At 40.1% G+C, this 72,089-nt stretch overlaps 1 protein-coding gene across 1 annotated transcript; it reads left to right on the top strand.

The window, feature by feature from the left end:
• Positions 1 to 35,865: 35,865 nt before the first annotated feature.
• On the top strand, positions 35,866 to 58,062 carry LOC129535176 (nuclear RNA export factor 3-like). Its single transcript, XM_088834285.1, is given in 21 exon segments — positions 35,866 to 35,889; positions 37,327 to 37,519; positions 51,966 to 52,116; positions 52,345 to 52,498; positions 53,114 to 53,197; positions 53,304 to 53,408; positions 53,531 to 53,611; positions 53,928 to 54,023; positions 54,141 to 54,248; positions 54,395 to 54,504; positions 55,084 to 55,120; positions 55,484 to 55,552; positions 55,635 to 55,690; positions 55,831 to 55,938; positions 56,059 to 56,117; positions 56,210 to 56,325; positions 56,427 to 56,469; positions 57,081 to 57,153; positions 57,725 to 57,778; positions 57,780 to 57,904; positions 58,052 to 58,062. Coding segments are annotated over 21 exon segments (1,857 nt in total).
• The last annotated feature ends 14,027 nt before the right edge of the window (positions 58,063 to 72,089 follow it).

Raw genomic sequence — 72,089 nt, 5'->3', positions numbered from 1 at the left:
GTTTTCAAATTTTTAGGAAAATGTTTTTTCCTGAATACATTCCAAATGATACAAAAAAGTACATTTTTTCACCTCTCTTATAGATCTGACTCCCCCCCCTGACCCAAAAGGATCTGTTGTCATAGAACAGTGTGTCCCCTCCAGACATGTCCCTGTAGGTGAGGGTACACAATCACAGACACCAGCACACACACAAAAAAGGAGTCACATTACTCATCTTTTCTATCTTGTATTTTCCACTTAATATTCTTCTTAAGGTTTATATTGTCATCTCAGTAGTTGTAGTTGTGATGACTAATTTTATGTGCCAACTTGAATGATCATGGGGTGCCCAGATTAAACATGATTCTGGATGTGTCTGAAGATGTTTCTGGATGAGATTAGCATTTGAACTGGTGGACTCAGTATGTCCTCCCAGCTGTGAGTGGGCCTCATCTGATCTGTTCAAAGCATGAACAGAACAAAAGGCGGAGGGGAGGAAGGATTCTCCGCTCTGTTTCCTACCTCACTGCATGGCATCTCATCTCACCTTCTCTGACCCTCACTCCGGGACTTAAATCATCATCTTGTAGGGTGCTCAGGCTTTTGTACTCAGACTGAATGACACCACCAGCCTTCCTGGGTCTCTAGCTTGCAAAGGGCAGACCATGGCACCTCTCAGCCTCCATTACTGCACAAGCCAATTCCTTGTGATGAATCTTCTTTTATATATAAATACATATCCTTGCTCCTTGGAAGAAAAGTTAAGACCAACCTAGACAGCGGAGAAGGCAATGGCAAGCCACTCCAATACTCTTGCCTGGAAAACCCCATGGATGGAGGAGCCTGGTGGGCTGCAGTCCATGGGGTCACTAGGGGTCGGACACGACTGAGCAACTTCACTTTCCCTTTTCACTTTCACACATTGGAGAAGGCAATGGCAAGCCACGTCAGTGTTCTTGCCTGGAGAATCCCAGGGACGGGGAGCCTGGTGGGCTTCCATCTATGGGGTCACACAGAGTCGGACACGACTGAAGTGACTTAGCAGCAGCAGCAGCAGACAGCGTATTAAAAAGCAGAGACATTACTTTGCCAACAAAGGTCTGTCTAGTCAAAGCTATAGTTTTTCCAGTAGTCATGGAAAAAAGTAGTCACAAAGAAAGCTGAGCACTGAAGAACTGATGCTTTTGAACTGTGGTGTTGGAGAAGACTCTTGAGAGTCCCTTGGACTGCAAGGAGATCCAACCAATCCATCCTAAAGGAAATTAGTCCTGAATATTCATTGGAAGGACTGATGCTGAAACTGAAACTCCAATACTTTGGCCACCTGATGTGAAGAACTGGCTTATTTGAAAAGACCCTGATGCTGGGAAAAATTGAAGGCGGGAGGAGAAGGGGATGAACATGGAATATCTCTATTTATTTAGTTTTCTGATTTCATTCATCAGAGTTTTGTAATTTTCCTCATAAAGATCTTGTATTAATATGTATTTTATTAGATTTATACATAAGTACTTCATTTCGGAAGGTACTACTGTAAATGGTATTCTGTTTCCAATTTCAAATTCTACTTGTTCTTTGCTGGTATAAAGCAAATTGGCTGACTTCTGTGTTTTAACTTTGCATACTGCAACCTTGTCATAATTGCCTATCTGTGCTAGAGGAGTATTTTTGTTGTTGATTCTTCTGGATTTTCTACATAGATGATAATGCCATTTGTGAAAAAAGGCAATAATGTTTTTTTTTCCTTCCCAATCTGTATACCTTTTCTTATCTTTTTGCACTAGTTAGAACTTCCACTCTGATAATGAAAAGGAGTTGTAAGAGTGGACGTTCTTGCTTTGTACCTAATTTTAGTGGGAAGTCTTTAAGTTTCTCACCATTAATCTGATGTTAGCTGTAGGCTTTTTGTAGATATTCATTATCAGTGTGAAGAATTTCTCCTCTATTCCTAGTTTACTGAGAGGTTTTTTGTTCAACCATGAATGAGTATTACACTTTGTCAAATGCTTTTGTCAAATGTATTGAAGTGATCATGTGGTCAATCTACTTCCCTTTGCAATTCTATTAGTTTTTGCCTCATATACTTTTTTACTTTGTTGTTAAGGACATAAATGTTAAGGATTGTTATGTCTTGAGGAACTGACCTCTTTAACCATTATAGCAATGGCACCCCACTCCAGTACTCTTGCCTGGGAAATCCCTTGGACGGAGGAGCCTGGCAGGCTACAGTCCATGGGGTCGCGAAGAGTTGGATTCAACTGAGCGACTTCACTTTCACTTTTCACTTTCATGCACTGGAGAAGGAAATGGCAACCCACTCCAGTGTTCTTGCCTGGAGAATTCCAGGGACGGGGGAGCCTGGTGGGCTGCCGTCTATGGGGTCGCACAGAGCTGGACACGACTGACACAACAGCAGCAGCAGCAGCAGCATAATGCCTTACTTTATCCCTGATAACTCACCTTGCTTCGAAGTCTGCTCTGTCTGAAGTGAATATAGCTATTCCTGCTTTCTTTTGCTTGGTGTTAGCATTTTCTCCATCCATTTACTTTTAATCTACATGAATTTTTATATTTAAAGTGAGTTTCTTATAGGCAACATACACATTGGTCTTGTTTTCTGAAAATACTACACTCAACTATTAAACATGCTTACCCATGAGTAGTAGAGTCTTAAGAGGTTTATAATATCTTTTACCTTTCCTACATTTCAATTTTTATCTACAACAAAACACTTGGGTTTTGAAGCAAAAATAATAAAGAGAAAAAGTTAGTATCCCTAACCATTCCATAGGAAAGTGTGTCACTGTCAGATAAAGAACATTCCTAAATTAAACGATTTAGGTGATAAGGTGGTCACAAAACTAATTTATGAATCTATCTACCTGACAGTCCCCATTTAGCAACTTCAGGGAAAATATAAATGGCTAGGGGAAGGGCAAGCATGTCTCTCAAATAAACCTCACGTTTGACAGTCCAATGACATCTCCACAGATAAAGTTTTATTCTCCCAGATAAAGCTCCTTGAATTAAAAGAAGGCTCATCAGCTTAAACTCCAAGTTATCCAAGCAATGAAGGCTACAGGGGAGTAAAAGGGTGAGGGTCTGCATGAGAACACCTAGAGCTTAACTCCACAGCATGCAGTGGGGAAAACTCTCAACAGTGGGATTCATGGTTAAAATTCTGTCACAGGCTCATTCAGGAACAATCAACACATGCATATTAAAACACCACTGAATTGCCTTCATTGTACAATTAAAAGTAATAGAAGGAAAGGAAAATATACACATGTTCAACACTTTTAGTACAAAAGCAGATCAAGTTCAAAATGGGATGCATTCTTAAGCCAATCAGGGCATATGGGAAGTAGTCTGGAAACAGAAAAGCTATTTTTCACTAAGATGCTATAGACTACATTCCAGATACACAGGCCCACATGAGTAACAGAATGAAAGCCAGTAAATTAGGCCTTAACAAATGAAAGCTATTTCATATTAAGGATATACCGAGAAATTACTTTGAGCTGACAGAGTACCTGATGAACTATGCATGGAGGTTTGTGACACTGTACGGGAGACAGGGATCAAGACAATCCCCATGGAAAAAAAAAGCAAAAAAGGAAATGGCTGTCTGAGGAGGCCTTACAAATAGCTGAGAAAAGAAGAGAAGTGAAAAGCAAAGGAGAAAAGGAAAGATATAAGCATCTGAATGCAGAGTTCCAAAGAATAGCAAGGAGAGATAAGAAAGCCTTCTTCAGTGATCAATGCAAAGAAATAGAGGAAAACAACAGAATGGGAAAGACTAGAGATCTCTTCAAGAAAATTAGAGATACCAAGGGAACATTTCATGCAAAGATGGGCTCGATAAAGGACAGAAATGGTATGGACCTAACAGAAGCAGAAGATATTAAGAAGAGGTGGCAAGAATACACAGAAGAACTGTACAAAAAAGATCTTCATGACCCAGATAATCATGATGGTGTGATCACTCACCTAGAGTCAGGCATCCTGGAATGTGAAGTCAAGTGGGCCTTAGGAAGCATCACTACGAACAAAGCTAGTGAGGTGATGGAATTCCAGTTGAGTTATTTCAAATCCTGAAAGATGATGCTATGAAAGTGCAGCACTCAATATGCCAGCAAATTTGGAAAACTCAGCAGTGGCCACAGGACTGGAAGAGGTCAGTTTTTATTCCAATCCCAAAGAAAGGCAATGCCAAAGAATACTCAAACTACCGCCCAATTGCACTCATCTCACATGCTAGTAAAGTCATGCTCAAAATTCTCCAAGCCAGGCTTCAGCAATACGTGAGCCATGAACTTCCAGATGTTCAAGCTGGTTTTAGAAAAGGCAGAGGAACCCAAGATCAAATTGCCAACATCAGCTGGATCATGGGAAAAGCGAGAGTTCCAGAAAAACATCTATTTCTGCTTCATTGACTATGCCAAAGTCTTTGACTGTGTGGATCACAATAAACTGTGGAACATTCTGAAAGAGATGGGAATACCAGACCACCTGACCTGCCTCTTGAGAAACCTGTATGCAGGTCAGGAAGCAACAGTTAGAACTGGACATGGAACAACAGACTGGTTCCAAATAGGAAAAGGAGGACATCAAGGCTGTATATTGTCACCTTGCTTATTTAACTTATATGCAGAGTACATCATGAAAAACGTTGGGCTGGAAGAAGCACAAGCTGGAATCAAGATTGTTGGGAGAAATATCAATAACCTCAGATATGCAGATGACATCACCCTTATGGCAGAAAGTGAAGAGGAATTAAAAAGCCTCTTGATGAAAGTGAAAGAGGAGAGTGAAAAAGTTGGCTTGAAGCTCAACATTCAGAAAACTAAGATCATGGAATCTGGTCCCATCACTTCATGAGAAATAGATGGGAAAACAGTGGAAAGTGTCAGACTTTATTTTTGCGGCTCCAAAATCACTGCAGATGGTGATTGCAGCCATGAAATTAAAAGACGCTTACTCCTTGGAAGAAAAGTTATGACCAACCTAGACAGCATATTAAAAAGCAGAGATATTACTTTGTTAACAAGGGCCCGTCTAGTCAAGGGTACGGTTTTTCCAATGGTCATGTATGGATGTTAGAGTTGGACTGTGAAGAAAGCTGAGCACCAAAGAATTGATGCTTTTGAACTGTGGTGCTGGAGAAGACTCTTGCAAGTCCCTTGGACTGCAAGGAGATCCAACCAGTCCATCCTAAAGGAGACCAGTCCTGGGTGTTCATTGGAAGGACTGATGCTGAGGCTGAAACTCCAAAACTTTGGCTACCTTATGCAAAGATTTGACACATTGGAAAAGACCCTGATGCTGGGAGGGATTGGGGGCAGGAGGAGAAGGGGACGACACAGGATAAGGTGGCTGGATGGCATCACCAACTCGATGCACATGAGTTTGGGTAAACTCCGGGAGTTGGTGATGGACAGGGAGGCCTGGTGTGTTGCGATTCATGGGGTCGCAAAGAGTCAGACACGACTGAGTTACTGAACTGAACTGAATTGAGATGGAGTTTGGGAAACTAAGCCTTTGAAGGCATCAGGGAGAAAAGTGTTGAAAATAATATCTGCAAAATGTGTTAGTGCTCCCCATAGCACATAAACTAAAAATAACTTTTGTGTCCATGTTAGCAGCTCTGTAAGAGAATATACATGGCAAGGAAAGCATATATGGCAGGTCACAATGTTGAGATGTGAATGTGTATTTTTCTCCTTATGTTTCTTCCTTCCTCCTTTCCATCAGGAAGCCAGCACCTATAGTTACAACCATGCAAGAAAACAATACCATATTTCACTTAGGGATATATATATATGTAATAAAACTAAATATATATATATATGTATATATGTAATAAACTACAAAGAAAAGTCATAAGTATGAAAAACCCAAAATCTTGATAAAAATTATGTCTGGGGAAGAAGGAGACTAACATAATCAGAGAAGACTTCAAAGTGAGCTTCAACTACATATGTGATATTTTATTCCTTAATTTGAATATACAGGGATTTGTTATATTATTTTCTATAAATCTATGTCTGAAAATTTCAGAACAACCACTCTTTCTATGAGCTTTAATTATGCTATAAAAATGATCCATTACTTAGGAATTGTGGAAAATATTGTCAAGTCTAGAGATAATCACAAACCTACCATTCAGTGATTTAAAAATAATATGTTTGTGAATACTCTAATTGTATTCTCTATGTATGTAGACACATATAATGTTTATATATTACATATGAGTCTCATGTTTCTAGAGGCTCAATATTAGCTATAAAGATCATGAAATTGGTAATTAAATTTGCCCAGCTCACATCTAACTTTATCTGACATCAAAGCCCATGTTACCAACACTGGAATATATAAACATTTTCTGTTACAGAAGAGATCAGTACAAGGGAAATGACTACTTTTGGTCCTATGTTAAAAAAATGAATCTAGTATTTAGTACACAGGTGTCCTTATTTCATTGTGTTATATGGCAGACCCTTTTTAACATTCTATTATTTTGTACTTTCTTCTTTCTGGGTATCAATGGGTTAATGATATTCCAATGTAAAAATGCAACAGCAACTCAATGGACATGAGTTTGAATAAACTCCAGGTGATAGTGAAGGACAGAGAAGCCTGGAATGTTGCAGTTCATGGGGTCGCAGAGAGTCAGACACAACTCAGCAACTGAACAACAACAATGTAAAAATGAAAGGTAAAAAAGGAAGAGAAGAAAACACATTGAAAACTAATAAGAGAAGTGATGTCAGCAAAATAGCAAAGAAGCTCCAGGCCCTCATTCACCCACAAAAACATTACAAAAATGTTAATAACTAGTGGTAGTAGTTTAGTCACTAAGTCATGTCCAACTCTTGTGACTTCATGGACTGCAGCCTGCCAGGCTCCTTTGCCAATGGGATTTCCCTGGCAAGAATACTGGAGTGGGTTGCCATTTCCTTCTCCAGGGAATCTTCCTGACCCAGGGATCGAACCCACATCTCCTGCATTGGCAAATGGACTTTTTACCAACTGAGCCACCAGGGAAGCCCATTGATAATTAGAGACTTGATAAAATAACCTTATAAGACATCTGAGAATAGTCAAAGGTCTACAGCGACTAAGGAACACCCAATCAGGAAAAGGCTTAATTAAAAATGGTAGGAAAATTTTTGAGGTATTACTTACCCTTTCCTTACCACCTACCCAGTATGGCAGCAGTTTAGATATGGAGGAGGTGGCAGCCCAGTTCCCAAACCCTCCTTCAAACCAGAGGAAATACAGTATACCTTATTTCCAATATTCTAACTTGTCTGAGTGCTGTCTGAAGGACTGCTCTTTGTTTTTTCTGACTTTGAAGACAGGTGGGAAAGGCAACATACAGTGCTTGAGCAAAGTCTACAGAAAGCAGAGACAAGATTATCAGTGGAGGCATACAATAGACTATCTAAGGTGCCAAGAAGAATCTGGGGTCAGACTCTTTGGGAAATTAACATATTTTAAAGTAGCCATATATAAAGGAGAACTGAGTTATCTATAACATGCATGTGCATAAAAGGCCTGAGAAAATCTTAAGCTTTAACTTTAGGATAATTCCTATGATCAAAGCATGTCCAGCTCATTGGTAAAGGATTACCCGTGTAGGCAGCAAGTCTACAAAAACTGGTGAAGTTTTTTTAACATTTGAAATGTTAAAATTGCAACCAAAAATGACAAAGTATACAAAGAAACAGGAAAATACAGCCCACTCAAAGGTACAGAAAGCCCTGACATGTGACTTACTAGATAAAGATTTTAAAGCAACTATCCTTTATATGCTCAAGAGCCAAAGGAAAACAGACAAAGAACTAAAGGCAATCAGCAAAAAAGAAGTATGAAAAAAGTGAGACAGAGACAAATTATTAAAATGAACCAAACACATTCTAGAGCTGAAACATACTATAATGTAATTGAAAATGTATTAGAATGATTCAATTGTAGATTTGATCAGGCAGAAGAAAGAATCAGCAAACTTGAAGATAAAACAACTTGGAAGTATTGAGTCCAAGGAGCAGAAAGAAAAAATAATGAAAAAAACTGAACAGAGCCTAAGGAGGGTCTTATGGGATACCATCAAGAAGACCAAAATACATATCATGAGAGTCCCAGAAGGACAGGAGAGACAGAAAGTGACAGAAAGATTACATGAAAAAATAATGGTCAAAACTTTCCATCTTTAACAAAATAAATGCACAAATAAAAGAGGCTCAACAAATCCCAACTGTGGCAAACAAACAGTCCCACACCAACACTCATTAAAATCAAACTGTCCATAGGAAAAGACAGAGAGAATCTTGCAAGTAACAAGAGAAAATCAATTTATCACACACAAGAGATCCTAAATATTATCAGCTGATTTGTCAGCTGAAACATTACAGGCCAGAATGTGGTTGGATAATATATTTAAAGTACTGAAAGAAAGAATCCACCAAATGAAAATTCTATATCTTTCAAAATTATCCTTCAAAAATGAGGGTGAAATCAAGGCATTCCCAGATAAACAGAACAACTAACAATAGCATTGTTCTCAACTGCACATGGAATATCACCCAGGATAGGCCATATATTAGTTACAAAACTAGTCTTAATAAATTTTAAAGATTGAAATAATACAAATTATCTTTTAAAATCACAACAGAATAAAACTAGAAATAGCAGAAGGAAAACTGAAAAAGTCACAATGTGTGGAAATGAAACAGCATACCCTTAAACAACCAATGGGGTAAAGAAAAAGCCACAAGGAATTTAGAAGATACCATGAGACAAATATAAGTGAAAATACAACAACCAAAACTTATGGAGTACAGTGAAGCAGTGCTGATATGAAAATTTATAATATGTCAATGCTTATATGAAAAAGATGATCTCAAATTAACAACCTAATTTACAGCTTAAGGAACTAGAAAAAGAAGAACAAACTAAACTAAAAGATAGCAAAAGGAAGGAAATATTATCTGTGGTTTAGAGTGGCAATAAATAAAAATAGAAAGTAGAAAAACAAAAAAGAAAAATTAATGAAATCAAGATGGTGCTTAGAAAATGTCAGCAAAATTGACAAATCTTTAGCTACACTGACTGAATAAAAAGAAAATACACAAATTACTAAAATCAGAAACGAAAGTGGGGATATTACTACTGACTTTATAGAAATACAAAAGGTTATAGGAGAATACAATGAACAACTGTACACTAACAAACTGAATAACCTGGACGAAATGAACAAATTCACGGAAACATATAGCCTATCAATGGAATCATGAATAAATAGAAAATCTTTCATTCATTGCTGGCAGAAGTATAAAATGGTATGGCCATTTTGGAAGGCAGTTTGGCAGGTTCTTAGAAAATTAAACATACTTTTACCTCATGATCTAGCAATTGCACTCCTTGAGATTTACCCAAATATGTTGAAAGCTTATGTACACACAGAAACCTGCACAAGGACACTTATAGCAGTTTTATCACAACTGCCTAAACTTGGAAGCAATCAAAAGGTCCTTCAGTAGGTGAAAGGATAAATAAACTGTGGCACATTCATAAAATAGAATATTATTCATTGCTAAAAAGAAATGACCTATCAAGCCTTGAAAAGACATGGGTGAACTTTAAATGCACATTACTAAATTAAAGAAGTCAATCAGAAAAGGCTATATATTGTATGATTCCAACTATATGACATTCTGGTAATGGCATGAATATGGAGACAGTTAAAAGATCAGTGACTGCCAGTGGCTGGGGGAAGGGAAGGATGAATAGGCAGGGAACAGAAGAATTTTAGAGCAGTGAAATTTTTCTGTTTGATATTAAAATTATGGACATATGTCAGTATGCTGCTGCTGCTGCTGCTAAGTCGCTTCAGTCGTGTCCGACTCTGTGCGACCCCAGAGACGGCAGCCCACCAGGCTCCCCCGTCCCTGGAATTCTCCAGGCAAGAACACTGGAGTGGGTTGCCATTTCCTTCTTCAATGCATGAAAGTGAAAAGTGAAAGTGAAGTCGCTCAGTCGTGTCCGACTCTTCGCGACCCCATGGACTGCAGCCTACCAGGCTCCTCCGTCCATGGGATTTTCCAGGCAAGAGTACTGGAGTGGGTTGCCATTGCCTTCTCCGGGAAAACAGTATGGAGCTTACTAAAAAAGTAAAAATAGAACTACTGTATGAACCAGCAATTCTTTTTTTTTTTTTTGGCTTCATGGCTTGTGAGAGTTTGGTTCCCCAACCAGGGATTGAACACAGGCTCTCAGCAGTAAGCACACAGAGTCCTAACCAGTGGATCACCAGGGAATTCCCTGATCCACCAATTTTACTCCTGGATATACAGCTCAGCTGGTAAAGAATCTGCCTGCAATGCGGGAGATCCCAGTTTGATTCCTGGGTCACGAAGATCCCCTGGAGAACGGATAGGCTACTACTCCAGTATTTTGGGGCTTCTCTGGTGGCTCAGACAGTAAAGAATCTGGCTACAATGCAGGAGAACTGGGTTCGATCCCTAGGTTGGGAAGAGCCCCTGGAGGAAGGCATGGCAACCCACCCCAGTACTCTTGCCCGGAGAATCCCCATGGACAGAGGAGCCTGGCAGGCTACAGTCCATGCAGTCACAAACAGTTGGACATGACTGAGCAACTAAGCACAGCACAGCACATATATATCAAGAAAATGAAAACACTAATCTGAAAAGAAGCATGCACCCCCAAGGTTCATAGCAGTATTATTCACAATAGCCAAGATATGTGTATGTATGTACACACACACACACAGACACACACACACAAATATTACACAATCATAAAGAGGAATGAAATTCTGCTACTTGAAACATGGTGGACCTAAAGAGTATTATGCTTGGTGAAATAAGTCAGACAGAAAAAGACAAATAATCTTTTATCACTTATATATGGAATCTAAAAAATGAAACAAAGGTATGTGACAAAAAAGACTCATAGAGAAAAAACTATTGGTTACCAATATGGAGAGGGCAGGGGGGTGGAGCAAGAGAGAGGTATGGGATTAAATGACAAAAACAGCTATGCATAAAAGAGATAAGCAACAAGGATATAAATATTGTACAGCACAGGGAATACAGCCATTGTTTTATAACAGTTTTAAATGGAGTATAATCTATAAAAATAATAAATCAGTATGTTGTACACCTGAAACTAAAATGATATCCAAAGTCAACTATACTTCAATTAGAAATTAATAAATGACAAACAAAACCCAGAAATTAACAAGCGTTGTTGAGGATGTGAAGAAATCATCTGTACTTTGCTGGTGGGAATGTAAAATGGTGTAGATGCGATAGAAAACAGGATGGTGGTTCCCCCCAAAATTAAACAAACAATTTTCATATGATTCAGCAATTAAATTTATGGGTATAAACCCCAAATAATTAAAGTGAAAGTCACTCAGTCGTGTCCAACTCTTTGCAACCCTGTGGACTATACAGTCCATGGAATTCTCCAGGCCAGAATACTGGAGTGGGTAGCCTTTCCCATCTCCAGGGGATCTTCCCAACCCAGGGATTGAACCCAGGTCTCCTGTATTGAAGGCAGATCAGATTCTTTACCAGCTGAGCCACAAGGGAAGCCACAAGGAAAGAATTAAAAGCAGCACTCAAAGAGATATTTGTACAATAAAGATCTTAGACTATTCACAATAGTCAGAAGGTGGAAACAACTCAAATGTCCATTGACAGATGGATGGATAAGCGAATTGTGATATAAACACACAATGGAATATTATTCAGCCTTAAACTGGAATGAAATTCTGATACATGCTACAACATGAGTGAATCTTGAAGACATTATGCTAAGTGAAATATTCCAAACACTAAAAGAGATATTATATTATTCCCTTTATATTATGTATATATATAAAATAGTCAAATTCATAGAGGCAGACAGTAGAATAGTGGTTACCAGGGGGGTTGGGGGAGCAGACAATGGGGAGTTAGTTTAATTAGCACAGAGTTTCAGTTTGGGATGATAATTTCTGGAAATGGGAAGCGGTAATGGTTGTACAACATGAATGCACTAAATGCCCCTGAGCCATACATTTAAATATGGTTAACGTGATAAATTCGTTATGTATATTTTGCCACAATTAAAACAAAAAAGAGGGGTTTGGGAAAAAGAAGCAGGCTGACACTCTTTTTTTGGCCTCTGGATGTTGTCAATTGGGTGTGAAGCCTGGAGCTATGGCAGCCATCTTGAGATCATGAGAGTCAGACAAACCAACAAACACTAAAGATGGAAAGAACCTAAGTCCTTGATGACACTGTTGGAACAGCTAAATGAAACCAATCATGGAACTGGCTTTCTGTCTGATTTCTTGTTAAATTAGATATGTCTTCTTATTGTTTAAAAATAAGTATTGAAAGGATGATTACTTCCTCTTCCTCAATATCCTCAGGTATCTCATCCTATAAGAATGGCACCAAAGCTTATCCATCATATAAATATGCATGTATTTCATTTCTTCTACTTTGAATTTAATTGACTCTATGAGATACTCATGTTAAAGTCTCATTTATGGGAAGGGGAACTTTCTTAACTATGACTCAAAATTCAGGCATATTAAAGAAAAAAAATCAGTAAATTTTAGTACATAAAAATAACAATAACAATTTGGCATAGCATAAAACATGCTAGACAATCAAAAAATCACAAGAAAAATGCATGTAACCAACCGTTGATATTCCTTGTACATAAAAGCTTATTAGAGACATTAAAAATGTCATTAAAAACCAACAACCCTATCAGAGACATGGAATAAATTAGAAACAATTAATGGAAAAAATGGAAATTGTCTTTAAATGAATGAAAAAGAGAATCAAAGTTGCTTTTAGTAAGAGAAACAATTAAAAGATACCATCTTACCAATGTAAGATACCATCTCTAAACTATTAGACTGGCAAATCCAAAAGATTATCAACACACTCTTTCGATAAGAATATAAAAAAAAAAACATGTCCTTTCACAATCTGCTCATGGGGATGCAAAGGTTATGATTACTGTAGTAGTCTTCATATTTTTTCCCCAAAATATCAGATTCTAACCTCTGGAACCTATAAATCTTACTATATTTGGGAAAACAGTCTTTGCAAATGTGATGAAGTTAAGGATTTTGAATGAAGAGATTATCCTGATTATCCAGGTCTTGAAGGCAATCACATGAGCCCTTAAAACAGAGGCACAGAGGAAGAGTCACAAAAAGAGAAGGCAATATGACCAGGAATGCAGAGTTTGAAGCAATGCAGACGCAAGCTAAGGAATGTCAGCACCAGGAGAAGCTTTAAGAGGCAAGGAACAGATTCTCCTCTAGAAACTCCAGGAGTGTCATGCTGCTGATACCTTGAGTTTGGCACAGTAGAACTAATTTCAGACTTCTGACTTCTAGGACAGTGAGTGCATTAATTTCTGTTTTTTATATATACTAGGTTTGTAGTAATTTCTTACAGTAGCTGTAAGAAAGTAATGCAACCACTATAAAGGGGAATTTGCTTATACCCAGCAAAATTATATATGTCTTATGCTTTGACTAAGAAATCCCATATCCAGAAACATTATATCTATATGCTAAAGATATATGGGTAATGACACAAAAAGATGCCAGCTATTAATATGGAAATTCCTTGAAGAACTATTTGTAGAAGAAAAAAAAGAAGCAACTTAAACACCCATCAACTGTGTACTGGATGAACTATCACACAACCACAGTATATACTAAGTAGGCTTAAAGAAGAATTATTAATATCTCCACATAAAGCTACAGTGGGACTTCTGGGATACACTGCTAAGAGAAAAAGTCAGTGCATACAAACCACGGTATTTTTTAATCTAAGAATTGGGGGAATGCAAATACAGTTGACCATTGAACAACACAGAGGCTAGGGGCACTGACCGTCCATAGTCAAAAACTGGCATATAGCTCACAGTTGGCTCTCCATATACTCAGTTCCTCCACTTCCATGGGTCCTCCATATCTGTGGTTTTGTATCTGTGGTACAACCAACTTTAGATCAAGTAGTACTGCAGTATTTACTATTAAAAAAATCATGTATAAGTGGACAAATCTGTACTGTTCAAGGGTCAACTATATATACACTTTTACTTATATTAAAAAATAAAAGGTATGGACTTTTGCTTGGGGACAAGATTGGGACTTCTTTTCATTAATTTGGCTAGATACAGTTAAAAATCCTGGATATTATAGGTAAAACAAATATAAGAAGCCTCTGAAAAGTGGAAAGAAAAAAGGAGGAAAAAAGCCTGAATGAGCTCAGGGACAATGCAGAGATGGAACAAACCTGAACTTGGGGAGAGCCAACGGGTGGACAGAGTGTTCTGGTTAGGAATGTGACTCCAGGAGGCAGGTAGGACCTCACTGGCAGATGGAGTCCATGGGACCTGGGGTCAGAGAGAAACTAAAGAGGGTGTATGGTTTTCCGATGGCGTAGGGGATCTTAGTCATGACTCCTCCCCCTTGATGCTTGCTTCTTATTTTAAAGGAGGCTCAGGGAACTGAGCATTGGCTCAGCTTCCCTACTGTCAGTGGACCTGGTCCTTCTCTGCCCTGTAGACAGTGACAGACATGCGGGGCACTTTACTCCTTACCAATGTTGTACACCATATCAGTGTATAAAGGGGCTGTGTAATGTCCCATGGAAACAAACATGGTCCTTCCCCAATCAGTCCTACACCTGGATGGCCTCAGTTACCTCTGAGCCCTGTCTGCTCACCTGGCAGCCCCACTCTTCACTCCAGTCAGGATGGACTCCCCATCCCCTCCCAGGAGCTCCTCTTTCAGGAGTTTCTGATGACTCCAGTGAGCCCTTCCTCCTCTTTTTAAATTAAGGGGGTTCTACAGAGGTGACCCTAGAGAAAGAAATGGCAACCCACTCCAATATTCTTGCCTGGGAAAGCCCATGGACAGAGGAACCCAGCAGGCTACAGTCCACAGGGACGCAAAAGAGTCGGACATGACTTAGTGACTAAAAAACAACAGAGGTGAACACAACACCATAGGATCTAGAATGTGTGAAACCATAAACATGACCTCTGTATTTCCTGAGTCACTGGAGGTACGAATGGTGACACATGCTTCATAACACCTGTGTGCAGGCCATATGAGGGGAAGGAACTCAGCCTGGGTGGCTCAGGCTCCAGGACCCAGAAATAGATCCTGATTCTTGCCCCAGTTACCCTCTCTGCCACTCCAGTCACCTCTTTCTAGAACTTCAAGGAGGTCCCAGACCCCTGGTCATGTGCATGCCTAATATGAGCACAGAGGGCAACAATAGAAGGTGGGAAACACACTATTACTCACTGGAAAGGAAGAGGATTATTTTTCCCAACTCAACTCCATTACATTGCAGATCACAGAGACAGTGATGAAATTTCTATGTAATATAGTTAAGTGTGTGGTTCCTTTCCTATATTTATATCTCCAAATGCTCACTCAAATACAGTAATGCTATCGAGATTAAGAAACAACATCCCTGCTAAAGATCAGAACTTTAGGATAGGAAGGAAGCAAACACTGGTGTTGTGGATGATGTGCCAAATACTGTGCTGGGATCTTGATGAAATTTTCTCCTTTAACTCCTCACATCACTCCTTTGAGTGTAAAGACCAGGAGACAGACACACGAACACACATATAAATAAATATATATATATATACACACATACATATATATACACATATACAGATGTGTGTATATGTGAGTGTGTGTGCACACATGTTGTATATTAAATAAATTAGCAATCTGGAGGATAAAAACATTCTTGTGTGTGTGTGTGTAGAGCCAACATGAAGAAAAATATTATAATTTATTTAGGTAAGTTCTCTTGTGGAATAAAAGGATATAGCAATGCATGGGAATAATAATCATCCCTTTCTGAATAGTAATTATCTCTAGGGGAGAAGGAAGGGGATACAATCAGGGAGGGGTAAAGTTTCTTCTTAATCTGGATGGATTTTATAACTCTATGCTTTGATTCTGAAATCCTTCATAAGTAGTAGCACTTTTAGGGGATACAGTTCTTTATCACAAATGTAATACATACTCCACTTAGCAAATGTTTAATATTTTGAGTCAAGCGCAGAGTTTAAAAATATCCATACCCAGCAATCCCATCATCATTGAAATTCACACTATGCTATTTCAACCCATTACTCTCCTCTGCGTGAACATAGGCAAATGTAATATACCTGTATCATATACAAATTTCTTATAACTATTATCTTACTCTATATACAGTTCACTATCCTTATTGTTGTTATTTTGGTTTTGCTTTTATCTTAATTCTTGTTTGGCATACTAGCATGTGGAGAAAGTATTGTGATTAAATGACAAGGTTCAAGATAAGATTTAACTATGATTTTTAAAGAAGCCTTTACCAGTTGACCCAGCCCCAACTTTCAAACAATATATCTGATTGGAAATGTCATACCTGTAGTATACTAAATAATGTTACACATCTGAGTCTGCTCATGAGCTTTCTATAGACTTCCTTTTATCTGTCAATCATTCTATCCAATATTTATAAAATCACATTCTGTGGACTACTGTAATGCCAGGCAGTATAATCTTCACTCCTATCATTCACCCTTTGTATGGGTGTTAGGAACAATAAGAATAATAATAAGAAATAATAAAAGACACCAATGATCATAGAACACATAATAAATTGCTAGCTTAAGATTATGCAACCAGAAAGTAATGGCTCCCAGTGTCAAATCTTAGTCCTTCTGACTTCAAAGCCCATGCCCCTAACCACTGTTTCTATATATAGTGCCCTTGTATATTAGGGCTGAGGTTAGCACGGGAGAAGGGACTCACCCAAGATCCTGTGCTCAGTTGATAGGTCTGGCTACTGGGACATAGGTTTGGTGATTCTCATCTTCTGTCTAGCTGACCCATCCGTTATTATTCTTTATCTTCTGCACTATTTCTTCTTCCTAGGGGTCAATAAGAAATTGCTCCACTCTGATCAAACTAGAAGGAAAATAAGCAGACAGGAAAACATGTGGGAAAAAAATGATGAGATGGGACCAAAGTTCACTTCTTACTGCTACAATTCCAGATACTGATTCAAATCTTCTGTTTTATGGGACAGAGGAGACAGGATAGGCTGGGAATAGTATATCTCAAGTCCTACTAAATGCCAGGCATTCTTGGGAGTTTTTTTGCCTTTTCTTATTACAAGTTTAGAAATAGGCACCCTTAGTCCCATTTTACAGATGGCCAACGTCAGATTCAGAGGTATGTAAATTTTTCAGGGTCAAAAGTCTACTATTTGCCCTCTACACAGATCAACCAGCAGCCGCCTGCTTAGATGACAGAATTCCAGGGCTTAGAGACTGATAGTGGAAAACTGGCCTGATGTGGAATCTGGGTTGTGTCATGCTCCCCATTGGACATGAAGATGATAGTGGGGATGATATTATATTCCATGAGCCAAGGTAGATTTTTAGAAACAGAAACAAATAGCTTCTGAAAAATAGATAACTAAATAATAAGTATAGTGTAGTTCTAACTCTAACAAATTCATATATATTTAAAAGAGGGAGAAGATGTATACTTATTTGTGCTTCCTGCATTTACATTTCTTTTATTTATTAATGTGTATTGTCTACAGTGTGCCAGGCCCTGTCAGTCCAATTCCACATCTTCATCCCACACCTTCCCTCTTGATTTCTAGACCTGCATAACTGGAAATGTGCACAGGGAACAAGATGGATGTTAGGGCCCACCTGAAACAGATTCCTTTCCAAGCGAGTGTAATCTTAGCTTCATCCTGAGTCCTGGAAATCAAACATGTAAATAGGAAGTGATGGAGTTGAGTGGGGAGAGTTTGCCACCTTGGGAAACTGAGGCATTTTATAATCCTCAAGTCTGTCTTTTTGAATAGGACCCACTCCAGTGTTCTTGCCTGGAGAGTCCCAGGGACCAGGGAGCCTGGTGGGCTGCCATCTATAGGGTCGCACAGAGTCGGACATGACTGAAATGACTTAGTAGCAGCAGCAGCAAGGGGCTACTACCTTCTAACAGGATCTCACTCTCAGATAAAGAGTGAAGGATGCAGTGACCGTTGTGTGATTTCAGTCTTAGTTCTCCTCATGGGCATGAACTAGAGTTTTACTTTCTCTTTACTCCTTGACTAGGTCTGGTGACAGACTTCAGAACTGGTTTTTTTGTCTGTCTTATGCCTAGGTTGCTCAATCGAGTCAGACTCTTTGCAACGCCACGGACTGTAGCCCATCAGGCTCCTCTGTCCATGGGATTCTCCAGGCAAGAATTCTGGAGTGGGTATCCATTCCCTCCTCCAGGGGATCTTCCTGACAAAGGGATCGAACCCGGGTCTCCTGCATCTAACACTTATGCCTAGGAGGGTGGTCCCTTCCATTTAGTCATCTGAGAGGTTCACGTGACATGACATGGAGTTTATACTTCAAGTAAGATCTTCTCTACCAGTAAGCAGGCCTGAACCAAGTTCCACAGGAGACAGAAAGGAGTAGAGATCAGGTTCTCAGATACAAGCAGAGAAATGGAACCCTGTTATAAACATTTAATTCTCCTGATTTAGTGGAACAGTTTTTGTAGACTTCTCACATGATAGATACCTCCCCTCAGCATTCCCCTTATGCCCAACACCCCAATATGATCTAAATTCTCTCTTCTATCTTGTATCTATTAAAGTACACCCTCAGAGAAATTCTTCTATGACTTGGTAGTGGAGAAAAACTTGAATAATTATGACATAAATTCCAGAAGTAATAAGAGGGAACAATTTGCTTTTTCATTAAAAACTGAATGCTTAAAAAACTCATAATCAAATAAAAATGAAAAATTTTCAATTGGGAAAAATATTTGGAATTTAGATAACAAACAGTTATATCCCTAATACGTAGACATTTTATGAAAAAGTGAGTGTAAAAGACAACAACAAAGAAAAAAAAGGGGCAATAGATACAAGTAGGTATTTCACTGAAAAGATGCAGATACGAGAATAAAAAAAAAATCTTTAAACATACAAAAAAATGCTCAACCTAACTCATGATAAACAATGAAAAGAAAAATAACTATAATGAAATACTTCTTACCAATTAGATAGTCTGAAGAAATAGACATCCTCATAAATGGCTGGTAGTAATGTAAAATGATAACTGCCTATAGAAAGGATTTGATGCAATCTAGTAAAATTACATAGGTAATCATTCTTAGAACCAATAATCTGTCTTTTAAGAAGTTATCCCCTCCAAAACAATGCAAAAATACAAAAAGTCATAGTAAGTACAAGGCCATTCCTCGCAGAACAATCCATAACAACAGAAGATGAGCAACAAGACAAATGTCCACCTATAAGGAGCTAGTTGAGTATTCTAAAGTACATCTATATCGGAGAGTACTGTGCAGACATAAAAAGCAAAGAGGATTCCCTCTCTAGAGTGTTATGGAGTGATTACCAGGATATATTGTTAAGTGAAGAAACCAAGGTACAGGGAAAATGTATAGATCTGCTGCTGTCTAATATGGTAGTCACTAGCCACAACCACGGAGAAGGCAATGGCAACCCACTCCAGTACTCTTGCCTGGAAAATCCCATGGACAGAGGAGCCTGGTAGGCTGCAGTCCATGGGGTCGCTAAGAGTCGAGCCCAACTGAGTGACTTTACTTTCATGCATTGGAGAAGGAAATGGCAACCCATTCCAGGATTCTTGCCTGGAGAATCCCAGGGACAGAGGAGCCTGATGGGCTGCCATCTATGGGGTCGCACAGAGTTGGACACGACTGAAGTGACTTAGCAGCAGCAGCAGCAGCCACAACCAGCTAGATATATTTAAATTTTTTTAAAAATTAATGAATAAGAATTCAGTCATTCAGTTGTACTGGTTACATTTTAGGTGCTCAGCAGCCACTTGTTGCTAGTGGGTTTAGTGTTAGTACAGATACAGGACATTTTCACTTCTGCAAAAATTTCTATTGGACAGTACTGGTGAAGAATGTGCCACCTTTTACATGTGGATGGGGAAAGAAACTAATATACATATTTCATTTGCTTGTATATTTAAAATATGGTAAATCAAAAATGGACAAAAATAATTACATATAAGCAGATGGAGGAGCACCCTATGATGGAAGGCAATGATGTGTATTCTCTTAAAAATATAATATATATGATAAAAATGTATACCTATAAAGGAACAGAAGAGCAGCCCAGGATGCAAGCTAATGATGTAGATTCTCTTAAACATCAAACCTATGTTTACTGGGTCCATGTGCTGAAAAGGACAAGAAACAATGACCAACCCAGTAGCAATGTTCAATTCTGGTCCCAGATTGAATTATCTGAAAACATTTCCCATTGAAAGGAACCAGACTTCCTTTCAGGTCTGAGTAGGGATTGTACCAGAGGAGTCTAGACCAAGCTCTCATACAAGAAAGCACATCAGAAGACTCAGGCCAACCTGAAGGCACCCCTACTGGACAAAGAGAACAATTTGAACATCAAAAGATTAAGGACTACAATGGGTTAAACCACATCAAATATGTAAGCATCTGTGAGCTCAGAATGGCACTTAAAACAAACAAACAAACTTACTGCTCACCTTTGGTGGATCCCAGGGAAAGAACTCATTATTCTGAAAAGTGGAAATAACGCAAAAGAATTATACATACATTTCTCTTACCTTCCAGTGTGTACCAAATCTTATTAGAATTCCACCTAATAAATGCAGAAGAAAGTATAGAATTAAAATATCACCTTTCTGCAAACTTTAATGAAATGCAGATCTAGGAATGCTCTTCAGAGGCTGAAAATAATATGCAAAGAAAAGCAGATGCAAAATTTTTAAATGGATGGATCAGGCTGAGAACACTTAAGACCTGGTGATCAATATCAACAACCCAGGAGAGACAACCAGACAAGATGAACCCCTAGGTGTAACGTGACAGGAAGTACAATACCAGGTACTCTTGCCAAAAAACCTGAATCTGATAAGGCCTTCAAATCTACTTCCAATTTAAAGGAAATAGGAGGGGGCTAGCGGAACATAATACATAACACAAAAAGGATAAAATCAGCAAAATCCAGAAAGCAAACTCCACAGGACAAAAATTTAGTTTGCTAAATAAACTGGAAGGTTAAAAAAAGAGGGTAGACATTCTTTAGATAAAAAAAGACATTTCAAAGAAGTAAAAATTCATATCACACAAGCTACTACCACAACGCACTAGAAGAACAAGAATGAAAAAGATGGAAAATACCAAGTGTTGGCAAGGATGTGGAACAAATGGAACTCATAACCTGCTGTGGGGGAATATAGATTGGAGCAACTGCTTTGAAAAACTCATTGAAAGTATCTACTGAATTGAACATACACATACCCTTTAACTCAGAAATACATACTATGTTAGTATGTTAGGTACATACTCAGGAAATGAAAAAGAAATGTTCATTCAAGAAAGTTCACAGCCCTATTATTCAATAATAAATTAAAAAACTGGATAATATATAAATCTCCATAACAGATAAAAATATTGTAAAATATCCACACAATGTATTTTATTTTTACAACCATTCCATTTTTGTTTTTCTTAAAACTCTAGTACATATCTGAATGACTCCTGAAGCATAATTTACACACAAAGAGATATGACTCTGCCTAACCTCAACCACCATGGACTGAGTTAAAAAAAGGTCTTTTTTTCTTCTTCCTAAGTGTACTGGTTCAGAGTGTGGGCTCTAGAGAAAGAGTCTTGCCACTAGTTCTGCTACTTACAAACTGTGTGAGTTTGAATAATTTTATTTGACCCTACACTCAGTCAGTTGTCTCATCTGCAAAACAAAATTTTATAGTACTGATAGTAGAAGAAAAAAGTTTATTAAAAATAATTGCCTTGTGTTTTGGTTTTTATAAGGATAAATGATGAAGAATCACATTTTTTTAAAACTTCAACTGCAGAGACATTGGAATACTGTCTTCTCTGTAATCTTAGGAGAGTGAAAGTCTCTCAGTGTCTCTCAGTTTCCTTCTCTCTAAAATGGCAAAAACAATCATCGGATATTTAAATAATTAAATTTCACTACAACCACTGTTGGATGACCTAACTTTGAGAATGTCTCAAAAGCACTTGGAATAACTGATCTCAGGAAACATACCACCACTTCTGCATGTGGTCAAACATAAAGCCAAGGCCTCGTCCAGACTCAGCAAACCTAGGGTGAGCCCAGGTATTTACGATTTTAAAAAGCACTACCTGATAATTTTGATGAGATGGTCCACGGACCACACTTAGAGAAATTCTGAGCTAAACAGCTAACATTTGTGTAGCGTTAATCTGATGCCTACTATGCAGAGATCTATGATACCTGGTGTGTCTCTGTTACTGTTATTACTTGAAACCGCACTGGTCCTTCCCTCCCACCTACAATCACAGATTGCTTCCCCACATTGGCTCATACCTAAACTCCATAACACTCCTGGGTGGTCAAAAGCACTGGGTATCATTATCTTGTTGTATAGAAGACAATGGAGGGAAGGGGCATGCCTTACCTAAAGTGTCCCAGTGATGGGACCCAATTTCTTCACTCTTGCTCCAGGAACCTGTCTAGCAGACTCAGTATCACACTTGGTTCTTCTCTACGGGATCTTGAGTCCATACCTTCTCTGATGTTCCTCTGTAAGGAAGAGTAAGAGGATGGGAAAACACATGGAATATAGAGGAATGTGAAAGGATGGGAAAGCACATGAAATGCAGGGGAAGGGAGTGAGCATGTGTTTGTTTGCCTCTCCCCATTCAGTTCACTGAAAGCTGTGCAATGATGCTTTTTGCCTTTCCCAGCTCCATCACACAACCCTCTGCACACACAGTGGTGACACTGAGGCTCTCACATCATGGACATGCGCCCTTATCCCTGCTTGTGTTACATGTCCAAGTATTCTCTCCAGTAGTCATATGCTATTATGGTGATGTCATAGGCATCACATTGACAGAATGAAGGAGGTAATGTTGAAGTGGAGAAATATAATTTGGTGAGGGCCTGCTAGACACTATACACTGTAGGTTGTACTTTTTGGACTTTTCCTCTTCAAATCCTCAAAGCAGTTCTCTGAGGTGTGTGGCATCATTTCCTTTCTACAGACAGAGAGATTGTCAGGCTCTGACAGCAAAGTACATGATCAAAAAATGCTAGGGAGGTGTCAACGGACATAGAAGCCAACTTGAAGGGGCTAGTACTGACCAATTCTGTGACAATTTGAGTATCAAAATATATAAATATAAATATAGAAGTATCAAAATATATAAAGACAGTAACATGTAAAAAAAGTAATCCTTTGAGCAAAGGAGGAATCTGTAAGTCATACAGATATAAATACAGGAATAAATAAGGGAGAGGGAAAAGCTCTAAACTGCACTCAGATGCCAACTAATAAATCTGGAAGGAATGAGGGAATTAGAAAAGTAACACTTGACAACTACGGTAGTAAAAAATAACTCAGTCAAGAATCAAAAATGGATACTCTGTTTGCACTAAATCCCACAGCAGTCACTGAGCCACCATGGTTACCAAGCTGGCCAAAGAAAGCTGCGAAAAAGAAACAATAACCCAATTTGGTTCCTAAATATGTGCTAGGAGCAGAATACGACAGACATGCGCCCACGCACGCATGCACACACACACACACACACACACACACACACACACACACACACGTGTTCTCTCCCTCTGTCTCACTGCTGCTGCTGCTGCTAAGTCACTTCAGTCGTGTCCGACTCTGTGCGACCCCAGAGACGGCAGCCCACCAGGCTTCCCCGTACCTGTGATTCTCCAGGCAAGAACACTGGAGTGGGTTGCCATTTCCTTCTCCAATGCATGAAAGTGAAAAGTGAAAGTCGCTCAGTCGTGTCCGACCCTTAGCGACCCCACGGACTGCAGCCTACCAGGCTCTGGAGTGGCTTGCCATTGCCTTCTCCGTCTGTCTCACTACCTAGAAGTGAAGTGAAAGTCGCTCAGTCATGTCCGACTCTTTGCGACTCCATGGATTTTTATACAGTTCATGGGATTCTCTAGGCCAGAATACTGGAGTGGGTAGCCTTTCCCTTCTCCAGGGGATCTTCCCAACCCAGGGATCGAACCCAGGTGTCCTGCATCGCAGGCGGATTTTTTACCAACTGATCCTCAAGGGAAGCTCACTACCTAAGACGTTGCCTTATCCTCCCTCGCCCCTGTTTTTAAAAGGAAAGTGGCTCCAGGACATCCCTGGAACAAGACACCACACTCACTGGGGCCTGGAGGAATCCCAAGGGCCCATCTCTCTGTCTCACCGGACAGCCAGGGCACTGATTCCCAAAGCAGGAAAGACAGGACTTGGATCCCTTTGTCTCCCCACACCCCAGGGCTGTTCAGCCCCGACCGCTGGGACCCACACCCTCAGTTGAGTCCCAAACACCTGAAGGCAGACCTCCTCTTCTCAGACCACGTCGGTCTCTGTAGAAAAGTCATCGTGGTCGCCATATTGACGTCGGGTTTCTATGGCAACCATGATGCGCAGGCTAATCCCTCACACCGGAAATACCTCTGCACACTTCACCCCAGGCTTTTTGCTTAAAACTAAAACGCCTTTACTCTTCACCCTGCCACATAAGAAAGCATAGTAATTAGAAGACCTGGACTGGCATCTGGGCAGTTGGCCTAATTCTGCCTAGTTTGGTGGAAAACAGCATGTCCCTGCTGTCAGAAATTTCGTTTGCTCTAAAGAGACAGCATATTAAAAAGCAGAGACATTACTTTGCCAACAAAGGTCCATCTAGTCAAAACTATGGTTTTTCCAGGAGTCATGTATGGATGTGAGAGTTGGACTATAAAGAAGGCTGAGCGCCAAAGAATTGATACCTTTGAACTGTGGTGTTGGAGAAGACTCTTGAGAGTCCCTTGGACTGTAAGGAGATCCAACCAGTCTGTCCTAAAGAAAATCAGTCCTGAATATTCATTGGAAGGACTGATGGTGAAGCTGAAACTCTAATACTTTGACCACCTGATGCGAAGAACTGACTCATTTGAAAAGACCCTGATGCTGGGAAAGATTGAAGGCAGGAGGAGAAGGGGACGACAGAGGATGAGATGGTTGGCTGGCATCACCAACTCAATGGACATGAGTTTGAGTAAACACCGGGAAACAGTGAAGGGAGTTGGTGATGGACAGGGAGGCCTGGTGTAATGCAGTCCATGGGGTCTCGGAGAGTCAGTCACGACTGAGCGACTGAAATGAACTAAATTGATGAGATGTCTCTTCTGAGATTAGTTACAAAGAAGCTGTGGCTTAATTTGAGGTACACTCTTATGTTCATCCTAAGAAAAGCCAGCCACCATGCTGTGTTTTGCCCACATGTCAAGGAATCATTAAAATATATACGAAGATACATAGTCAAAATCAAAATAGAAATAATAAAATGAAGTATCAAAATAGAAATAATAAAATGAAATATCAAGTTCACAAAAGCCAAAAGAAGAAGAGGAATGAAGACCAGAGGTAGACGGAAATTCAAATATTCTAGCAATTACTGTAAATCTACATAGTCTAAACATACCAATTAAATGGCAGATATTGTCTAGGTATTGTATCAGTTTTAGAGAAAGGGGTTTTAAAGTCTGAATTAACTGTGGATTTTTTTTTTTTACTTCAGTTCTAGCTGAAACATAGACATATGTTTATTTATCTATAATTTGCAGCTCTGCAGTTCAATGAATATGCATTTAGGGTTAATATATCTTCTTGGTGGATCTACCCCTTATCATTGTGTAATATTCTTCTATGTCCGGTAATTTTCTTTGCTCTAAAATATACCTTATCTGATGCAAATATATTCACTCTTGCTTTCTTTCAATAAAAATTGCCTGTTGTTATCTTTTTATATCCTTTCACTTTCAAACAGCCTATATGATTGTATTTGAAGTGAGTTTCTTATAGGCAGCATTAAGTTGGGTCACATTCTTTTCTTTAATCCATTCTGACAATATCTGTCTTGTAACTGGTATATTTAAGTGATTTACATTTAAGTAATTATTGATATGTAATGTAATGCATTGATATGTAAAAGTATGTCATTTTATTTTTTATTCATTCTCTTTTTTCTTTATTTTCCTTGCTTCCTATAGGTTACTTGAGCAAATTTGAGAATTCCAATTTTATTTATTTATTGTTGTTATCTCTCTGTATAGAATTTTTCTCTATAGATATATCTTCACTGTCTGTTGTTGACATTTTACTAGTTCTATTGGGTGTTAATGCTTTCAAATACTTTCCCTGCATCTATAGACATGGGCATTTTTTCCTTGACTCTATTATTACACTGCTGCTGCTGCTGCTGAGTCACTTCAGTCGTGTCCGACTCTGTGTGACCCCTTAGACGGAAGCCCACCAGGCTCCCCCGTCCCTGGGATTCTCCAGGCAAGAACACTGGAGTGGGTTGCCATTTCCTTCTCCAATGTGTGAAAGTGAAAAGTGAAAGTGAAGTCACTCAGTCGTGTCCGACCCTTAGCGATCCCACGGACTGCAGCCTACCAGGCTCCTCCATCCATGGGATTTTCTAGGCAAGAGTACTGGAGTGGCTTGCCATTGCCTTCTCCTATTATTACACTAGAATATATTAATGGATTTTCTGATATTGAAACAGCCTGTGTTCTTAGAATAAGCTCCGCATGTTATGATGCACCTTTTTATGTGCTTTGCATTGTGTTTGCTAATATTTTACTTAAGAATATTCCTTCATTTCCATGTAGGAGATTGTTCTATAATTATAATTTTTTATGCAATCTTTATTAGGTTTTGGAATCGATTATATACTTGCATCATCATAAGAATTTAAAAGTGTTTCTTCTTTTCCATACCCCTGAAATAGTTTAAGTAGCATTGGGATTATTTTACCTTTAAGTGTTTGGTAGAAAGCAAGCAACCAAAAAAAAAGAAAGAAAGGAAAAAACAAACAAACAAACAAACAAAAAGGTTTGGTAGAATTCTCCCATTGAGGCTTCTGGACCTGCTTCATTTTCAGGGAAGAAATCTAACCAGTTTCTCTATTTCTTCAATGTAATTGATCTATTTGAACTTCTTGTCTCTACTGAGGGAAATCTTTGTAAGCTGCGTTTTTCTAGAGACTTACCTGTTTCATCTGTGGTTTCAAATATATTTAAATAGAGTTATGTAAATTATTCATTTAAGAATCTTGAAAATTTCCCTTGATTAGATGACTATTTCTCAGGAATTCCCTGGCGGTCCAGTGGTTAAGATTTGGTGCTTTCACTGCCAAGGGCCAGAGTTCAGTCCCTGGTTGGGGAACTAAGATCCCACAAGCCCAGTGACACAGCCAAAATAAATAAATATAAAAAATAAAATAAAATTAGATGACTATTTCCCCTTTGGCATTCTAGATGTTATATATGTTCATTTCCCCCTATTTTCTTGATTAATTTACCCAGAAATCTGTTCATTTTATTGACTTGTATATGTTCTGCTATAGTTTTTCCTAACTCATTCATTTCTGCTTTTACCTTTAATGATTCTTTCCTTCTGCATTTTTAAACTTATATTGTGTCAGTTTATCATGCTTTTAATTGAGTATTAAATTAATTTATTTTAATTTTATTGATGTAATTATTTATACTATAAAAATTGCCTCTGACAACAGCTATGCTATAGATTCTGCTATAGTACTTTCATTATCATTTTTGTAATCAAATTGTACAAATTTAATCTATTTCTACTTTGTCCCAAATTTGTCAAGAAACCTCAGATACAGTCAGTTTTCATAAATATTTTATGTTTATCTGAATTAAAGTTTTGCTGTCTAATAGCAGACATCAGATTTCAATACATGAGATCTACCTTTTGGATTATGTTTTTTAAATCTTCTCTAAACTTAACTGAAATTTTTTGTCCATTTGAATATTCTTGGATTGAGGCAAGTACAGTAGAATGATATATTGTTGGAGCTTTTTTCTATTTCTCCTTACACTTCCTGTGGTTTTATTTTATGAATATTGTATGTGTCTGTATACATAAATATTAATAACACATCTTCCTTGTGAATTTTATTGTATACAGTTATCAAGTGTGCTTTTAAAAAATCTCTTTTAATCCATTTTGATCTCAATTCCTACTCCTTAACATCAAGATTATAACCCTTTCCTTCTTATTTGTAACTGCCTGATATATATTTACTTATTTTAGAATTTTGACTTCTCTGACTGTCTTTGTTTTAAGTATATCTCTTGAAAAAGCATTGTGTTAGATTTTGCTTCGATAAGCAACGTGAGACGGTTGAATGGCATCACCAATTCAATTGTTATGAACTTGGGCAAACTTCATGAGATGGTGAGGGACAGGGAGGCCTGGCATGCTGCAGTCCAAGGGGTCTCAAAGAGTTGGGCACAACTTGGTGGCTAAACAACAAAGCAACATGAGAAACTTTTTCCTTTTAATAGATGAGTTAAACTTATTTACATATACTTGATATAACCAATATGTTTGGTCATTCGGGCTCAATTCTGTCATATGGATTATACACACATAGAAATTATATGATTTGTGTATACGTTGTGTACATATACACAATGAATAGAGATAGACAAATTATATCAGCAGATAATTCACATAAAAAAGCAATATACAGACTCATAAAACTTTCTAAAATATGCCAAATTACAATAGCTAAAGAAATTCAAGTTAATATCCTAATCTATCATGATAAGTGAAAAAGGCATCATGCTGAAAATTATGTATGTGATCGTAATCTTACAAATGATGTATGTATATTCATTGTTATATGCATGCATAAACATAATAATGAGATGAAATGCCAGACAATACACATTTTTTAAAATTAATGAGTGGTTCAGTTCAGTTCAGTCGCTCAGTCGTGTCCGACTCTCCGCGACCCCATGAATCACAGCACGCCAGGCCTCCCTGTCCATCACCAACTCCCGGAGTACACTCAAACTCATGTCCACAGAGTCGGTGATGCCATCCAGCATCCTCATTCTCGGTCATCCCCTTCTCCTCCCGCCCCCAACCTTTCCCAGCATCAGAGTCTTTTCCAGTGAGTCAACTCGTCGTATGAGGTGGCCAAAGTATTGCAGTTTCAGCTTTAGCATCAGTCCTTCCAATGAACACCCAGGATCGATCTCCCTTAGAATGGACTGGCTGGATCTCCTTGCGGTACAAGGGACTCTCAAGAGTGTTCTCCAACACCACAGTTCAAAAGCATCAATTCTTCGGCGATCAGCTTTCTTCACAATCCAACTCTCACATCCATACATGACCACGGGAAAAACCATGGCCTTGACTAGACGGACCTTTGTTGGCAAAGCAATGTATCTGCTTTTAAATATACTATCAAGGTTGGTCATAACTTTCCTTCCAAGGAGTAGGCGTCTTTTAATTTCATGGCTGCAATCAGCATCTGCAGTGATTTTGGAGCCCCAAAAAATAAAGTTTGACACTGTTTTCACTGTTTTTCCATCTATTTCCCATGAAGTGATGGGACCAGATGCCATGATCTTTGTTTTCTGAATGTTGAGCTTCAAGCCAACCTTTTCACTCTCCTCTTTCACTTTCATCAAGAGGCTTTTGAGTTCCTCTTCACTTTCTGCCATAAGGGTAGTGTCATCAGCATATCTGAGATTATTGATATTTCTCCCAGCAATCTTGATTCCAGCTTGTGCCTCTTCCAGCCCAGCGTTCCTCATGATGTACTCTGCCTATAAGTTAAATAAGCAAGGTGACAATATACAGCCTTGACACACTCCTTTTCCTATTTGGAACCAGTCTGTTGTTCCATGTACAGTTCTGACTGTTGCTTCCTGACCTGCATACAGGTTTCTCAAGAGGCAGGTCAGGTGGTCTGGGATTCCCATCTCTTTCAGAATTTTCCACAGTTTATTGTGATCCACACAGTCAAAGGCTTTGGCATAGTCAATGAAGCAGAAATAGATGCTCTTCTGGAACTCTCTTGCTTTCTCCATGATCCAGCCGATGTTGGCAAACCATTCAATATTACAGAAATCCAGGCCTATGCCCCAACCAGTAACGCTGAAGAAGCCGAAGTTGAACGGTTCTATGAAGACCTATAAGACCTTTTAGAAATAACACCCAAAAAAGATGTCCTTTTCATTATAGGGGACTGGAATGCAAAAGTAGGAAGTCAAGAAACACCTGGAGTAACAGGCAAATTTGGCCTTGGAGCACGGAATGAAGCAGGGCAAAGGCTAATAGAGTTTTGTCAAGAGAACGCACTGGTCACAGCAAACACCCTCTTCCAACAACACAAGAGAAGACTCTACACATGGACATCGCCAGATGGTCAACACCGAAATCAGATTGATTATATTCTTTGCAGCCAAAGATGGAGAAGCTGTATACAGTTAGCAAAAACAAGACCAGGAGCTGACTGTGGCTCAGATCATGACGTCCTTATTGCCAAATTCAGACTTAAATTGAAGAAAGTAGGGAAAACCACTACACCATTCAGATATGACCTCAATCAAATCCCTTATGATTATACAGTGGAAGTGAGAAATAGATTTAAGGGACTAGATCTGATAGATAGAGTGCCTGATGAACTCTGGACGGAGGTTCATGACATTTTACAGGAGACAGGGACCAAGACCATCCCCATGGAAAAGAAATGCCAAAAAGCAAAATGGCTGTCTGAGGAGGCCTTACAAATAGCTGTGGAAAGAAGAGAAGTGAAAAGCAAAGGAGAAAAGGAAAGATATAAGCATCTGAATGCAGAGTTCCAAACAATAGCAAGGAGAGATAAGAAAGCCTTCCTCAGTGATCAATGCAAAGAAATAGAGGAAAACAACAAAATAGGAAAGACAAGAGATCTCTTCAAGAAAATTAGAGATTCCAAGGGAACATTTCATGCAAAGATGGGCTCGATAAAGGACAGAAATGGTATGGACCTAACAGAGGCAGAAGATATTAAGAAGAGGTGGCAAGAATACACAGAAGAACTGTACAAAAAAGATCTTCACGACCAAGATAGTCACGATAACATGATCACTGACCTAGAGCCAGACATCTTGGAATGTGAAGTCAAGTGGGCCTTAGAAAGCATCACTACAAACAAAGCTAGTGGTGGTGATGGAATTCCAGTTGAGCTATTTCAAATCTTGAAAGATGATGCTGTGAAAGTGCTGCACTCAATATGCCATCAAATTTGGAAAACTCAGCAGTGGCCACAGGACTGGAAAAGGTCAATATTCATTCCAATCCCAAAGAAAGGGAATGCCAAAGAATGCTCAAACTACCACACAATTGCACTCATCTCACACGCTAGTAAAGTCATGCTCAAAATTCTCCAAGCCAGGCTTCAGCAATATGTGAACCGTGAACTCCCAGATGTTCAAGCAGGTTTTAGAAAAGGCAGAGGCACCAGAGATCAAATGAGTGGTAGTGTTACTGATTAATCACATATTTAAATCTGGACTTTACTATGTCTTCTATATTTTCTAAATTGTTTAGAACATATTAAAAATCAAGATTAAAGCTCATAGAAACATCTTTACCAGCTGAGCCACAAGGAAAACCCCATAGAAACATTCAGTTCAGTTCAGTTCAGTTCAGTCGCTCAGTCGTGTCCGACTCTCCACGACCCCATGAATCACAGCACGCCAGGCCTCCCTGTCCATCACCAACCCCCGGAGTTCACTCAAACTCATGTCCATAGAGTCGGTGATGCCATCCAGCCATCTCATTCTCTGGTCCCCTTCTCCTCCCGCCCCCAATCCCTCCCAGCATCAGATCTTTTCCAGTGAGTCAACTCTTTGCATGAGGTGGCCAAAGTATTGGAGTTTCAGCTTTAGCATCAGTCCTTCCAATGAACACCCAGGATCGATCTCCTCTAGAATGGACTGGTTGGATCTCCTTGCAGTCCAAGGGACTCTCAAGAGTCTTCTCCAACACCACAGTTCAAAAGCATCAATTCTTTGGCGATCAGCTTTCTTCATAGTCCAACTCTCACATCCATACATGACCACGGGAAAAACCATAGCCTTGACTAGACGGACCTTTGTTGGCAAAGTGATGTCTCATTACTTGTTATTAAATATTTTAGGTATACAAAAATTTATAGAAAATAATAAAGCAGACTTTTACATACTCAACTTAAGAAATAAAACATTACATATGGGGTTGAAACTCACTTTGAGGTCTTTTATGATCATAGTAGTCTCCATCCGTAGGAGTAACTACTGTAAAGAATTCCTGTTTTCATTCTTAGAAACTTTTATTATAGTTTAATTACATATGCATATATTCCCAAGTTAATATAAGTACTATTTTCTTGCATGTGTTTATGGGTAGATGCCTGGATGAATGATAGAAAAAGAGGAAGAACCAAAAAAAGGAGAACAAATACACATAACAGCATGACAGTATAACCTGTATATATGGCTTCCTTGCAATGTGTTTACTTTCAAAACTTCTAAAATGGATACACCTATTATTTTTGCAGTTTATATGCTGAAGGAAGCATTAAAAGAAATCTGCACATCCTATTTTCAATCACTTTTTTCCTGATGTGTTCAAAGTCTAACCGTTTCCCTGGTACCAGCTACTCTAAAGCAATCTTTTAATGTACAATATTCTGAACATGAAACATCTTCATATTTGTCTAAGCCTAATTTTCTGTCTATTATTCACATTGTTCTCCTTTAGACTTGTATATCCAAAACTTAACCTGGGTCATTCTGGTGAAAAAAGACAGTAATGGCAGGAAGTTAATTTTCCAGTGTCCTGAAAGTGAAAGTGTTATTCGCTCAGTCGTGTCTGCCTGTTTGAGACCCCGTGGACAGTAACTCACCAGGCTCCTCTGTCCATGGGATTCTCCAGGCAAGAATACTGGAGTGGGTAATCATGATCTTCTCCAGGGGATTTTTCTGACCCAAGGATTGAACCCGGGTCTCCCACATTGCAAGAAAATTCTTTACTGTCTGAGCCACCAGGAAAACCTAACACCTGTCACCCTAGGTTGGTGTAAAGATGTAATTCATTTAGAATTTGAGCTGATTTTGTATTATGAGTCTGGTCATGTGTATATAGTTGGCTGTTTGTATCCAGGGGTTCCACATCCAGATTCAATAGTTTGAAAAAAAATTCCAGAAAGTTCCAAAAAGCAAAGCTTGAATTTGCACACACCTGCAACTATTTATATAGCATTTACATTGTGTTAGATATTATAAGCAATCTAGAGTTGATTTAAAGTATACGGGAGGGACGATGTATATTGGTTATATGCAAATACTACACCATTTTATATATACTGTAGAAAGGATTTGATTATACATGGATTTTGCTATCTGTGGGGCATTCTGGAACCCTGTGAATACTGTACTTTTCTCTGCTTTTATTAGTTTTAGTTGCAAAGGGGAAAGATTTCAAAGGTGTTTTAATTTACATGTGTTGTTTACCCTGGGGGCCTAGACTGAAAGAGGCTGTGATTAAACTTTTACTCTTGAAAACCTCTGCTTAAGAATCAAAAAAAAAAATTAAGTTAAGTTTGAGACTCCATGAAAGTCTCAGCAAAAAAAAAAAAAAGAATTCTCTTTCTAGAAGCAATTGGATCAAGTACTGGGTGATCTCATGCAGTTCCTCATCTTTTCAACCCCCTATGGCACTCACTGCTTGGCTCACTGGGTGGTTAAACATAGTTTCAATTCAAGGGTTTTCTTTGGGAGAGAAAAGAAAAAAGCATATTGTGAACCTCTTTTAATCTCATGACCTTCACAAATATTCCAGAGAAATGGAGACATTGTCTGACTGTGCAATGTTGGCTTATTTGAGAGACGTGCTTGTGCTTGCTCTTCCCTTAGGCATCTGCAATTTCCCTGAAGCTACCAGATGGGGATTCTCAAATGGTAGCCTTGGCTTGGGGATGTTCCCCATTCTGACACTAAGCCACTTTCCTGGGGAGAGGGCTAGGAAGTTTTTTCGCTGATCTTTTCAATTCCAAAACCAAGACGCGGTTCAGTTCAGTTCAGTTCAGTTCAGTCGCTCAGTCGTGTCCGACTCTCTGCGACCCCATGAATCACAGCATGCCAGGCCTCCCTGTCCATCACCAACTCCCGGAGTTCACTCAAACTCATGTCCATAGAGTCGGTGATGCCATCCAGCCATCTCATTCTCGGTCGTCCCCTTCTCCTCCCGCCCCCAACCTTTCCCAGCATCAGAGTCTTTTCCAGTGAGGCAACTCGTCGCATGAGGTGGCCGAAGTATTGCAGTTTCAGCTTTAGCATCAGTCCTTCCAATGAACACCCAGGATTGATCTCCTTTAGAATGGACTGGTTGGATCTCCTTGCAGTCCAAGGGACTCTCAAGAGTCTTCTCCAACACCACAGTTCAAAAGCATCTTGCAGGTAAAAGTGGGAAATACAGGAAAGAAAAATAATCATTAGAAACCCTTAAATGTCTACTACTCTCGAGTAAACACTCTTATCATTTGAACACTCTTATCACTCTTATCATACATATTGTTTTCAGTGAAAGTGAAAGTGTTAGCCGTTCAGTCGTGTCCCAGTCTTTGCAACCCCATGGACTGTAGTCCGCCAGGCCCCTCTGTCCATGGAATTCTCCAGGCAAGAATACTGGAGTGGGTTGCCATTCCCTTCTCCTGGGGATCTTCCCAGCTCAGGGGTTGAACCTGGGTCTCCTGCATTGCAAGCAGATTCTTTACCATCTGAGTCATTGTTTTCAGAATGCTATCCGCCTGCCAATGTAAGAGATGTAAGAGATGCAGATTTGATCCCTGGGTAAGGAATATGCCCTGGAGAAGGAAATGGTAACCCATTCCAGTATTCTTGCCTGGAGAATCCTAGGGACAGAGGAACTGGAAGGCTAAAGTCCATAGGGTTGCAAAGAGTCGGACACGACTGAAGTGACTTAACATGCATGCCCCATATTTAAGAATAGCAATAAGATGATATCCTACTTACAGTTTTGTAAACAGATTTGTTTAAACATTGTGTTATGAATGTCAATCCATGCCAATCAATATAAATCTACATAATTAAAATGACACTAATGGTCAATTCAGGTATGAAAATAATGATGGCAATTGTTACTATTTATTGCTGACTTCCTCAGTGCCTGACTCTGTTTTAAGTGCTAAACCTATACTTACTCATTTAATGCTCACCACAACCTATGAGGAGGAACTATTGTTGCCCAACTTTAAACATAAGAAGCTAACGGCAGGGCTAGCAGGTGATAAGGGAAAGGTATATTTTGTGGCTCCTGAACCCATACATAAAACCAGGACATGCTACTGTCTCTCCTATCACAAGGCCTTCAACATTACCATTATTCAGGGCAAAGTAAGATTAAACAACCTGAGGTACCATGTTTTTTCCCAGTTAACTAGGCAGGAATTCAAAATATTGATTATAATCAGTGTGGTTTTGAGTTTTGGGGAAGTATGTCCTGTTATACTGTGAAAGTTCCCCCACTATCTTGTCTCCCTTCCTGTTCCTCAGGTGCATTCCCTGTTCTAAAGCTAAGTGACTTTCCTGTTGATAGAACTGAAAATATTTGTTTCCATACCATTTAATTACTTTGTATTGCTGCAAGATCAGTAAGTGTGTACTATAGTTAAAAACTATACATAGAAAGTAAAAAAGTAACATTAGCTCAAAATGTACCATTTAAAACATAACTGCTGTATTTGTTTCCCAGGGCTGCCTTAACATAAATACCACAAAGTGAGTGGCTTAAAAAACAGAAATTTATTGTCTCTCAATTCTGGAGGCTAGAAGCCCAAAATCAAGATATCAACGGGCCATGCTGTCTCTCTCTCTGAAACCTGTAAGGCTGCACCTTTGCCTCTTCCTAGCTTCCTGGATTTTGAAGACTATCTCCAGTGTTTCTTGGCTTGTAGATGCACCACTCCCAATCCTCCAACTTCATGTAACTTTCTCCCTCTGTCTCTTCATCTTGTCTTCTGTGTGTCTCTGTGTCTAAATGTCCCCTTTTAATGAAGACACCAGTCATATCAGATTATAGCCCACCCCAATAACCTCATTTTAACTTGATTACCTGTATAAAGACCTTGTTTCCAAACAAGGTCACATTCTGAGATAGTTGGAATTAGGACTTCAGCCTACATTTTTCAGGGGATATATTTCAATCCAGAATAACCACTAATGTTTTCATCTGTATTGTACTCTTCTAATAGCTTCCTTATACAGGAATTTATATAGTTATGCATGTGTGCATGCATTTTCAGATTTATGTACAAATATAAGATCACATTTATACTTACTGAGTTGGCCAAAATGTTGATAAGATGGTACAGAAAAACTTGAATGAACTTTTTGGCTAACCCAATAGTTTTGTAACCTGCTTTTCTCACTAATGACATTCGTCAAAGTCAATCACTGTGAATAAACGTCAGTCTATACCATATGCATACTAGGTATACTAATGTCTGATAAGACGGGAAAATAAATTAAAATGACTAAAATTTTTATGTGCCAAGTGCTTTTTATATATTGAGACATTTAATGATCATAGCATCATTATAAGGTAGTTTTCATGTTAATCTTCATTTTATAGATGAAAAACTGAGGGACAGGGAGAATAAGGACTTAGCTCAGGACTGCACAGTTAGGGAGCAGGACAGCTTGGGTTTGTACCTAGCACATTATGCTCCAGAACCTGGGGAACAGTCAAAGATTTGTTAAGTGACAGGATCTGTCTGCACAAACATGCATTTTTTGGAGGTCATTAAAAGTAGCCCTCAGTATGTGAATATATTATACAAAATATCTGCACCTTTGTGACAAAACAATGATTTGCAACCATTGTGAGAGCATGTGACAGTGTGATAATGTCAGCTGGAAGTGAAGAATGTTAACAGCGAATGTAGAAAATGTCTTTGAAGAGGGAGCACTAGAGAGAGATAGACACAGAGACATTGGGGATGAAGCAGGAGAGATATCCTGTGACTAAACAGGGATAAAATGTCCATAGAGAGGTTTTCTGAAAAATCTTCAATGCCTTGAAACTTGAGTAAGTTTAAAAGCTAGTGTGAAAGAGCCATCTTTTTCAAGTTTAATCTTTGATTTTTTTCACATAATCATTTTCTTTCTTACCCTCCTATTCCTGCTATAGATTTAATGAAACACCTCTAATGGAACACTATGAGTTTTAAGCTCAACATACATTTAGTTATTAATGAATAGAAAAATGAGTCCTTGTATATCAGAGGAGTGCTATTCCTTTTGGGACTTTTCCTTTCAGGGAGGCATCACGTGGCTGGAATCCTGGTGGATGTGGCTGGATAATGCACAATCAGAGGCCCCCTGCACTAGTGACTGTGGCACCGGTCCAGAATTATCCTGCCAATGTACTGACTTAGGGAGCAATCCAGGAGCAGATGTTAGGTTACACCACAGCACACTACTCCGGTGCCACCACTTACTGAGTGCACCAGGTGAGTCAAAGGCAAGCCTGTCTTCCCAGCGCAGGGACTGTATAAGGGTCTGCTCAGACGCCCAATGTGAAACAGTTCTTATGAGTTACTCAATCACCCAAGAAAGTAGAGAACCTCTACCCCCAAACCTTTGAACTTCAGACAAATCAGAGAGATATTTGCTCCCTTCATCTGGATGCCTGAATTCTCATTATGAGAAAACAAGGAGAAAAGATCTATAACTTCTAAACTGCCACTAATGGAGGAAAAGGTGGTACCCAGTTGTATTTTTCAAGATGGTATAGCATACAGTGTGAATTTTTCTTTGATTTAATAAAATGGAAGCTTATTCTCTCATAGAACAGTCCAATACTGGTGTTCCTTGTCAAGTTTTTCTCATAGATGCTTTTCCTGCAAGTGGGGTTACAGGAACTGGGACTTCTATCTTGTGGCCCTGCCATTATCTTGAGACTCAGAGTTCTATGACAAATTCTCTGCTGACAAAGAATGAAGGCAAGGAGTATTTCTTGGGGTGATTTTAGAAGCTAAGTGTAGGAGTGACATGTATTGCTTCTGTCCACATTCCTATGGATAGAACTCCATGACTTGGTGTTTCAGTTTGAGTTACCCACAAAGCAGAACTTGGGTGCTAGTAGTTTATTTGGGAGGTGGTCCCAGGAAGCAGCAATGAAGTAAAAGCCAGAAATGAGTCAAGCCAGCATAACGGTGCATTGTTCACATTACTGCTAAAAGTAGGTAATGTGGACTAGGGTTAGCTGGGACATCGGAAAAGTATACAAAATGTCTCCCAGAACTCTCTGTTAATAATCTGAGGGTAGGGGGCTGGAAGGTTTATTTATCTCTCTGTCTTCTGTTGGTTAGGATTGCTCTGGGGGACATTAAATCCCCTGCAATTCAGAGATGAGCTTGTGTGGGGATTATGATTACTGAGTTGAATGAGAAGAATCTGAAGCAGGAAAGTGAATGGAAGTGGCCTGCTTGAGGTAGGACACTGCTGCTATCAGTGAGAGCTCACAGGGAACCATCCACAATAGCTGTGGATGTAGCCAAGGACAACAAACAAACGTGCTTCCTACATATAACTTTCACCTAATTACAAGGGAAGTTAAGCAAAGTAGTATAATTGTGTACAGTAGAGGAAAAGAAAATTGGAAAGAATCTAAATTTTCATAAGAAGTAGAATATTTAAATAAATTAGGAAGCATGTTCATTAACGGAAAGTTCTCTGAAATACACTTTCAAAGGGGAAAGAGTGAATTGCACAGCAGTCAAATATTATCCAGATTTCAGGAGTGAGATGTAGACTTGGGGAGTTATGATTGTATAGGTAACACGAATTGCTTGAAATCATCTATTAAGTAGGTCTTCCCTGGTGGATAAGTGGTAAAGAATCCACCTGCCAATGCAGGAGACATAGGAGATGCATGTTCGATCCCTTTATCAGGAAGATCTCTTGGAAGAGAAAATGGCAACCCACTCCAGTATTCTTGCCTGTAGAATCCCATGGACAGAGGGGCCTGTCAGACTACAGTCCATGGGGTCTGAAAGAATAAGACAAAACTGATCACTTGTGCACGCACAAGCACACACTCACACATACCCCTATTAAGTAAGGAATAAATAGACAAACAAAGGTTTTTGAGCTGCTTATTTCACCTGCTTTCTGTTTTCTGTTTCAGGCAATGCTGAAGTCAGTATCCTTTTGCAAGCATATTCTTATCAGTTCAGTTCAGTAGCTCAGCTGTGTCCGATGCTTTGTGACCCCATGGACTGCAGCACGCCAGGCTTCCCTGTCTGTCACCAACCCATAGAGCTTGCTCAAACTCATGTTCGACCCAGTTATGCCATTCAACCATCTTATCCTGTGTCGTCCCCTTCTCCTCTCACCTTCAATCTTTCCAGCATCAGGGTCTTTTCAAATGAGTCAGTTCTTTGCAACAAGTGGCCAAAGTACTGGAATTTCAACTTCAACATCAGTCCCTTCCAATGAACACCCAGGTCTGATCTCCTTTAGGATGGACTGGTTGGATCTCCTTGCAGTCCAAGGGACTCTCAAAATTCTTCTCCAATACCACAGTTCAAAAGCATTAATTCTTTGGCGCTCAACTTTCTTTATAGTCCAACTCTCATATCCATACACGACCATTGGAAAAACCATAGCTTTTACTAGCTGGACCTTTGTTGGCAAAGTAATGTCTCTGCTTTTTTATTTTTTTTACAGTTAAAAGTATTTTTATTAAAAAAGCACAAATGCAAAGAAATGAACAGAGGAAAATTTATGCATCGAACCTGGACTGGTCACTTATGATAATATACATGCTATACATGTATATATACAAAAGCCCAGGTCCAGACGGCTTCACAGCTGAATTCTACCAAAAATTTAGAGAAGAGCTAACACCTATTCTACTCAAACTCTTCCAGAAAATAGCTGAGGAAGGGAAACTAAAGACTCTACCAGAAAACTATGTCTCTGCTTTTTAATGTGCTGTCTAGGTTGGTCATAGCTTTTCTTCCAAGGAGCAAGTGTCTTTTAATTTCATGGCTGCAGTCACCATCTGCAGTGATTCTGGAGCCCAAGAAAATAAAGTCTGTCACTGTTTCCATTGTTTCCCCAACTATTTGCCATGAAGTGATGGGACTGGATGCCATGATCTTCATTTACTGATTGTTGAGTTTTAAGCCAACTTTTTCACTCTCCCCTTTCACCTTTCATCAAGAGGCTCTTTAGTTCTTCGCTTTCTGCCATAAGGGTGGTGTTATATGCATATCTGAGGTTATTGGTATTTCTGCCGGCAATCTTGATGACAGCTTGTGCTTCATCCAGTCCAGCGTTCCTCATGATGTACTCTGCATATAAGTTAAAAAAGCAGGGTGACAATATACAGCCTTGACATACTCCTTCCCCAATTTGGAACCAGTCTGTTGTTCCATGTCCAGTTCTAACTGTTGCTTCTTGACCTGCATACAGATTTCTAGGAGGCAGGTAAGGTGGTATTCCCATCTCTTGAAGAATTTTCCAGTTTGTTGTGATCCACACAGTCAAAGGTTTTGGCGTAGTCAATAAAGCAGAAGTAGATGTTTTCCTGGAACTCTGTTGCTTATTTTGATGATCCAATGGATATTGGCAATTTGATCTCTGGTTCTTCTGCCTTTTCTAAATCTAGCTTGAACATTCGGAAGTTCACAGTTCATGTACTGTTGAAGCCTGGCTTGGAGACTTTTGAGCACGAATTTGCTAGCATGTGAGATGAGTGCAATTGTGTGTTAGTTTGAGCATTCTTTGGCATTGCCTTTCTTTGGGATTGGAATGAAAACTGACCTTTTCCAGTCCTGTGGCCACTGCTGAGTTTTTCACATTTGTTGGCATATTGAGTGCAGCACTTTTGCAGCATCATCTTTAAGGATTTGAAATAACTCAACTGGAATTCCATCACCTCTACTAGCCTTGTTCATAGTGATGCTTCCTAAGGCCCACTTGACTTCGCATTCCAGTATGTCTGGCTCTACATGAGTGATCACACCATCGTGGTTATCTGGATCGTGAAGATCTTTTTTGTACAGTTCTTCTGTGCATTCTTGCCACCTCTTCTTAATACCTTCTGCTTCTGTCAGGTCCATTCCATTTCTGCTCTTTATTGAGCCCATCTTTGCATGAAATGTTCCCTTGGTATCTCTAATTTTCTTGAAGAGATCTCTAGCCTTTCACATTCTATTTGTTTTTTCACTGATCATTGAGGAAGGCTTTATGTCTCCTTGCTATTCTTTGGAACTCTGCATTCAGATGTGTATATTTTTCGTTTTCTCCTTTGCCTTTTGGTTGGACTTCCCTGCTGGCTCAGACGGTAAAGCGTCTGCCTACAGTGCGGGAGACCTGGGTTCGATCCCTGGGTCAGGAAGATCCTCTGGAGAAGGAAATGGCAACCCACTCCAGTACTCTTGCCTGGAAAATCCAATGGATGGAGGAGCATAGTAGGCTATAGTCCATAGGGTTGCAAAGAGTCGGACACGACTGAGCAACTTCACTTTGCCTTTAGCTTCTCTTCTTTTCTCAGCTATTTGTAAGACCTCCTCAGACAACCATTTTGCCTGTTTGCACATGTGATAAAATGTCCCTATATTACATATTTACATATATTAATATATTCCCTGGGACTTTATTTCAATAATTTAAACTCTCTCAAAAAGTGTGTGACAATTCTCATTTCTTCATCTTCACCTTCCTAGGGTCTCCAAAATATTTAAACTCATGTTTAATTGAAAACTGTGTTCCCATTTCCTTGATGTATATTGAAATTGAGTCTCTTTCACTCTCTCTTTCTTTCCACACATACAGAATCAGTTTTAAAATTTTCCTTATGTAAATTTTGGCCCATTTTTTGGGTTCTTTCCATACTCAATTTTTGTCAGATTATAGGTGACAAAAGTTTATTTAGATGTTTTTGTTTACATTCCTTAAATTGTTAGTAAGTTTGAGCTGTTTCTTGTAGTAATTGACCAGCTATATTTTTTCATTTGTGCACTATTTACAAATTTTGTCCATTTTGCTATTTTGTTCTAGGGGCTCCCAAGTGATTAAGGTTAATATCTTTCACTGATGCATAGATTTATCATTTTGATAGATATTTATTGAATGTTTATTATTTTCCAGACACACCCACCAAAATTCATGTCCCAGATCTTTCTTCTGAGATCTAGATGTTTATAATTATTGGAAATGCCCACTTGAAGAAAGAAACGTATTAGTATACATTCATGCATGCATGAATTGTCAACAAAACATACACATTTCAAAAATACTTAACCCTAAGCCCAGTGTGTGTGTGTGTGTGTGTGTGTGTGTGTGTGTGCGCGCGCGCACATGCGCTCAGTTGTGTCTGACTCTTTGCAGCCCATGGACTATAACTCGCCAGGTTCCTCTGTCCATGGGATTCTCCAGGCAAGAATAGTGGAGTGGGTTGCCATTTCCTACTCCAGGGGATCTTCATGATCCAGGGATGAATCCCCCATCTCTTGCGTCTCCTGCATTGGCAGATGAACTCTTTACCACTAGTGCCACATGGGAAGCCCAGTATGACCACAAAGTAAAAAGGGTGCAGTGTGTTATCTGAGGAGAACCACTGGCTCAGTGTTAGTTTTTCTATTTTGGGTATAAAGAAATCAAATGGTAAATGGAGACTAGTTCAAGACTTACGAATAATAAATGAGGCTGTAGTTCCTTTACACCCCGTGGTGCCTAATCCTTATACTCTATTGTCTAAAATTCCTGAATGAGCCAAATATTTCTCAGTAATTGATTTGAAAGATGCCTTCTATTCAGTGCCTTTGGTGGAGGAAAGTCAATTTCTATTTGCCTTTGAAGACCCTATGCAGAGCCAGCTTCTCAGTTAACCTGGACAGTTTTGCCCCAGGGATTTTGTGACAGTCCTCACTTATTTGGACAAAGTTTGTCCTGGGATCTACAAAACTTTAATAGCTCTAAAGCGGTGGTGTTACAATATGTAGATGATATTTTGCTCTGTGCTGAGACAGGGGAAGCTTGTTCATGAGCCTCAGAATATTTCTTAAACTTTCTGGCAGTCTGCGGTTACAAGGCATCAAGAGAAAAGGCTCAGTTTTGTCAACAATCTGTTAGATATCTGGGCCTAATCATATCAGAAGGGACTAGGGCCATAGTCCCTGAGAGAATGAAACCTATACTAAATCATCCCCTACCTATGACTTTAAGACAATTGAGAAGATTTTTGGGAATCACAGGCTACTGTCCTATTTGGATTCCGGGTTATGGGGAACTTGCCCGGCCTTTATATAAACTTATAGCTGAAACTCAGCAGGCCCAAACCGACAAACTGGTTTGGTCTCCAGATGCTCAAAAGGCTTTTAAGGTTCTTCCGACTGCTCTCCTGCAAGCTCCCACTTTGAGCTTGCCCACAGGGTCAGAATTTAATTTGTTTGTCACTGAAAGAAAGGGTGTGGCCTTGGGAGTTTGGACACAACCCCGAGGGCCTCACCAGCAACCTATTGCTTATCTAAGCAGAGAATTAGATGTAATTTCACGTGGGTGGCCCCACTGCCTAAGAGTAATTGGGGCAGTGGTTTATTAGCACCTGAAGCTTTAAAAATAATTAATGGACGAAACCTTACTGCACTGACTTCTCATGATGTGAGTGGAATCTTACATTCTAAGGTTAATATTTGGATGACAGAGAGTAGGCTTCTTAAATATCAGTCATTGTTGTTAGAAGGACCAGTAACTAAGCTTAAAGTTTGTGGAAATTTAAATCCTGCCACTTTCCTTCCTGAGAAGGAAAATGAAACACCTGATTACGATTGTTCCCAATTTCTAACTTTAAACTATGCAGCTCGGGAGGATCTAATGGATACCCCATTAGACAATCCTGACATGGAAATATTTACAGATGGCAGTTCTTTTGTTCGGGATGGGAAGCGTAAAGCAGGTTACGCTGTGGTGACTGCTGAACAGATTTTAGAAGCAAAATCTCTCCCCCAGGGAACCAGTGATCAGTTAGTGGAGCTTGTGGCTCTGACCCGAGCCCTAGAGTTAAGCTAAGGGCAGCGAGTAAATATCTACACGGATACTAGGTATGCTTATTTGACTTCACTTGCTCATGCTGCAATATGGAAAGACAGTTTAAAACAGCAACAGGAGAACCTATTAAGCATTTCAGAGAGATCGAGAGACTTTTAACTGCTATATATTGTCCTAAAGAAGTAGCTGTTATGCAGTGCAAAGGGCACAGCAGGGATGGAAGTAAAGTAGCCGAAGGTAATCAGTTGGCTGACTGTGAAGCCAGAAAAGTGGCACTTTACGAAACCCCTTCACTGCAGACGCTTTTGATCTGGACAGGTCCTGTGGAACAGGAAAAACCACAATATACTGAGAAAGAATTAGAAAGATATGAGAAAAGAGGAGCAAAGATTACTGATAAAGGATGGTTACAGTCCGAGGATGGACGATCAATAATTCCTGAAAATGCTCAGTGGAAAATTCTTAAGGATTTACGCCAGAGTTTTCATTTGGGTGCAGAGAGTACTTACCAAATGGCTTCTCATTTATCTGAAGGTAAAAATGTAATGAAAACTTTAAAGAACATTATCAAAAAGTGTGAGGTTTGTCAGAAGAATAACCCAAAGACTGAGAAGCTAGCAAAACCTGGATTACAACGAAGTGGAAAGTATCCTGGAGAGGACTGGGAAATTGATTTTACCCATATGCCAAAAGCTAATGGATATTCTTGCTTACAAGTTTGGGTAGATACTTTTACTGGATGGATCGAGGTTTTTCCCTGTTGTAGTGAACAGGCTAAGGAGGTTATAAAGAGTTGAATCCATGAAATTATCCCCAGGTTTGGGCTGCCACGGAGCCTTCAGAGTGACAATGGCTCTGCTTTTAAAGCTGCTGTAACTCAGGGTGTATTTAAAGCTCTAGGAATAGAATATCACTTACACCGTTCCTGGAGACCCCAATCCTGAGGAAAGGTTGAAAAAACTAATGACATTATCAAAAGACATCTGCACACATTAACTCAAGAGACGCAGGACAATTGGATTAAAGTCCTACCCATAACTTTAATGAGGGCTCAAACTGCCCCAAAAAGGAGGGACTGTCCCCCTTTGAATCTATTTATGGAAGGCCTTTCTTACACACAGACATTGTTATAGACCCTGACGCCTTGGAATTAACTAGTTAAGTAACTCAGCTCTCAGCTTTTCAACAGACATTAACAGAACTCCGGGAGATGACTCCTGACCCAGCCTCTGAGTCAAGCAAGCCTCTATTTGAGCCAGGAACAGAGGTCCTCATAAAAACACTGGGATCTGGGGGCCCATCCCTCCAGCCCCTCTGGGAAGGCCCTTACCAGGTTATTCTTTCTTCTCCCACAGCTGTCAAAGTGCCAGGAATTGATTCGTGGGTACATCACACTCGAGTTAAGAGGTGGCACCCTGACCAGAACTAAGTGACTTCATTTCATGTCTTTACTTTCTATGCTCTGACTTTGTACTTTTCAGATGGGCCTGATAATCTATGTGAGCCTACTTCTGCTGGCTCCAAAAATCCTGAGTCTGCCGTTTGATCCTCAAGACAATGCCTTCCTGTCCTGGGCTCACTCCCACGCTGCATTCACATTCGACAATCGGTCTAACTGCTGTGTCTGCGGAGCAATCCCCTCTTCATCGGTGGAAGGCTTCCCGTGGTGGACATCTCCACTTCAAGGAAAAGACTTTCTCCAAGTCTGCGAATACCTTCGACAACAATCATATGTGATGCCTCTTCTTCATCTGATGACATCTAACAACCCTAAAATGGACTGGTGCAACACTTTGTACTTTAACTATGGACATAACATGACTTTTAATTTTGATTATAGATTGTCTCAGTTTAATGACTATTTCGCTACACATAAGGCAAATAGGTCTGGATCTAATGGTTTTTTACCTGACGTTTATCAAATATGGGATGAGGTTATATGGCTAACTCCTGAAAAAGGACGTCTAATATCTACTGCCCCTATATGCTGGGAATAAACAGAGCCATCCCCGAAAGTTAGCCAACAACTTAATTACAATGATTGGAAACAATTGGGATTTTTGCCCCAGAAAATATGCAACATAATCATTCCCGTGTTTTCCAACCCCAGTTCAGGTCCTCCCTTTGTCTGGCCAGGCACTATTTGGGACTGGGTATCTCAGTCATGCTGGCTTGCTCCAAACGGAACTTACTGAATATGTGGCTCTTACCTGTGGGCATAGCTTCCCCCTGGTTAGATAGGGAGATGCATCCTGGGTCTAGCCTTTACTCACAGCTTTATATTTTCAGAGCTTCCAGAAAAGCCTGCTAATTTACCCCACCTTAAAACTCGGTGGGCAGGGTCTGTATTTCACTGGTATGATTATTTGGCTGCAGTGTTTTTTCCCTCTTTGGGAACTACAGCTGTTACGCTACGAGTGGATGCTTTGACTAATTTTACTCAACAGGCATTACAAGATTCTCAAAAAGCTATTTCAGCTCTTAATATTGAACAAGCACAAATTAGAAAGGTAACCACCAGTTTGGCTTTAGATACTCTGACAGCTGCGCAAGGAGGAACTTGTGCAGTATTCATACCCAGTGCTGTACATTTATACCTGATATGAACACTAATGTTACTCATTTTACTAAACACATGAACAAGATGATTGGGGCCATGGATACTCCTGAAGCCTCAATTGCCTCACTTTGGGGAGACGTTAACTAATTCCCCATGGTGGAAAACTATCTTAATTTACAATAATTCTGATTGTTTTGTTTTTGTTGTTTGCTCCCTGCATCTGTACCTATGTAACTGGATTTGTTTCTAGTCACATGAAAGCTTTTAAGTTACAAATGGTTGCTCAAACTCCTGCTACTGCTGCAACTTCTTCCAACTACTATTTGGGGGCGACTGGATCAGAAATCCTCAGCATGAGGGTTCAGAGAATATGTTGATCACCAGTTTAGGGACAATGCCCCTTGTCAGCTTGGAAGCAGTTATGGAATGAGAATGATGCCCCCTTTCCCAAGGCAACATAATTCTCCTAAAAGAAAAGGGGGGAATGAGAAGGTAATAGGCAGGAAGGCCAGGGGTCTCCAAACAGAGGAAATAGGCTGTGTCAGACATTTTTATCTCTCTTAAGTGACAGGAGGAAACAAACTAGCCATATTTTTTTCCTTCTCTACACAAATTTAAAAGGAGGTTTCTCTTAAAATACTGTGTTGCCATAATGACACCTGGTTTCACATGAAGTTAACTATTCTCAAACCTCGAGCTAACCAACACATTTTTTCTTAAGGAAATGTCTTAAGCTCTGCTAATATACTATGCATTTATCCCAGACTCTGTCTTCAAGTTGGTTCCACCTAATGGCTCAGAACCTACTTGACAAACCAGCATGTTAAACTCAGATATTGTTCCCCTAATCTATGTAAATGAAATTATTTGTATGGCAATCTTCCCTTCTACAAAATTCAAGTCAATCATTTTCTGGCCCTGGATAAATCATCTGGTGCCAAGATTATCCCAAAATGCATCTTATGGATGAGGGGCCTGGTGCCATTCTGAGTTTTAAGACATTACTTTCTTTCATTAACAGACTGCTAGTGACTATATAACATAGCAGGGGGGTACTCTTTCTGTCCCCTTCTGATGTCAGAAGCTTTCTCTATCTCCTTTATACTTTAATAAAACTTTATTACACAAAAGCTCTGAGCGATCAAGCCTCATCTCTGGCCCTGGATTGAATTCTTCTCCTCCAGAGGCCAAGAATCCCGGCGTCTTTCCTTCTGCAACAACCTTTCAGTGTGAACACCAATCTTTTTGCATTGAATATATTGGGACCTGCAAGTCATGGTGAGGGGATCATATATATGGAATGTGTAGAATAATTTCATTTTAAAGTATAGATTATTAAATGTTTAATATGTTTTGATAAGGAAAGTTTGTTTAAACAATTGAAAATAATAACCAAATGACAAAAAATTTCATGTATATGTATCATGTTATCAAAATGTTCACATGATACTGTTTTATAAAAAATAAAAAAATTTCAGCTTCTGACTTGACAGTTTATCTGTATTGAGTGTGATTTTCTGTCTTACGCTTCTTTTACCCCAACTGTTCACACTCTCACATGCAGATTTTTCTCTACCTCTCTGTGGCTGGACTTCCTCTTTCAGGAAGGATAGAGATCCAGGAAGGGGTTGTGGGCAAGGAGTGGAAAATTCCAGAAGTTTCTGGCTGGTGCACTAGAGCTACAACTCTGGTTCTGACCACTAGGGTCATCTATCTACATTGACTATTTATCATATATTATATAGGCTTCCCAGGTGGTGCTAGGGGTAAAGAACCTGCCTGAGAATGCAGAAGATATAAGAGACATGAGTTCAATCCCTGGGTGGGGAGGATCCCCTGGAGAAGGGCATGGCAACTCATTCCAGTGTGCTTCTTCTCTGTTCGTTTTTTTTTTTTTTTTTTTTTGGTATTCTCTCTAGGATGAACTGGTATTAATTTCAGACTTTTGACTATTATCACAACATTTTGTTCCTTTGTACCAACTTAACCAAGAATTTAGTGAATCTGTGCATAGGGAAATCAACCCAATTCCTTGGAGCTCAATTCCAGTCTCTGTTCCTCCAGGTAGCATCTGAATGACTCCACAAGCTCCAGCACCTCAGTAAGCCTCAGCAACCTTGAAAAGTCGGTGATTCTGATATCAGAATCTCCTGGTGAGGAATACATGAAAGAACAGATGCAATGTAGCAAGAACAGAACTTTTCCTACCTCTGGCACTCACACTTCTATGGGTCTGCAGAATGAAGGAACACAGTGTAATGCAGCTGATGCAGAATCTGGCATAGAGAGTTCTCTGTGTTTGTAGCTACAAGAACCCGGGTTCCCAGCGCCTCCTAACACCTCTGCAGGGGTGGTTTAGTTGGAAACGGTCCCTGGGTATTAAGCTGGTAGAAAACCCAGAGGGCTGTTATTATAAGAAGTTAAAGCTCCTCTGGCCCCCAGGGCTCTCCTCCTCTATGCCCTTGGGGAAAGGACTTCCTGTAAGGACTCCATCTTGCTTGGCATTGAGAGCGAGTTTGGGGCCTGCTCTCTCTTTGCTTGACAGCCTTCCTTGATATTCTCCAATCCTCCAGCTCCAGACCCACACATTCTCTTCTAGAGAAGCCTGTGAGGACAGCGGTGACAAATCTCTGCCTTCAGGTCACCCCATGGGTGAGTCAGTCTTCATGAGAACTTCTTTTCAGATCTCCACAGGACAGGAGGGTTTCTGGGTTCCCTTTCCCATCCCAACCCACACGACCCCTAACCAGTCAACCTCTTTGAGAGAAAGGTCGGAGAGGGCCAAGGCTGACTGCTTTCTATGCTCCTGAGGAAATAGGCCAAATGGGCTCTGACACACCCATCCTGATGGCAGGTAGAAAACTTCCCCTCCTATGGAAATGGCCATGGCTGGGTGAAAATTTTCCTTGGCTAAGGAAAAGGCATGAGTACTGTGATCTTCTCGGGTCTAGGGTTTGGAGAGTGGGGATGGTAACCTAGGTAGAGGGTGGGATTGTGTAAACTAATGTTCTTTGTATTTATACTAGAGATGGGGGAAGAGCAGAAATCCCACCATGGCTACTGAATATTGCATCAACTAGTCAGGGTAAATTGTATTAGTCCTTAGAAGTTTTGGAGCCTTGCTTTTTTGCCTAGCATATGATCTATTCTGGAATGTTCAATGAGTATTTGCTATGTGCATTGTTCTATGTCAGTTAAATAAATTTGTTTATTTAAGCCACATTTAAAAATCCTCTCCCTCTAGCTGAGTTTTTGTTTGCCATTTTATGTGTCACTCAGTGAGATGTGTTAAAATTTCTCACTGTGACTGTGGGTTTGTCCATTCCCTCTTATTTCTGTCAGGTTTTATTTTGCACATTTTGGCTCTATTTTAAGACGTGCATACAAATTTAGAATTTTGTATTAATATCTTCTTATTGCATTGAACCTGTCATCATAAGGAGATCTCCCTTTCTCTTATAATGTTTCTCTTTAAACTGTACCTTTTCTTTTACTAATATGGTTATACCAGTTTTCTGTAGGTTAATGTGGACAAGATATACATTTTGTCATTTTTTACTTTCAGATTTTCCTGATCATTAAATTTCACATGTTTCTCTTTTCAAGAGTGTTTGATGAAATGTTTCTTGTCCAGTCTGAAAATATCTGTCTTTCTATTTAGAATATTTAGCTTGAATCTTTTAATGTAAAAATAGATATAATTTGCTTTGTGTGTATCATATTGCTACGTATTTATTTTGCTGCTTCTAAGATCCTTTTCCTTTCCTTTGAAATGGTTAATATTTTGTAACTATTGAATTCTTAATTCATGCAGATATCTAAACATTTTTTTGCTATTCTTGTAGTGCTTACCCTTCATATTACAATGTGCATTTTTGCCTTTTTACAGTCTGGTAGTGGTGCATGGTAAGTCGCTTCAATTGTGTCCAACTTTTTGGGACACCACTGACTGTAGCCTGCCAGGCTCTTCTGTCCATGGAATTCTCCAGGCAAGAATACTGGACGGGGCTGCCATTCCCTTCAGCAGGGTATCCTTCCAACCCAGGAATTGAACCCAGGTCTCCTTCATTGCAGGTGGATTCTTTACCATCTGAGTCACTAGGGAAGTCCTTTCACAGTCTAATATTAGTTAATTAGTTCTTTAAAACTCCTCAGGCAATTATGGGACCTTGAGACGCTTTGATTCCACATACTCTCTCCAAATTTATTGTCATTTTCATTCTCTATATATATGAGCCCCCAGAAAATATTGCTATCATCATTTTATATAGTTTAAATTTGCCTACTCGTTTAAATTTCCTTACATATTCACACATGACATTAGTCTTTCTTTCCTGTATCTATGTAACTCCACCTGGGATGATATTTCTTTTGCCCAAAGAAGAGCCTGTAATATTACTTTTAGTTTGAGTCTTCCAGTCACACAGTTTCTGGCTTTTTGTTAAATGATGGTGAAACGAATACATTTTTAAAGAAATGTTTTTCCTTAAAATTTATTTTTTCTCCAATAAACATTGTTATCCTAATTTGATATCTTGTTACTTTTGGAAACTTCTCAACCAAGTTCTCTTCAAATATCATTTCTCTACTTTTTCCTCTCCTTCTTCCTGGGATTCACATTAACCATGTGTTTAGTATACTCACTGCATCACATTTAATTCTCTACACCTCGCTTTTGGTATTTTCCATATTATATGTGGGAGGAGAAGGGGAAGACAGAGGATGAGATAGTTGGATTGCATCACCAACTCAGTGGACATGAGTTTGAGTAAACTCTGGGAGTTGGTGATGGACAGGGAGGCCTGGCGTGCTGCAGTTCATGGGGTCACAAAGAGACACGACTGAGCGACTGAACTGAACTGAATTATCTTTCCAGGCTCCATTCTGGATATTTTCATCAGACTTATCTTTCATTTCTCTAACTCTTCCTCCAGTGAGGCAAACGAGCTTTAATCCTTGGTCATCACACCAGGGTAGAGTTCAGGGTATGCTTTATTGTCCCCCTAGAGCAGAGCAGAGAAGTGAGACTTGGGGATTAAAAGTCACTTGTCCCACATCACCTAGCCTGAACCAAGTAGAGCAGGATCTAACATCACAGACTACACTCTAGGTCCAGACCCTTTCCTCTGTGCCTGTTTTCTTCTTGGCTGGGAATGCTCTGCACCTCTCATTTCCTGAAAAGTGGAGCCACAGTGAAGTCTCTCAGCCTTTGTTTTTAGCACGGTGATGCATTTCTGTTTAGATGATACAGTCAGTGATATGTTTTCCTTAGCCATGATATTTACCCAAGACTTCTTCTGGTATTGGGACCACTGATCTGTTGTTGTCAATTTTAGATCACACTGATAAACTGAACCCTTTACAAAGAAGAGCACGAAGCTGGAGTTTTTACCGAAGGCGACGCAGCTATTCGTCTGAACATGTCACTTCCCAGCAGCAGCAAGATAGAGATTCAGGTGATGTTCCCATGGACATCCAAGCAAGATAGTAAGTGACCAGTCAGCATGGCTGACATGTGAACAACAGTCGACCAGTGAACAACAAAACCTTGTAGTTAAACGTGTTCCTCTTCTCTCCAATCTGGAAGAGTGAGGAATGATGGGATACGGCTAATGTTTAAGCAATCTTTATTGTAGCTCTGATATCATGTGGGAAAATGTGGAGAAGACTTTCTAAGTCTATATGGACCACTTTCTTCTCTCCACTTCCCCACAGTGCTCCCTATGCTGTTCCATCCCATCGTCAGAGAAGCCGTTTTCAGAAACAAGACCAGATGAATATGAATATGGAGACAAAGCAAAAGCCTCCAGAGAGAAGAATGGAGAGAGACAGACAGAATGAGACCTTGGGGAGCTGGTTCAAGATCATAGTGAGTGTCCTGGCTAAATGGACCTCATATGTAGAAGATGACAGAGAGAGTCATGTTGGATTTGTGGCGAGATGCTGGGAATTTTTCTGGGGCAGTGGTGTTGGTAATGTCTTGTTATTACTAGGGACTATCTTCCTACATCATCTAAGGGCAAGTTCAGAGAAGCAATAGAAAGGAAACAGACTGAATGCAAGGAGGAGCATGGGAGAGGTTGTCTAAAAGCAAAGGAGGAAACCTACTGCCAGGGAGATGAAGCACTTCACACCAGATCACACAGTTTGACTCAAGCTGAGTGTGGGAGGAGGTTGGGTCTCTGGGGTCCATGCCAGAGTGGCAGGCCTGGTCTATCTCACGTGGATCTCTTGGAACTTTATAAAAGGAAACACATGTGAAACATATTAAGTTATTTTTTTCAGGAAGAGTATATGAATGAAAAGAAACTATATTTAGCAAATCCATGCCTTGTACAAAAGTTAGTGATAACAGATATTGCCCTATCTTAAGAATTTATTTAAAGCCTGAAAATAGGTTCTAAAGTAAGACACAGTTGAGTCTTATCTTAACCTTGGATTCTATTGCATCAATTTTCTTTCCCATTTCTTCTTTGACCCCTAGATTCCCTTTGGTGTAAAATATGATGACAAGTGGCTGCTGAATTTGATTCAGAAGCAATGCAGTGTCCCCTTCATCCCAGTCGAAGTAAGAGAGGACATGGAGGCAATGAGAAGAAACGGGGTAGATGGCAGGCCCAGATGAGAAATGGCTCTGGTCTCATCTTCTGCTTCTCTTGTCACTCTTGCTACAGTTTCATTATGAGAAAATGCAGGCCCAGTTCTTTGTAGAGAATGCCAACATTGCCTGTGCATTGAAGAATGTCAATGGCAAGATTTTCAATGAGGATAATGAACAGGTGTGTGTCAAAGGCATGAACAGGGATGAATAGGGGCAAGAGGGAAGGAGAGGGGCATGGTCTTGCTTGATCCCATGCACAGATCTCCTGAGATTACCCAGCCCCTCTTGTGTCCTCTGCAGGTATTTATCTTGGTTGAGCCCTGTGATGCGCCCGAATCTGTGCAGAAAACACTGAAGTCTGAAAAGGTGGAGCAGATGAAGGTAATGCAGACTCAGCACAAGCTGTGCACTGATACCCAGACCCACCTCTTCCCCCCGCTCACCCTCAGACACAGAGCCACTGAACCCCATCCCTAACTCTGCAGCTGACCATGAACAAACCATACGATGTCCACCAGCAATCTCTTGACGTTCAGAGACTCTGCTTTGGCCCTGGTATGGCTGTAGCAGTAACTGTAGGGCAGGTGAGGGTAGAGGGTCTGTCTGGGAAGGACACTCGGGGATGATATCATGGGGATGTCCTGGTGCTGGAGGTACACCAGCCAGGGCCCTCTCAGCCTGTGTTTCCCTCCTGGAGGAGGGAGACTTGATGATCTATGATATTGGAATGACGTGGAACCCTAGAAATGGCATGCCTGCCTCCCTGCACATCCATCCAGGGATCAGGTCCAAGGTGAGGACCTAGGCCCAATGTTGAGGCTGATGGTGAGGATTGGAGAGATCAGATAGAAGAGGCATATTGGTCTCAGATATCCCCTTTGGGGTCCTCACTCTTCTTTCTTCATCATAGCTTTCGTCCTTGGACCAGAGCAACAAAAAACCCTACGTGGAGCCTAGCCTGTCCACTATTATGGAGAGTGCTTCCCACACCAAGAACTTGAATGTTTCCGACACTGAGGTGAGGTGGAGCACTCAGATCTTCCTTTAAAAGGGATGTGGGAAGGCTTATGGGGTGGTGACAGATGAGGGGAAGTGGATTTGTAGGGAAAGGGTGGGTGTGGATGCAGAGCCATCAAGTCCATGTGGTGTTCCCCATAATTCCAGGTGAAGTCTGCAGGGGAGATGGACAAGGATCAACAGCTGGAACCAGAAGGGATGTGGGCTGGCAGAAACGCCAAGGGCACCACCTTCCCTGATAAGTCAACCAACATAAGGTCTCTCTCTGCCTTGTCTCTACACCCTTATGTCTCTCTCATCTCTCCCCTCCTCCCTCCACTCCATGTCTGTCTTCATCCCCCTCCCTCCCTCCTGAGTCCCACCTCACTCACCTCCCTGTCATAGCCTCCTGGGTCATCCCTGAGGTTTGTCCTGACTTGACAGAGTGATGAAGCCCCTGTGAAGTAGCAAAGCCCTGGGCTCTCATCCGCCCATTTCCTCTTCTCTCCACAGCCTTCACTGGGTGGTGGAGGAAGGAAGGGAGGGAGGGGAGGAAGACCTCCAGCAAGGGTTTGAATTGCTGGTCCTTGTGGCACTGGAGAAGGGAGTCAGGACAGTCTGGCTGGGAGCTACTCAGGGGAAAGGAGTGGGAAGAGGGGGTGGGAGGAAGGGATGCAGGGAACAGTCTTCCTTTGGGTCAGTCCATGGAGTGGTGACCAAGGCCCTGGAAGGCTAGCATACTGCGTTGTGGGAAGGGGCCACACACAGGGCTGTGACTGCTGTAAGTGACTTGCTCCCATGAGGAGGGTCACGTCCACAGTTTCACTGGCTTTTCTCTTTTGTCTTGACTTTGGCAGCACCATCCTGGAGTTGTTCCCCAGGTTACTAAGCTTGGTAAGCCTACCCCTTGATCACAGACTCCTCTAACTAGCACTGACGGTGCCCACAAACTACTCTGAAACCCATTAGGACCTGTCCAAGTTCCATTTTTGAACCTGACCCTTACGTGTCCTGTGGGAGGAAGAGTGTACCATCCTCTGTGGGAACCTGAAAAGGCCCTGGATCTTCTTCAGCCATATTCTCCACAGGCTTTGGGGACCCATGGAGATGACAGAACATGTAGTCCTGCCCCTGGCAATTCCAGGACCCTTTCTCCTCTGATCTCAGACCCCTACCCCATCCTGGGCCCATTCTTTCCCCTGATTATCTAGCATCACATCCTGGACTGCCCTGCTGACTTCCTCTTCCCTACCCTAGGATAGCCAGGAGACACCCTCAGGGTCTAAGTGTGCTATTGAAGCCCCCAAGTGCTTACCAACATGCAAGGTGAGCACGGAGGATCCAGCAGGGTTCTAGGTGGTACATGACGGGGTGTCAGCCCTGGTCCTGAGGACTGTTTTGGTTCTAGGGAAGCTTCTTTGGATCTGATGAGCTGAAGAGTCTAATCCTGCAATTCCTGCAGCAGTAAGTACCCTTGGGAATCTGAGCAAGGGGAGGGCTAGTACAGGGGAGGTCACCCAACCTCAGGTCTGCTCATGGGAGTTTTCAAGTCTCCTTTGAGCTCCATACCACAGAACTAGACTGTCCTCACTGTTCCCCCTCAGGTATTACTTGATCCATGACTATGGGGACCGCCAGGGACTCCTGTGTGCTTATCACGAGGAGGCCTGCTTCTCCTTGACCATTTCATCCCACCTCAAGGACCCAGGCCCGTGAGTATCACAGCCCAGACTCCTCCCTTGTGCCATCTGGTTCCCCAGCAGATGCAGGCCAGCTCCTGCTGACACCTCTGCTGGTGGGACCACCACCCAAGTTTCCTCTGTGTCTCCTAGAAGCAGCGTGTGTGCATACTCCAAGAACAGCAGGAATATGCAGAACCTCAAGGACCCCGGTGAGTGTGTTGTGGGAAGACTAGGCAGGAAAGGGTGGTGAGTGGAAGATTCATAGGGTCCCTGACCTTTGCTTGCTTCCCCTCCCCCACAGATCTGAGGTTCCAGCTGCTGAAACGCACAAAACGTGACATTGTGCATGCCCTCTGTGGGTTGCCCAAAACTCAGCATGACTTCAAGTCCTTCACGGTGGACATGTTGTTCCAGTCGGTGGGCACCTGCTTCCTGCCTTGTTGGGAGCAGGGGGGAAACTGCAGATGGGGAGGAGTCAATTTGAGGGGTAACTGAGTACCTGGGTTCTTTCCTTTCAGGAAACAATGCTCTGCTTCTCTGTGAATGGGGTGTTCAAGGAAGGTGAGTGTTCATAGATCCCTCCCAGACCCTCCACGGCTCCCTCCCCTGGCTGGGCTCCCTCCCTCCCTCCTTCCAGCTTCCCTCCCCTCCCCTGCCCTCCATTCCGTCCCCTCCTCTGGACTCCCCTCCCTCCCCTTCCCTTCCCCTTCTTTCCCTCCCCTCCCCTCCCTTTCCCCTCTGTGATCTCCAGCCCTCAGTTTTCCACCGACAACCCAGGTCTGAACCGACCCAGGTCTGAACCGCGTCCGTGTCTGCCCTGTTCACCCTGGGCATTAGGGACAGAGGCGGTGGAGTTTCGTGGCTCCCATACCAGATCCTTACACCGAGAACTTGGGCCAGTACTTAAACTCGCAGTTTCCCCATACACCCACATCTTGGCCAGTTAAGAAAAATGTATCCCATGAACTTGTGAAGTGGTTGTCATGGGAACATGTTACTGGGAGCAAACCGCCCTCCTGTTGCCCTCCCCATTCCCCACACCCAGGCTCCCCAAGTGAACAACTGACCCCTCAGCAAGAGTGTCAAGTCAGACTCTGACTGGGGACCCCTGTGGGAACCTGTAAACACATGGGGCTCTAAGGGGTACTCTTGTTTATTGTTTGTTGTTGAAGTAGAAGGAAGGTTTCCTGGCTGTGTGCGTGCCTTCACCCGGACCTTCGTCACTACTCCTGCCACCCCATTCAGGTAAGAGCTGTGTTGTGGGTGGGATGGTCCATCCAGTCTGGTCTCAGGGCCCTGGGCATGTGGGGGTGCAGACCTTAGGCTGACTCAGTATTTTGAAAGCCAGCAGGTAGTTCCAAGGAGCAGTCTAGCCTAGTGGTTAGGAAGAACATGGGCTTTCTCACCGGCACATGGGTTTTCTCCTTGAGCACATGGATTTTTCTCCTTGACCCAACACTCATTCTCTGTGTGACCTTGGTTAAGTCACAGGGCCTCTCTGTGACTTGGTATCTTCTTCTGAAAATGGGGATCAGAATGTACACTCCTGTATTGTAGTGTACTGGGCTGCTGTTCAGGGTAGATGTGAAGTTGTCCCTGGGCTGGGGATCAGGCTATCCATTGAGTGAAGCTGGGAGACAATCTCTCTGAAAGTGGGCTCTGTACAAGGGGCAGAGGAACCAGTCAAGGAGCCTGGGGACAGACACAGGACGGGGATGGAAGGAATCTGGTTGCTGAGTGCCAGTGGAAGCAGATCGTTGTTGGGGGTGTGGGTCGGTACATCTGTCAACTGTCTAAGAGTCCATATTTCCTCCAGTTTTTGTATTGTGAATGATAAGCTGTTTGTGAGTGACTTCAGCCCCAAGAAGACAGCCTATGCTCTTCATCCCAAAGCCTAAACCTTCTGTCAACTCCATGCCCAACTTCTCCTTGGAGCAACAGGAAATGGTGCAGGATTTCTCCATCCAGTCGGGGATGAACTTCCAGAGTCTCAGAAGTGATGCTGAAGATCATAGTGCACATGCATGCACACATATACTCATTGCCTTGGAAAATCATTCATTCTGTTCAATTTTGTGAGGAGATGAAGTTTAATCAAAATGTAATTGACAGCATATCTGTGTGTGTATGTTTCTCTTTCTAGGTCTCCTCTAGCCCAATCACCCCCTTCTCACTAGTGTAAATTTTCCTTCAGCTCATACTCCCACTGGATTCCAACCTCAGGATTCAGTAATCCAGAAAATGATAGATAAGGAGGGATTGCTGCCAGGTGGTGAAAAATTCCAGAAAACTATGATTGAAGCCATTATACCAAGATCCCAAGTTCCATCCCTTCTTTCCCCTTGCTGAACACCCTAGTCTGAGGCTCTCATAGCTGACATTCTTATCTGGCCACCTGGTTCCATCCATTTTCACTTTTAAGGAACAGAAGTACATTTTGCAAAGAATAACAGATGTCTTGGAGTGGCTGGTTTAGTATGAATCCAGTTCTGATTGGAAAATTCTATGTATATCACAGCAATTCCATCTATTGTTGACCCCAAAGCTACATCACATTCATTGGTGTATCTCTTCCCCCATCAATGTAGGTTGACTTGTTCCCACTGTAGAGGGTCCCTCCCAAGGAGCAGAGTGTTTACCTCCATCACCCACCTCTGTATGAGCTGCCCAGTTCTTCTCCCACACCCTGTCTGTCATTCCATGACTGGGACACTGGATACAGCTGTCCAGACTTCAGTCTCTGCCCCATTCCTCTTAGAACCCTGTGTTTCCCTCTGCTGACTGCCGATGCGCTACTGCTACCTGGTGATTCGTTGTATGCAGGCTCTGGAGTATGTTTTAACAGCTTCTTTAACACCTATCAGATTTCTTTTTTCAGACAGAATTAAAATGACTTTATACTTAGTTCAATATGCTGGATTTTAAGGGAGAACATTGTCTCTTTTTTTCTGCTCTTTAAATAAAATTCTTTGTAGAGAACTCGGATACTGGAGTTATGTTGGCGCTACCTCATGACAGAAGCCTGACAGCAGCTTGAACAGGCAGAGCAGGCAGGTGGGAGGGAAGGTCTATGTGTTGCCAAAATTCACCAGACAGAGCTTTCTGAAATGTTTTATAATGGTTGAAGTCATTATGTCAAGATCCCAAATTCCATCCCTTCTTTCCCCTTGCTGAGCATCCTGGTCTGAGGCTCTCATAGCTGACATTCTGATCTGGCCACCTGGTGTGTGAAGAGAGAAACCCAGTTACAGGTACACTGTGGTATCCAGACAGAAAGCACAGCCCCTCTCCACGTGCTAGCACTCTATTCACCCTTTGATTTACTTTCTCTGCAACCTCTCACAGATTTTTCACTAAGGGCCTTCTCCTCACTGACTGATGAGCTCTGCTCATCAGCTCAACACAATACTGTTCTGCCAAGTTTACCCCAAATTTAACATTCACCTTCATTATCTTTTTAAAATTTTTACTTGTGATTAAAAAAGCATAAAATATAGTTTTATACCTTAATCACTTAAACATTTTAAAGTGTGTAGTTCAGTAGTATTAGTTTTAATAATCTTTTCATTTAGCCTTTATATTAAGTGGTTAATATCCCAATCTGTTACAGAATTAGATTTTTCCAAACATGACAGTATATTTACCTTTACCAATGCATTGTATGCTTTCATATGTTTTTATGTCACTGACTAGCATCTTTTTCATTTCAGCGTTAAGAACTTCTTTCAGCATTTCTTGCAAGGCAGGCCTAGCAGCGATGAACTCCCTTAACTTTCATTTGCTTGGGAAAGTCTTCATTTTTCCTTTATACCTGAGGGATAACTTTGCTGGGTAGAGTATTCTTGGCTGAATTTTTTGTTAACAATGTGACAAATTATATCATTCCATCCTTTTCTGACCTATAGACTTTCTGCAGAGAAATATTCTGATAGCCAAATGGGGATTCCTTTATAGGTTACAATCTTTTTTCCTCTGGTTGCTTTTAGGATTCTATATGTTTGATTTTTTTTGACAGTTTCATTTAATGTGTCTTGGAGAAGGCTCTTTTACCTTGAGATGAAGGTGATTTATTAGCTTCATGAACTTGGATGTCTAAGTTTCTCCTCAGGTTTGGGAAGTCCTAATCCATTTTTAAATAATAAACTTTCTGTACCTTCTCCCTTTCTTTTTCTTCTGGAATCCCCATTATTTAACATTTTACATTTCGAAAGGGCCCCCCAGGTGGCTCAGATGGTAAAGACTCCGCCTGCAATGCAGGAGACTTGAGTTCAATCCCTGGGTTGGAAGATGCCCTGCAGGAGGGCATGGTAACCCAGTCCAATATTCTTGCCTGGAGAATTCCATGGACAGAGGAGCCTGGAGGGCCACGGTCCATGGGGTTGCAAAGAGTCGGACACGACTGGATGCAACTAAGCACATAGATCATTCAGGCTTTCTTTGCTCTTACTTCTTTGTTCTCTGTTATTTCACATTTTCTGTCCTTCAGATCACTTATTATATCTTCCATTTTGTCTACTCTGCTGTATATATATGCTGTACATATATATATATATATATATGCTGTATATATATATGTAGTTGTATATATATAGTTAATTGCATTTTTCATTTCATTAATTGATTTCTTCTGCTTCAGAATTTCTGTTTGATTCTTTTTAATGATTTCTGTTCTTTTGTTAAATTTCTCATTTTGCTTGCGTATTGTTTTCCTGTGTTTTATTGAACTGTCTTTCTGTGCTTTCTTTGAGTTTCCTCAAAACTACTGTTCTGAATTCTTTATCAGCTAGATCTAGGTCATTGAGTTTGATAACTGAAAAATTTATCACTATCTTTTGGTGATGACATGTTTCCTCGTTTCTTCATGATCCTTGGATTTTTGTTGCTACTTTCACATTTGAAGTATTGACAGCAGTCATCTCACAAAGTTTATTATCTGTCTTCAAGTAGAATGTTTTTTGTTGGTCCTGCTTGTATCTAGGGTTTTCTCAAATCTTGGATGGAGACACCTGCTCTGCTCTTCTGCACTCACTCTGGTAGCAGAATTCTTAGCCTTTTATGTCCTTTTTTGGTTCTTGCCAGGCTAGATGCTGGAAAACTGTTTTATTTTCCATAAGGTGGCACCATAGCTCAATGTGTATTTTTCCCCTACCTGAAACCCTGGTCTGTTTTTCTGAAAGCACTCTGTTTACTCTCCCCTCTGCACTTGGAGGCACACACAGGGAGCCAGTTTCAGAATGAGGGAGGTGTGAGTTTAGCACTCAGTATTGGGATAGCCCACAGACCAGTGGGAGGATCCTTCAGTGAAGTTCTCTCAGAGGTTTGTGGGCCAACTTCTGCCCCGTTCCCAATATATTTCCTCTCCTGAGTCATTGGGGTCCCCCCTCAGTCCTCTAGGTGCTGCTGGTGAGAAATGCATCCCACAAAGCTGGAATAACTGGTACTCACTCACTACTCTTCTTTTCCCTTACGAGAGAGGTCACCACCAACTGGGTCACCCTCATGCTCTTTTGCCTTAGGGGATGAGCAGCATTCGTAAAGTTCCTCTTATCTTCTTGAATGCATTCAAACTCAAGGAAAAATATAATTGCTTAGAATGGTAAATAGCTTCTAAGCAGAGTATTCCTTATACAAGAAACTATTGTTCACTAATCTAGTAGCTCATATGGTAGATAAGAACTGCTCTAAGCTGAAAGTTTTATCACTGTTTTCTTCATGGTATTAAAGATTTTTTGTTGCATTTATTTCAAGTTGAAATATTTTCCATATGATAAAACAAGTTGCTAACAATGGTGATTGTAAAAGTTATTGATACTTTAAAATATGTAACAGTAAATGTAACACATCAAGTTCAAAGCTTGATAAGATTTTTGTTCAAGATAGAAATTTGTTTTCCCTCTGTGGAAGTCAGTTTGTCTCGATAACATAAGGAAGAATTATTTTAAAATTTTCTTCCAATTGAGACAAAAACCAAAGTAAGTGTGGCAGTGTTCTTAAATCTTAAATGCAGTGCAAAAGATTGTGTTTTATTTACATCTCCATCATGCAGAATCACATATAAATTTATGCACACATAGAAGCATCTTACTCCTTTTAATGGATGCATAGCATTCCACTGTATTGGTATACTCAGTATTGTTTAACAACAAGTGTGGTTGATGCCTCACAAGAAAAAGGGAACCCTCTTACACTGTTGGTGGGAATGCAAACTAGTACAGCCACTATGGAGAACAGTGTGGCGATTCCTCAAAAAACTGGAAATAGAACTCCCATATCATCCAGCAATCACACTCCTGGGCATACACACCGAGGAAACCAGAATTGAAAGAGACACACGTACTCCAATGTTCATCGCAGCACTGTTTATAATAGCCAGGACATAGAAGCAACCTAGATGTCCATCTGCAGATGAATGGATAAGAAAGCTTTGGTATATATACACGATGGAGTATTTTTCAGCCATCAAAAAGAATGCATTTGAATCAGTTCTAATGAGGTGGATGAAATTGGAGCCTATTATACAGAGTGAAGTAAGCCAGAAAGAAAAACATCAATACAGTATACTAACGCATATATATGGAATTTAGAAAGATGGTAACCTGAACCCTGTATAGGAGACAGCAAAAGACACAGGTGTATAGAACAGTCTTTCGGACTCTGTGGGAGAGGGTGAGGGTGGGATGATTTGGGAGAACGGCATTGTAGCATGTGTATTATCATATGTGAAATGAATCACCAATCCAGGTTCGATGCATGATACAGGATGCTTGGGGCTGGTGCACCGGATGACCTGGAGGGAGGATATGGGGAAGAGGGAGGTGGGAGGGAGGTTCAAGAAGGGGAGCACATGTACACCCGGGGCAGATTCATGTCAATGTATGGCAAAAACCAACCAATATATTAATGTAAGGTAATTTGCCTCCAATAAAATTAAAAAAATAAAAATAAAAAAAAGAAGATTGACCTCATACCCCCAAACACCAGTGTTGCTCCTGTTGAAAAACACTTGGAGTTTTGGATTCTTAATAAAATTTCACAGTCATCAAATCACTCCCATTAAGCTCCATGAATGTTATTTGTTCTCTATAAAGATTGTGAAATTTAGATATTACAGTATCTGTTTGCCCACACTTTCAAGTTATTTTAAAATGCAACATGACAAACATATATGCATGTGCAATAAAGTGCAGAGAATAAATTTACAAACACCAAAGTACCCATTACCCAGATTTGCCACCTGCTGCTATTTAGCATTCTCTCTTTATAGTCCTCACACTAATTGCATCAGAGCAACATACTAGAAAAATAAGTGACATGCTTTGGATGAACAGACTAGAAAGATAAGTGACACGCTGTGGATGAAGAGCGTATGGGTGTTTCCTGCCAATAGTGGGATTGGGAATTGTCAGTGAAGCTTCAAGAAGGAGGTGCGATTTGAACTGATGAAGGATGAGTAGCCATGGAAAGGTCTCCAGAGGACATTCCAGGTATGAGCCAAGATACAGAAGAGACAGTGTACAAAGGTATACTTGGTAGTTATGATGAACAGTCCAGTGTTGCTTCAGTTAAGATACTTGGATGGATGATATGAGTGAGAACTGATGAAAGGATAGGAGCAGACAAAACTCTGAGAGCTTAGAACACTGTATCCAGGGGATCAAGATGCTACCCTGTAGGTTTGTTGCTGCCAAACCTGGCAAGCAACAGAATCTGATTTTTGTTTGCTTGCTTAATTAATTTTGCTGTTGGGAGTGGTGAGGGGAGAAAATGTCAAGATCTGATCTAGAAACCTTCAAGGTAACATCTCAACCTATCATTAGGCTTGGACAGTCTATGTCTGTAGTTTTTGTCTAGAGATGATTAACGGTCTCTAAAACTTTGGATCCTAATGAGAGAGGATCTACAAATTTTACCTGAAGTCTCCACATTTATATCTCAAAGAAGTTGCACACCACCAGCACCAGTGACTTTCCACTTTGTCTGTAAAGTACGAATCCTCAATTAAACACTTAATATCTCAGAAATGTGGGGGTACCGGAACTGTACAAGGTGTGAGTTCAACAACAACACTTTTCATGAACACTACCATATGACTCCGACCCCAATCAGGTATCGAACATTGCCATAACCCCTGAGGAGTCCTTCATGGCGTCCTCCCAGCCATTACTACCACTGCCCCTATGCAAAGTTCACTACTACTTGGATTGCTAAGTCATGGATTAGTTTTGCCTGGTTTTGATGTTTACAAATAAAGAACCATACAGCCTGAATTCTTTTGTGTCTGGCTTCTTTATGTCTGTTATCACTTTTTGCAATATTCTGTTCATTTTCATTGCACTGCAGTTTTCCATTCTTTGACTTTGCTAAATTTAATTTATCTGTTCTTGTTTATGAGCATTTGGCTGTTTCCAGCATTGGATTTTTATGAATGATGCTCCCATGAACATTTTATACATATATTTTTGCATACACACAAATTAATTGTTGTGAAGTATTATGTATTTGTCCATGGGGTTGCAAAGAGTTGGACATGACTGAGTGATTAACACTTTCAATATATATTTGCCTATGGGTGTACTATAGGCTATCAGGATAACCTGTAGACTATCAGGTACATGCAAGTTCAGCCTTAGTAGATACAGCCTAACAGTTTTCCAAAGTGGCTGTACCAATTCACACCCGTATCAGCCATGTGAAGGGTTCCACTTACTTTATAGCTTCACCATTATTAGTGAGTTAGTTTTACTTTCAGTCATTCCACAGGGCACTGCATTATGTTTTTAGTTTGGATTTTCCCAAAGAATAATGATATTGAGCAGCATATTATATGCTAAGTAGTCACTTGGATAAAGTAAGGTCATATCTTTTTCTCATAGCATATGCAATATGATTATATTTGGCTAAAACATATATATGAAATTTATGAATGTGTGCATTTATATGCATTTATATAAAGAATATGAACCTAACTACTGTTAGTGGCAATATTGAGCATTTGTTCTTTTCCAGGCACATTTCTAAAATGCTTCATTCATATAAACTTATTTAGTCCTTATAAAACTTTATAGGGTATATTTTTGAAGCCAATGAAAAATGCAAAATGCAGAAATATTAATATCACATCTATTTGTTATACTGGTTGTCGATGGTTAGTGAGATCCCTGATTATATGCATTTTCTTCTTTATGCTTGATTGAAATGTTGAACGTTGCCAGCACCTAGGAGGAATTCTTCCATGTGTAAAGGGATGAATATGTTGTTTCCCAGTGGTTACTAAAATTCCTCTTAGGACTGGTATGGCAAAAAAATCATGTGGTATTAATCCCTTGCACCCTGATCCTTTGTATATTTCTTAGGTCATAAAGGTGTTATCCGATATAAGCGCAGAGACGAATAGTCCTAAGGCCATTTGGTAAAGTATTTAGAAAAGAGCAAAGTTGTACTATACCACCTGCAGTATAGTTTCATTTAATTTTTTATTGTATGTATGATGTTATATATATGTGCATCTATGGTCATGTGCAGAAAAATAGGTGCAACTGAATAATAGTCAAAGATAATGATTATAAGTGTCAGGGCATTTTCTCTGTACCCCTCTGCCCTTCAAAATCTGATACCTTTGTCACTTGACAAAGTCCTTTCAAAGTGCAGACACCTTTTCAGTCCTCATGGTGAAGTGGATATGAAAAAAGCGTTATTTTGGTTCAGAAGAGCCCTCTGCCTTCTACAGAAAAACCTACAGAGGGAAATACTGCACAGTGTTAACAATGGTTGCCAGCAGGTCTTTTGGTTGCCTGTGTTTACATTATATTTTCACGTGTCCACAGTTTTAAGAAGTTGTAAATGGCCACCTAAGGAACATAAATGAGGCAGGCTGAGTGCTGAGGTAATATGTTAACTAGGAAGTGGTTCATACAACAGGTAAGAGTTTGGGGTAGATTGAAAGTAAGCATGTCAGCAAGAATGTACTTTTTATCACAATTATATGTTTAAGAAGATGGACTTCAATAGAGGGACGAATGTTCCCAGAACATTTTTTGGTGCTTTAATAGATGTTTGGCTTAACATCTTTATATTGAATGCTCCAGTTTTTGCTTTATTTTGTTGTAGACTTCTGGGGAGAGGGACAAATTTAGATCATTTAATGAAAATATTTGTATTAATTTTAATTAAACAAAGCAGACTGAACATTATGTATAATGACGTCTTTCTTAAAAGAATTACTAACGTGTTAAAATATGCATACACGAAATGCAAACACTACAATGAAACTAACAGCAACTGTCATTAGAAGAGTACCAAAGAATCTTACTTTCTGTGCTCTATATTTGTGTACTCTTTTTTAAAAAAAACAAATGGAGCATATATTCTTTTTTCATTTTTAAATTTTGGTGAAATACACAGAACATAAAATTTTCCATATTCACCATTTTAAGTGTGCAGTTCAGTGATATTAAATATTCATAATGTTGTACAACCATCATCACCATCCACCTCTATTTATTTTTTCATCTTATAAAACTGAAACTCTATACCTATTAAACCAAAACTCCCCATTTCACTTCCTCCAGTCTCTGGCAGCTGCCATTCTATTTGCTCTCTACTCTAAATACCTCATATAATGAACTAATACAGTGTTTGTCTTTTTGTGACTGGCATACTTCACATAGCAAAAAGTCCTCACGGTTCATTCATAATGTAGCATATGAGAGAATTTCATTCTTTTTTCAGGCTGTGTAATATACCATTGTATGTATATATTGCATTTTTGTTCATCCATTCATCTGTCAGTGGTCCCTTGGGTTGCCCCCATGTTTTAGCTATTTGTGATAATGCTGCTCTCTATCATTGTGGGTGTATAAATATTTCAAGTTCCTGCTTTCACAGTTTTTGGATAAATGTCCAGATTTAGATCATATGGCAATTCTCTTTTTTAATTCTTGTGGAACCACCATACTGTTTGCCACAGTGGCTATATCATTTTACATGCCCATCTACAGTGAAGATGCTCCACATCCTCAATGACACTTGTTTTCTGTTTTTTTTTTCTCATATTAGCTATCCTAATGTGTGTGAGGTGGTATCTCATTGTAGTTTTAATTTGTATTTCATGGTGAGCGCAACCATGAAATTAAAACATGCTTGCTCCTTGGAAGGAAAGCTGTGACAAACCTAGACTGCATATTAAAAAGTGAAGACATCACTTTGCCAACAAAATCTGTATGGTCAAAGCTATAGTTTTTCTAGTAATATATGGATGTGAGATTTGGACCATAAAGAAGGCGGAGGTCTGAAGAATTGATGCTTTCAAATTGTGATGCTGGAGAAGACTCTGGAGAATCTCTTGGACAACCAGGAGATCAAACTAGACAATCCTAAAGGAAATTAACCCTGCATATTCATTGGAAGGACTGATACTGAAGCTGAAGCTCTAATAATTTGGCCATCTGTTGCGAAGAGCCAACTCTTTGGAAAAGACCCTGATGCTGGGAAAGACTGAAGGCAAAAGGAGGAGTGGGCAGCAGAGGATGAGATGATTAGATAGCATTACTGACTCAATGGACATAAATCTAAGCAAACTCTGGGAGATAGTGACGGACAGGGAAGCATGGTGTGCTGCAGTCCATGAGGTCACAGAGTGGGACACGACTTAACAACTGAACAACAACGAATAATTAGTGATGCTGAGCATCTTTTCATGTACTTACTGGACATCTGTATTTGTTTTTTAGAGAAATGTCTATTCATGTCCTTTGCTCTGCTTATTTTTGAATCAGGTTGTTTGGATTTTGTTGTTGATATTAATTTCTTATTATAAATATGATTTGTAAATATTTTCTCTCATTCTACAGGTTGCCTCTGTGGGTTTACTCTGCTGATAGTGTCTTTTGATGAACAAATTGAAAGATTTTTCATGAAGTCCAATTTGACTATTTTTTCTTTTGTTATCTGTGTCTTTGGTGTCATGCCAAAGAAATCGCCAAGTCCAACACTGTGCAATTTTTGTTTTAAAAGTTTTTATAAAGATTTTATCTATTTATTTGGCTGGGTCAGGTCTTAGTTGCAGTACATGGGATCTATGTTGCATTGTGTGGAATCTTTCATTGCCGTGTGCTAACTCTAATTGTAGCACATGGGCTTAGTTGCTCTGTGACATGTGGGATCATAGTCTCCCAACCAGGATTGAACCTGCATCCCCTGCATTGCAAGGCGGATTCTTAGCCACTGAATGACCAGGGAAGTTCCTTTTTAATAATTCTTTTTTTTTTTTTTTTGCTTAAAAAAATTTTTTTTTAATTGGAGGATAATTATAATACTGTGGTGGTTTTTGCCATACGTCAAGGTGAATCAGTCATAGATATACATGTGTCCCCTCCCTCTTGATCCCCCCTCTCACTTCCCTCATTGTTTTAGATCTTACATTTAGGTCTTTGATGCATTTTGAGTTAATGTTTTCGTATGTTGTTAGGTAAGGATTCAGCTTAATTCTTTTGCATGTGTATATCCAAATTTTCCAGCACTGTTTGTTGAATGGCCTTGGTACCCTTGTGAAAAATCATTTGACTAGAAATATAAGGGTTAATTTCTGGAGTCTCTATTTTTATAGAGAGTCTCTATTCTTTATAGTCTCTTTATGCCAGTACTTCACTGACTACTGTACTTTGTAATATGTTCTGAAATCAGAAAGTGTGACTCCTCCAAATTTGTTCTTTTATTTCAAGATTGTTTGGGCTATTTATGGTTTCTTGAAATTCTATATGAATTTAAAGATAATATTTTCTATACCTGTTAAAAACATGATTTGGATTTTGATCAGGATTGAATTAATCTATAATTTGGATACCACTGACATTTGAACAATATTATGTCTTCCAATCCATGAACGTGAGTTGGATTTCATTTGTCTGTCTTCTTTCATTTCTTTCAGCAGTGTTTCATTTATATTGTACAAGTCTTTAACACCCTTGGTTATTTTCTATTTCCTTATTCTTTTGATGCTATTATAAATGAAATTGTTCTCATAATTTCCTTTTCAGATTATTCACTGCTAAAGTGTAGAAATACAACTGATTTTTGCATGCTAGCTTTGTATTCTGAAAATTTGCTGGATTCATTTATTAATTCTAACAGCTTTTTTTGTAGAACCTTTAAGGTTTCTACATACAAGATCAATTCTTTGGTGCTCAGCCTTCTTTACGATCCAGCTCTTACATCCATACATGACTACTGGAAAAACCATAGCTTTGACTCTACAGACTTTTGTTGGCAAAGTGATATCTCTGCTTTTTAATACTCTGTCTAGGTTTGTCATAGCTTTTCTTTCAAGGAGCAAGAGTCTTTTAGTATCATGGCTGCTTTCAAATTGTGGTGCTGGAGTAGACTCTTGAGAGTCCCTTGGACTGCAGGGAGATCAACCCAGTCAATTCCTAAAGGAAATCAACCCTGTATATTCATTGGAAGGACTAATGCTAAAGCTGAAACTCCAATACTTTGGCCACCTCATGCAAAGAGCTGACTCATTGGAAATACCCTGAGGCTGGGAAAGATTGAAGGGAAAAGGAGAAAGGGCAGCAGAGGATGAGATGGCTAGATAGCATCACTGACTCAAGGGACATGAATCTGAGCAATGTCTAGGAGATAGTGGCAGACAGAGGACCCTGGCGTGCTGCAGTCCTTGGGGTCACAGAATCAGACATGACTTAATGACTGAACAACAACAAATAAGACAACATCATCTACATTTTATTTCTTCCTTTCTAATTTGGATGACTTTATTATTTTTTTCTTGCCTAATTCTTCTGGCTAGAACTTCCAGTACAGTGCTGAACAGATGTGGTGAAAATAGACATCCTTACTTTGTTTCTTGGAGGAGGAAATGGCAACCCACTCCAGCATTCTTGCCTGGAAAATCCCATGGGCAGAGGCGCCTGGTGGGCTACAGTCCATGGGGTTGCAAAGAGTTGGACACGACTGAGTGACTTCACTCACTCACTCAGTTTGTTTCTTACCTTAGAGGGAAACTTTCAGTCTTTCCCCATTAAGTATGATGCTTACTATGTTTTTTGTGTATGGCTTTTATTATGCTGAGGTACATTCCTTCTGTTCTTAGTTTATTGAGTACTTTTGTATCATTAGTTAGTTAGTTAGTTCAGTCGCTCAGTCGTGTCCGACTCTCCGCGACCCCATGAATCACAGCACGCCAGGCCTCCGTGTCCATCACCAACTCCCGGAGTTCACTCAAACTCATGTCCACAGAGTCGGTGATGCCATCCAGCCATCTCATTCTCCGTCGTCCCCTTCTCCTCCCGCACCCAACCTTTCCCAGCATCAGAGTCTTTTCCAGTGAGTCAACTCGTCGCATGAGGTGGCCAAAGTATTGCAGTTTCAGCTTTAGCATCAGTCCTTCCAATGAACATCCGGATTGATCTCCTTAAATGGTGTTAAATTTTGTCAAATGATTTTCCTGCCTCAATTGAAATAATTATGTAGTCTTTTTCATTCATTATGTTAATGTGGTGAATTACACTGATCAATTTTTATATGTTGAACCATACTAGAATTCCTGGATCATATATAAACTGGATCAAACTCTCTTAATTTGTGTTTATCTGAGAAAATCTTTATCTCTCCTTCACTTCTGAAGGATAATTTTATTGGATACAAAACTCTAAGTAAGTGAATTTTTTCTTTTCAACAGTTTAAATAATTTACTCCATTCTCTTCTTGTTTGCATGATTTTTGAAGAGAAGTCTGGGGTAATTCTTATCCTTGCTCCTATATAGACTTTTCCCCCTTTCTTTGATTTCTGTCAATATTTTCTTTGTCTTTGATTTCCTAAAATTTGAATATGATATATACTGATGTACATTTTTTAGGCATTTTTACTGCTTGGTGTTCCTGAACTTTATTAATCTGTGCTTTAGTGTCCGTCCTTAATTTTGGAAAATTCTCATCCATTATTATACTATGTATTCTGTTCCTTTATTTCTTTCTTTTAATTCTGGTATTCCTATTCCACATATGTTACACCTTTGGTTCTTGGATAGTCTATACTATTTTTTTCTTTTTCCTTCTTATTTCAGTTTGGGAAGTCCCTGTTGACATACCTTTAACTGCAATGTTTCCTCAGCCGTGCACAGTCTATGGTATATGCCTACAAAAGACATTCTTCACTCCTTTTACAGTGTTGGGTTTTTTTTTAGCATTTACTTTTGAATCTTTCAATCTCCGTGCTTACATTGCATACCCACTCTTTCGCATTGTCTACTTTTCCTGTTATAGCCCTCACCATAAGTCCATAGTCTGATAATTCAAAAATCTCTATCATACCTGAGTCTAATAGTTGTGCTCTCTCAGAACTATGTTTTTGATATTTGGTGTGACTCATAATTTTTGTTAAAAGCCAAAAATGATGTAGTATGGGAAAGGAATTGAGGTACATAGGCTTTTAGTGTGAGGCTTATGTCTATCTGACTAGAAGTTATGCTGTACTCACTATTTGCTGTAGCTGTAGGTACCAGAGATTAAAATTTTCTCTTGTATTCTTGTTTTAGCCTTCTTTGTTGACTTTGGATTTCCCCAGAGGCTTTTAAAGTAAGTTCTCATATATGCAATGTTCAATTTTTTCCATCATGTTCCTCTGTTACTATACAGGAGCCCTATTGATGTGATGGTAAGATGTGAGGGAAAGGGAAGTGTTTTTCTCTTCTATAATTAAGTTTTTGTCTTGTTGTGAGGAAGATCAAGATGGAGGAGTAGGAAGCAGAGTTCACTTTCCTGCAGAGAAACATTGAAAATACATCTACAGGAGGAATGATTTACACAGAACAGCTGCTGAGAGCTGACAGAGGACCTCAAAAAGACAATAAAACCTTCACATAAGCAGGTAGAACAGAAGGATAAAGAAGGAATCAGGATGGGGCTTGCACCCAGGGAGGGAACCGAAGGAAAGGTTCCTGCACCTTGGGAAGGCTCTTCACCAGCAAAGAAATTAGACTGGGCGGAGAGCAAGTTTCAGAACCTAAAAGCGGGGAAGAGTAACTGGTTTGTGAAAGGCAAAATGGAGTAACCTGCACAGAGGGTTGGCAGCACTACTCTGTGTTTCCCAACCTGAAACACTCCTCTGTCAGTGAGGGTGGAGGTCAGGTGTTAAAGCTCAGACTCCAAAGATCAGCCCCAGAAAA

Source organism: Moschus berezovskii, chromosome X, assembly GCF_049115385.1.
Source record: "Moschus berezovskii isolate FMDL1 chromosome X, NW_MosBer_1.0, whole genome shotgun sequence".
NCBI classification, from domain to species: domain Eukaryota; kingdom Metazoa; phylum Chordata; class Mammalia; order Artiodactyla; family Moschidae; genus Moschus; species Moschus berezovskii.
This window is presented reverse-complemented; position numbering and strand designations above follow the sequence as displayed.